Source organism: Physcomitrium patens, chromosome 18, assembly GCF_059467195.1.
Source record: "Physcomitrium patens ecotype Gransden chromosome 18, ASM5946719v1, whole genome shotgun sequence".
In the NCBI taxonomy this organism is placed as follows: Eukaryota; Viridiplantae; Streptophyta; class Bryopsida; order Funariales; family Funariaceae; genus Physcomitrium; species Physcomitrium patens.
The window spans coordinates 11,133,365-11,204,646 of record NC_143427.1 but is presented as its reverse complement, the minus strand read 5'-3'; the positions used below and the strand labels follow the sequence as shown (position 1 = coordinate 11,204,646).

Here is a 71,282-nt window from a genome sequence, read left to right as displayed (position 1 = left end):
CACCAAATATATATATATATATAAGTCTTAAGTTCCCAAAAACATCCAAAATATGATAAAAAAAATTCTAAATCCTTTTATAATTCTCTAAATTCTAAATCCTTCTAATAATTTGTCATATCTTTTATTACAGGATTATCAACTTTTGAAAAGTCAAAAGTATTAATTCATAGATAATAACCATAATTAATAAAGAAAGATATTTTTTGAATGGAAGAATATATCAAATTATTTTGGAATAGGTAATAATTGAAGAAGTCTTTAAAATCGATGGTAAAGAGTTGTGGATCTTAGACAAATATCACATGATTATACAAAGTCTTTTACTGTCTTTTATATTTGAGGCCACCAAAAATCTTTTGATATTAGTTCCAAAGTCTTCTTGTATCCAAAATGTCCAATTTCTAAAAAGTCATAAAGAGTTTGAAGAACACATAATTGTGTCCCATCTTTTCGAATACATAATCATTTTCTAAAATAGAATAGATTGTTTTTAAACTCAAACTTGAAAATATCATGAGACTTAAAAGAATTATTCTTGATATCATGGATAAGAGAATCAAAAGACATATTTAATTGAATTTACTTAATAAAGGTTGAATCAATAGTTAATGTTGATTGTATTGCTTGTTGGTGGAAATGCTCCAACTTCAAGAGAATTGTTCTTTATTGATCAAAAGATGTATCTCTTTCTTTTGGTGCAAGATAAAAACATCTACAAAGAGCGCTTGACAAATCTTGATGTTTTTTGGATTGATAAGTAATCTTGAAATCAAATCTCCATAAAGACATGCTCCAACAAGCTTAGGGACAATTCAAAATATGTACTGACATTAAGTAATTGAGATTCTTGGGATTTATATACATAATGATTTGACTTAAAGCACCTTCTAAATAATAAAGCTATTCTTAAAATGAATCCTTGATTGTAAAGAGCTCTTTATTGTAGATCTCATAATTAATCTTAATTCCTAAAAAAATTCTAGAATAAAAAGCTATTAGATGGAGTTTGTCATTTGCTCTCATTTGTAATAGTATTATATTCAAGGCAAAATTTGATGCATTTTTTTCCATAAAAAATACCTAGAAAAAGTCAACAAAAGATAAGATTGGTGCAAAAATATATTTTTTTTAAAGCATCAAACAATGTTTTGGCTTCTTTACTTCATTCAAGTTTGTCTTTACAAATTAAATATATAAGTAGAGCTGCAACTTGAGAAACATTCTTGATGAAGATTTAATAGTAATTAACAAAGTCCAAAAAGCAATGCACGTTTCTTATTATTCTAAAAATCTTTCAATCCATGATAATTTGGACCTTCTTTGGATCCATCATTAGTTGTACATTGGAAATGATGTATCTTAGAAAGTCAACTTGAATAGTGTAGAATACATATTTTTTTAACTTGGTATATAAACTTACATCTCTAAGTTTTTATAATACATGACAAATACGAACTTCATGCTCTTTTGTGTTTTTAGAGTAGATTAAGATATCATCCAAATAATAAACAAATTCATCAAGAAATTTAGAAAAGACATCATTTATTAAATATTAAAAAGCAGTTAGTGTATTTGTAAATCCAAAAGATATGATATTATATTCAAAATATCCATATAATTTGATATAATTCAAGACATAATTTTCTATTTATTTTCTTATTTAATACATATCAAATTATATGCTTCTTATAAATCTATTTTTATATAGATCTTTGCTTGATTGAATTGATTAAAAAGTCTTGAAATCAAAGATAGAGGATACTTATTCTTAATGGTGATCTTCTTAAATCCTCAATAACCTATACACATCTATAGAGATCTATTTTTTTTCTTCAGAAATAAGATATAAGCTCCAATTGGAGATTTAGAATGGCGTATTAAATTTTTAGCCTAATTCTTATGAATATACTTCTTAAGTGCAACCAACTCGTTTTGAGATAGGCTATAGATTGGTCCAAATAGTAGTTGAGATCCTTCAAGAAGACCTATGGAACAATTATAAGAATGATGCTTTGAAAGAATATATGTATTCTTCTTTTCAAAAACATCTTGGAAATCTTAATATTGGCTATGAAAACTACTTGACGTCTTTTCACCATTAAAAATAGTTGTGGCATATATTGCAAAGGATAACTCTTCTTTTGCAACATGCATGAAAGTTCTTGCACCTATCAGTAAGAGTTTAGATGTACTAGATTTATATATTTTTATTTGACTAATGGAATTTTAGATTAAATTATCAAAAAAATTAAGGTTATGAGAAATCCAATCTATCTAAAGATTATATTTTTTTAATCAAGATAATCTTAAAATAATCAAATTGGAGAGAAATCTTATTATATTAAATATTATTATGTGATTATGATCTTTACTTGCTATATCCAAAGGAACAATCTCATACATTATATCTCCAAAAGATAACAAATGACTATCTATGACTTCTACATGCAGGGATTTAATTTTCTTGACTAATGATATTTCTTATTTTTTGATAAATGTTTTATCTATAGTATATGTTGAGGCTCCTAAATCTAACAAAACTAAGACCTTGTGGTATTTTGGAACTAAATAAATTCTATTGTAAAATAAGGTGGTGAATTTGAAGAGAGAATATGACCTTTACTAGGAGTAATACAAGATTCCAATCACATGGTTTCTATTATAGTTGGAAAAACTTGTTTTTCGAGTATGTCTTTGATATTGTCAATAAGAAAATCTTTGACATTATCCTTCAATTCATATCAAAATTGATTGATAAGGGTTTTGTCATTCTAGCCCACATTGCAAGCAAGGTTTTGGAATTCATCTACATATATGATGGCTAACTGTGATCCTTGATGTAAAGATAAGAGCTTGATCTCTACTACTCTTTTTTTTATCACTTTCTACAAATGCAGCTTTAAATACTTTTAGGAATGAATTCAAATTATAAAAAAGTCATGAATCCTTTTTTAATAAAGGTATAAACTAAAAGAGAGCACTTCTTGATAGAAATGTACCTATGAATCTAACTTCAATAAATCCATCATGATATTTAAAGAAATACAATCTTAAATAGAGCTTGATTTATTACAAAAATCCTCAAAATTTTGATCTTATTCTATCAAACTTCTCAAGCATATTAATCCTTGTCTCCATTATACTTGTAGAAGCAAAACTCCCTTGATTTGATTATAAGGTCAATCTACTTACTTCTGTTAATTACACAACTTCTTGCCACAAACTTTGAACTTCTTCTATAGGCATAGGAATAATATTCCTATGATTTAAGTTGGAAATACATGAGATTTTTATTTTTAGAATATTGATAAACTCATGAAGATCTATAATAGTTACAAATCTATTCTAGCTTTTTCTGAGAGTAGCATCCATAATCTTTCCTTCCATAGACAACTCAAAGAAATTCAAAAAGTTAAATTAGAGGAGAATAATCTACAACCTCCAATATCAAATTAAAAAATTCTATAAAGAGGGATAATCTACTCTCTTTAAGAAAAAAGATCAATAAAAAAAATAAGATTTTTTCTTTAAAGGTAGGTAGTCCACAACCTTCAAAACACAATAATTGTAGAGTAATCTGCTCACTTATAAAACAAAATAGAAACGATAAGTTAATAGTTTTGTCAAACTATCAAATACATAAATTTTAAAAACAAGAATCCTCAATACACTCTTGTGTTAATGAAAAGAACTAGAAAGTTACTCAAAGATGATATAATATTGAACTAGAATAGCTATTGCTAAAAAACAAGAAGACTAGAAAGTCTTGAAAGAAGATTAAAAACGAGAAAGGCATTAATAAGAGTGAAGAAGACTTCACTCTTGCCTTAATATGTACTCTTAATTAGAAGCTATGTGGCAATATTCTATAGGACCTTCAAAACATGTTGTCTTTATAAGACACATATCTTAACTTATAACACAAGTTTTTTATATAAGTGCCACATAATTACCTTATTTAACAAGCTACCAATATGTGGTTAATTTTTTGACCAAGTTTCTAATGTACCAATCAACTATAAATATATGTAAAGTCAAAGCAACATCTATAAAGCTTCTAAAAAGCTTTTTTAGAAGGTATTAAAAAATTTATTTATTTTTATCTACTTTTACCTATTTCTATCTAATCATATAGGTATTTACGAGAATATGTATGCATATCTATGATAACTCCATGAATAAAAGATGCTATTACATAGAAGCTTGTGAAGGCACTAAAGTCCTATTTTATTGAAGAAAAGGTTAATGCACTAGTAATATAGGTCTCAGTTGAAGAACTTGCTATTCAAGAGGTTGATACATCATTGATGAGCTTGAGAAAGTTGAAAAAATAAAAATTCATGCTCATTCTGTAGTTGTTGCTGAGGGACCATTAGAAGAGTAGGAAGCCAGAGTCTAATCAGAGCTCAATCAGTTGGAAGAAAAGTTGAAGGCCAAGCATCAAGAAAATAAAGCTTAAAAGAAGAAGTAAGATAAAATTAAGAAATAAACTTTGTAATACTAAAATCTCTTAAGTGTAAGATATATGAAAAATTTGAGTTTCTCAAATTTTAAGTTTCTCAAAATTTGCTATGATTTAATTGCAAGACCCAAATTTTGAAGCTTTATTGAGCCACCTTCAACTTCAAGTTGAATATATACAAGTCCAATCTATGAAGTTCATACAATGATGTTGCCAAAACAAGGATGTAAAGTGGAGGTTGGGACTATAGACAGCGCTCAGAGACAAAGGCTAGGAAAATTAGAAAATGAGAGAACAATAGTGACAACTAGGAACAAGGAAACAAGAGCAATAGCTGGATATGAGAGAAATGGCGGAGATAGCTAGGAATAAAAAAAATAAGAATGGAAACTTAAGAGGTGTAATAATGTGGGTTAATTTAGTAAAAATTTAGATTGCTTTATCATTCTCTTATATATATATATATATATATATATATATATATGTAGATAAAGTATGATGGTAAATGTTTTTTTTTTTTTTTTTTTAGATTTGTTTGACAAATTCTATTGTTGTAAGAAGCAATAATAGTTCTTATACATCTATAAACAGTATAAATTAGGTTTTTATCACAATCTCACTTTAGATGCTACTACCAAATCAAAGATCATTAATTGATAGTTATTAATTCTTAAGAATTGATTATTTAAATTATTGAATATTATAAAGGGGCGTAGATTTAATTGTAATAGAAATTAGGAATATTGATGCTCAGATCCTAATAAAATTTTAGTTATATTTTTATAAACTAATCAAGAAGTATTAACATCTATTGTACAAAAGCACTTTAAATAGCTAAAATATAACAAAGGATGTGGCACCATGATGTCTTTTGTGGTAGTTACATTGGATATAGTAGCTAGTATTATTGGTAATAATTTAATAAATACATAAAAATATAAAATAAAGAGGAATTTTCACAAGACAAATTGAAAGAAAAAAATGACTTAGATTTAATCCTATTAGACAACAGCGAGAATAAAGACCTTAACAATAAAAACATCAATGAAATCATACTACAAAGTTTTTCAAAAAGATTTAGGAGTTTCTTACTAGATAATTTATACCATATTTGAAAGCCAATAATAGAATTACCTAATAAAAATTTAAATATCTAAAATATATTTTTATTATATTCAATTTTTTAGATGAAAAATCTAAAGAATTAATCCTTGAATAATATTTTTTATAATTCAAAGCAAAAAGAGGCATATATAAAAAATTAATTAATTAATTAAATTAAATTAAATATACTTAATATCTAAAATTTAAATTACAAGGTAGTCAAAAATTTATGATTATAGAATTTTTATAAATTTATACATGGAACTTTCAACAACTTGTAGATTTTTATTTTGTTATTTTAACACTATTAAAAAGCAAGGCAAAATTAATAATTTAAATAACATTTAAGAGACTACTTGATGACTTTAAATCATTGATTAGTTTTATATTTAAATAGCTTAATATTTGTTTTTAGAAAAAATTGGTAATAACTTAGTAAATAAATATCTTAGGTTTTGCATTCTTTTAGATCCTAAACATAATTTATAATTTTTTTAGAAATATTAATTCTATAATAAAATAAGAAAAAAATATTTTATAAACTATAATTATTTATCTAATAGATATTAATATTTTTTAGACATTTATTATGGTATTAAATATTTTAAAGATTTTTTTAAATTAATAAATCAAAAAATCTAATTGAATCAATTTATTGTAATATTCTATAAAATATAACCAATACCAATAAAAAAATACGACAAGAAAATACTTTATTTCATCTATTTGCTTAAAATCTCTTTTGATTGATTATTCTTAGTTTATAAGACTTAAATAATCCTATGGTATATTTTTGCCTCACTTAAGTAATTGTGGCTTTGATTAAGTTGCACATTCCATACAAACCAGCATTTTCATGTATATTGAAATTCATAATTAAATTGGCAATCAATAGCAACCAACATAGCTCATAGCAATAAGAAATCCTTTGCAACAAGACAAAGAACTACTACACTAAATACAAATAAGCTTTAATAACCATCCACAAGATCTTCAAAACAGAAATTCTTTAATTGCTTGAAGAATCCATGGTCTCATATCTCTTACATACAATAAGATATTAGAACTTCAATTTGCATTTGTCCTTTAAATCAACAACTACAAAGAAACTCTTTTTAGCACACTACAGCACCTCATTTTTCTAATTATAAACAATATAAAAACATGGATGGGTGGTCTATTGATTCAACCTTATTTTTACATATCTACAAAGAGAGAGCCATCTTAACCACTCTATTGGATTACTTCTAAGGTTAATATTTCCTATTTACATCCCTAGAAAGAAGTTCAATTTTTAATATTTAACTCTTAGCAAGAAAAACATTTATATTGCAATAAAACTTACAAAAGAGTATTCTACAAGACTCCATATATATATTGGCTAAGTCCTCCACCACATCAAAATATAAAATCTTCTAATTAAGATATAAGCCAAAACCTATATTCTTAATTTTAGATTATATGTATAAAATTAAACATCCATTTATATAATATAAAATAGCTTAACAATCCCTAAAAGAACACACAATTCAAACACTATATTAAATATGTCCAATTGACATGAGATGTCAATAACAAAAAGTTAGTAATATCAATGTAAGTGAATTTTATTAAAGACTATTGATAGAAGTTTTGTGTCATATTTTAAAGTTGTGCTAATATATACACATGAAAAAGATAGAACTATCCAAGCTGGATATGTATTTTAATTTATATTGCTTTTAAGTATTTGATATTTTTTTGTTAATCTTCTCTTCGACAACAAAATACTATAGTTTTTTTTTTTTAAATATTTTTGAAATAAAAAATTGGTTTTGTAAATGATTATGCTTCTAGCAATTACTACGATAAAAAATAATTTATGAAAAATTCTATATTTATTTTTAATTAAGAATATTAGCTAGATGTTGGTAGAAATTTTGAATATAGTGAAAACATAGAAGAAAAATCTTCTCTTTGTAATAGAAATTTATCCTCTATGAATGAAAATTCTTGAGACAACCTCAAACTTAATCTTAATTTAAATGCTTATTTTAAAAGAAATATTTTTATTACATACTCATAAGAAATAAAAATAAAAATAACATACATGTCTTAGTCTCTTAAGTATAAAGTGTCTATAAAGTTTTTAGATAATAAGGCAACATTCAATGCCATGACTATTTAATGGATATTAAAATCCATTATATCCATTGGTGCATCCCTTTAAAAAATTAAAAAATTAAAAAATTTAGAGCTCATTTGATTTAATTTTTTAATAACATACATCATCGAACCTCAAGTACATATTATATTATAAAACCATTGTTTATAATACTATGACTTCAAAATTTTAAACAAATATTAATACAACTTTGAAGCCATTAGCCAAAGACGTCAAAACAAACTAATCTACAACCTCTATTTAATACTATTAAAAAGAAAACAATTTTTCTTGAGGTGATAATTGATTTCTCAAAGAATACAATGTCAAAAAAGAGAACTTCTATGACAGCAACCTTCTATCACACCAATCCAAATCACATAACAGAATGGAGTTTTCAATGAAGAATCAGAAAGAGAATGGAACAAACTATAGAACAACACTTATTTGGCTTATTTGGCATAGAAGCTTTATTTTCATTAGTTAGAGGAAAAAACTAAGCAATGAATGCCCAATTTGCACTTTTGAATCTATAAAAACAATCCTTCATAGGTTATGGGAGTGTGAAATACCTCAACAAGTGTGAGATTGAGCTACAAACATTCCTACACTATATCAATGACTAAGGAACTAAAACTAGCACTTAAACATTTCCAAAGTTTGAACAAATTGTATTTGTAGATAACCTCTCCCAATTAAAGACACAAAAGTATTATGACATTCTTTTGGACCAATTGAGAAAATCTCAACAACAAGATCTTTAAATAAATAAATTGGTTAGAAGACAAATATAAAAAATAAAAAATACTTTAGCTTAGATGAATAGATTATTAAAAAAGCATATTGGATGTAAACAATAAAGCAGATTTAGAAAGGCCTAGAAAGGCCTGTGAACAAGCTAAAACTCTTGAAACAATTTGAGCATAAATAGATGAGAGACAATGAATTCGCATGCATTGATGTTGGCTTAAGAAAAGCACTCCACCTACTAATCTTCAACCCCAATATTGTTTCAAAGACAATGTATAATGGCTAAACAGCTTGTTCAATTAAAATAATAAATCTTCCATGTGAAAAGCCAGTTGAAGTGTTTGTGACAGACTTTACTCTTGTGTTTAGCCTTTTTACTTCTTGTGTGTTTCGGCTTTAACCTTCTTTTTGAAAATGTTACAGTGAATCGGGCTCTTCATCACAGTCAGAGATTAGCGTCTTCTGGGTTAGCAAGAGTGTTGGTATTGACATGATTCTCGTTGTTATGCCATAGTGATAAACCTACGATTCACTCATTATATCCAACTACGGGCGCACATTTTTACAGGATAATTCACTTTGCATTTTGTAACGCACCTCCGTAAATCCTTAAATCTTTAAAAGTTCACCAATAGATGTGAGAAAATGTGACCAATGCACCGCGAGGGATTGAGATACGGTAAGTACTCACAAGACAAGGTTGAGTTATGACGATGATCTCAGATTCATTTCAGAGTAGAACAACAGAACCTGCATTGAATAACCGTCTTACCAAATTCTATCTCACTTAGAATCATCTATTATACACCACAAGGCTACCACATTCGGGCAGCTGGAATGTTATCAAAATGCCTAACTACGTCTGTAGAAGACTTTCTTCCATCAATGGAACGCTTGCCAAGCATGTGCAAATACTGAATCACTTGTAGCTAGTAATGCTGGCACTTACTTTGCCTAACAAATCTCTAGTTGCTAAGTAAATGGATGAAACTCCACATTCTGGTGAACAGGGAGATGCTGCCCTTCCATGAACTAGCCAGGGTAATGTGTGCTGTGTTGCCGGGATAAACTCCATTAATCAAATTGATGTGTGCGAGAATTAAGTAAAGTACTTTCACCTGGTCTAAAAGTCACCTCAGAATTGGCACCTCACTGCTTTGTTCAGTATGAAAAAATGCAGAGAAATGAGCAAGTCGCCAATATGTCAAGTCGCATAATTCAGACGGTCTTTGAAGAGGGGGGCTAGACATGAAGAGTGGGAGCAGTCCATCTCTTCAACGAACGCACAAAATCGCATCATGTCCAGGAGCCCAGGAACTAGATTGATTAGTTACAATATAGCCTCACGAGAGAATCAGCTCCTGAAGTGAATAACCATGGCTGCTTCGGATGAAACAAGCAGTCCATTACACCTGTTACAAATACAGCAGTGAGTCAATAACGTCAGCCCTTTCATCGTAAATCGGTACAATACCCAACCGTAAGAGCACAAGAATTACCACAGGTCAAACCATCTGGATTTCAATAGGCCGTAAATAATTAAAAGACCGTGTGAAGGACCCTCAAGTAAAATTTGATTCACATACCTGAACGGTTTAAACAAAAAAACTAATCCAAACACGTGAAATCTCGCTGGAAATACAAGAGTTTCAGGTTTCTGAAATTGTTCTCGTGTTTAAGACGTACCTTTGTGGTTGACTGTTTCGTGGCCAGTTAATATTTTAAGCGGGACAAGTAGTGGATTTTGAAGAAGATCAGAATAAACCATGCCGTGAAATACACTAGTTGTGCCATCATCAGAGCAGGAGGCAAAGAGAGGGTATGTTTTGTGAAATGCTACAGCCCTAATATCCTTCGTATGATTCCTGCGTTCCAAGAAAAGGTGAACAGATCGACTTAGCATTAGACTACTGAAAAGATTAAGTGGGGAGAAAATACCTAGTCGTGAACATGTGATGAACCTGTATCAGGTGAGAGATTGAGGTCTAGGAAATCTAAAGGTACTAAAAGGGCCTGACATAGGAAAATTTCTTACTTAAACGCCTTGTAGGGCTTTGTTGAAAGATCCATGTCAAACCACACCATCTTTGATTCTTGACTTCCCAAAATCAAATTATCACCTGTAAATATGATGAATAAATACCCCAATTAATTTTCAATCACGTGCAGAAGTTTTGTGATCACTTTAACAGCTTTCACAACCAATACATAGAAAAGTTGCAGGCTACAGCTCACTACAGCTTTTGAGGGACAACAACCGATATCAAAACAACATAATCATGAAAACATTAGATTGAGGTGAAGTTCCAAAACTAACCTCCAGAATGAATAGCCATTGATGATATTTCATTTAGCCCAGTCATTAGCTTCTTAGAAAGTTGCTGCTTGGCCAAATTATAGACCCGCACGTGCATTTTTGTTGCGACAAACAGAAAAGGGCGTTGAGGATGGAATAACACTTGCACTACGCGTCCATGGTGTTTTCGGAATGGATTTTGAGACATTTGTTTCGTAAGTTGATGCACTAATACCGATTTTGTATTACGTGCTGAAATTGGTCAAGGGCGATTCTACACAATTCCGGATAAAAATTACATTTTACATCCTATTAATTCACAGACTCAAAGTAATAATTGAAACAACTAGATAAAAGCCACAATGGGAAAGGATATCATCAGGGGCAACAGTGGCAAAATAGTCCCCCTTGTGATGCCAGGCTAGGGATTGAACTACCTGCAAAATCTCACAAAGAAGGTCAGGCAAGTGAATTAGTAACAAATCCAGACGCCAAAAGCTCTGAAATTATACATTCTTTGCATTAAGTCATGTTATGTAATTGAAATAGTCAGACTCTTCAAACAAGAATTAACACTAGTACGAAAAAATGAAAAGACGCTTATGTCAACGACAGATCGTACAAATGGCTGTCGAAGTTTTAAACTTTTAAATTTCGAATCCATACTCCAGGTTGCTAGTGGTGACGATTCTGCAATAGATAAACTCACACGTCAAAATAAAATACGCATCATACCACACAAGTATGAGAAAGATTGCATTCTTCTTAGCATAATTGAGTCAGTGACACTGCACCTCGTAGAGGCCCACAAATATTTACAACTAGTGCTTCGTATGCTAAAAACTAAAAACGTAATACAGCATGGGATGAGATAGAAACCAACCTGGATCTTTTTCAGAGACATCCTGATTTTTGAGTGCCAACAAGGCAGCCACATTACCAGTAACTTCTTCTCCACCCAACTCTGTTGGTAACAGCACTACATCTTTGTCCCTGAAATACACAGAAACAGTTCAAGCTCACCTAGTTTAGAATACAGCATCAGAACAGACACTAAAATGAATTCGATTAAATGAAGCGTAGACTTCAAGTTTGACAGGACCACAACTTGAGCGATGAGTTCGGGACATACACTGCGACACCCAAGATGTTGATCTGCGGATTAGGATTCCATTGCACATGGTTGACCTTGACACCGAAGTCCCATGCTTTCCGACACCGACCTGATTGTACGTCCCAGAGCCGCACGGTTCCATCCAAAGAACCTTCACAATTGTAACCATTCTAACAGTGTTAGAGGATGCACGTCTGGAAACTATCACAAAAAGAGGCATTCGGGTTACGAGGTTAACCACACAAAAGCAGTCACAAGCTCAAAAGATAGAACTGCTCCACATTGTAGGGTAACAAAGAGAATAAAATTGAAGGCCCAAATGGCTACAAAAGAAACATCACAATTGGTAAAACCAGTAGGTTCTCAGTGTATCACAGCGAAATTGACAGCAATCCGCTATACTCAACCTCAATTGATCTAACCACGAACCGATTGTAATCTGAGAATTCTGAACAAAACTAGGATACGACACAAGGCTAGTTTTAATTTAGTGCTAAAATGCCTACGTCAGGCATCAAGTAAAGCTTATCACCTGTTGCTTTAAAAACAAACTATTCCCAGCAATCAGAAAAAGAGTCTGACTAATAGAATAAAATACGGCCCATATCAGACTCCGCATCACACCAATCACAATGTAAAGCATCAAGTTACGCTCAACTTGATATCGAATGGTACAAATATATGACAGCTTGAAAAGTTTGTCAATTTTTGAGGTGGAACTCAAAAAAGAACATACAACCCATTTGTTGACAACAGAGCAAGAGGCAAATGTACACAACCGTTAAAATCGAAAAGCAGCATGCGCACCTGTTGCAAGCCACTCCCCGGAACTGTCAACGGACATCGAAGTAACAGCAGCACCATGGCCTCGGTACTCCATATAGCACATCGATGGATAAGGTTGCAAATCTTTCGGTTTGGGAAGCTTTGGTATGAGCATCTCTGGATCGAAGACTTTCTGAGGAATGCAACAACACAGTTCAGTGCGAAACTGATGATCCTAGAACCCTTTGCTTCATACTCAAATAAAATTAACTTTTGAACAATTACAGAGGATGTCTAGGAATACTGCGAAAAAAATTAAAATTCTAAATAAACATCCAATCTCACACGTGTCTAAAAAGCAGAAACGGACTGAATTTCATAGCGGACGGGAGAAACATACCCTATCTTTCTTCTGACGCGGACACAAATAGAGGTCCAAACACCTCTCGAAAATCTCCTTAATGTAGTTTGGATAAGCTGGGACCTGACGAAGCGATGGAAAGCTGCAAAACGAGGAAATATATGAGGCCATAATATCATCTGACGTAAAATTCGAAGTCCGAGTTATTCTGAAGATCAAGCGTCATAAATCACAAACAAAAAAATTACTACATAAATGTAATGGGCAACAACACATAACAATTATACGAGGGCAACAAGATAAACATCCAGACAAATGGATCACGGGTATAAACCTACCTTTTGGGAATAAATTTAGGTCGATCTTCTTCATACATGGCATCATAAGACTTAATTTCTTCAGCTGTAGGGATGTACTCGATCGGTGGATTGTATGATTCTTCATGTCCTGTATCACAATACAAGCCAGTAAATAGTGCGAAAAATAAGATGATAAGATAAACTAACAACGAACCTTCGGCGACTCGCATTGTTTCCAGCCAAATATTGTGCTTACAATAGAGTCACAGAAGTGGGCAGTACCATACCGGGTAGTTTAGGTTTTGGAGCGGGAATGTACGCGAGTCCATTAGCACCCTTATCAGACGTCTTCAAGTCATCACCCCACATGAGGTAAAACTCTGATTTTTCTTTAGGCTTATCCAGTTTAATCCATCCTTTCCTAATAGCACGAACCAGTTTCACGACCTGCAGTACATTCCAAAGATTTACTGTGATGAATTGGCCACAAAGGGCAATTTAGCATTCACTATACCACAATAACGAACCTATTATGCATACGGAACTTCAATGATCTCATGACAACAAGAACCGAGGACAGTGATAATAATACCTTCTTAGCCTCCCACTTTGATGGAATGAATCTTCGCTTGGGCTCCGGAGCACTAGATAGAGGATGTCCTTTGTCCTCGTACTCAAACCAATCAACGTATGGCTACAGCACAATGACGAGCTGAGTCAGTAACAAGCTCATATACTGAACTCACTATATATAATTATCTAAAAAACATGTTAAAATAAATCTCTTGGTAATCAGGAGTTTGTTGGCTCAACATGAGGCATAAATGTCAAGCACAGATAATATAGGTCAACGGTTCTAACCTCGTATGGATTGACATCTGCATGAGGAATCTTGCCCTGTCGCAGCCGCCTAATCATGTTTATTTCATCTTTAGTTAACTCCACTTCCTCGTCATTGTACTCATCATAAACCTTCATCCTGGCAGCCAACGTTTTTGAAGATTGTAAAAATCTTGAAATTTAACTAATTACCATGTTTGAAAGTAAACCAGACACGGAACCTCATATCCAAGGCAACATGAGAGATATCTGAAACTATAGTACTTCACAATCAGCACAAAAGGCCAGTCAGATCATCCTTTCACACGTCCTTCATTGGCATGAAGTCTAGGCTTTAGAATATTCCCCTCGGAAAACCCTTTTAACTTCCTCGCTCACTACCGGGGCAATGTAATGAATTTCTATTTTCGTTAACACGCAAGGACTCTAGAAACAATGAGGAATATAATGAGATCTTTGATACTCTTCGTCGAGAATTCATACCAACAAAATTACTAAGTTTGTCTGGAAGGGTGCACGACACAGCAACTTGGACCCACACAAGTTCCTATATCCCTTCAACTTGTCACCGATATGTATTTACACATCGTCTAAATCAAACAAGGAAGTAATATCTTACCATTCATTAGGATCGTCTGTGCGCGATAGAAAAGTGTCAAGCTGGTCACGCTTCGCTTGCTTATTGATTTTAAGACCATCTTTTGTGTAACCAATATGGTCTTCGTTTTTGTACCACTCCAAAGGTACATCTCCAATTGTGTTTCTGTCTGGTACCTGCAAGAGGTTGAGTGAAAAATACAAAAAAAGAAAATCTGTAAGAAAAAAATATGAGAAGCTAATGCGAAGGCTACATGACGTTTTTTCGTGACGCAGATACAATTATCAGTATGAATACAAATGAGAATAGTTTATGTGCCATAAAATATGCACTATTCAAAATGGCGCAAGGATTAATTCGCCAAAATTATTGCGCACAGGTGTGCCCAGAACTAAAATGTGTGATGAACTGCTAAAGCCTCCAGTTCAGGCTCAGAGCAATGTAAGGTAAATACTCGCTTCATGAAACACGAGCTTCGCAGAGAACAATTCAATATTCGTACCTCGTCTTCCGAGGAATCGCTTTCCTCGGCTGTGGTCGGATTTCCAGACTGACCATTAGCTTCACCGGCTCCATTTCCTTGGTCTTCATGCTCGACGGCTTCCTCAACATCCCGTGGTCCAGCACTTCCTAAGTAATCTTTCATGACATCAAGGACGTAGTTGCGTGCTTCCTCGTCTATCGCTTCGTCATCGCCGCTAGATTCATCTCCTTCGTCACCACTAGAATACTCACTCCTGTTGCAGCTAAAACCGTCCCAATTAATATGCAATTCAGTGTGTGGCCAAGTAACATATCAACCCACTGAACCGTTTCCACAAAACCAAAGCAGTCATATAAAGCAAAAAATATATATGCTAACTAACCCCTGCGAATCACCATCCTCTTCGTCATCGCTCCCCAACTCTTCTCCGTCCTCCTCCTTGTCATCCATGCTCTCACCATCGTCATCTTCACCACTTTCTTCTCCATCTGTAGAAATCTCTGGGTCAGAATCACTCTCGTCAGCGGCCAATATCACTTCGGGAATAGAGCCCTCGTCTTCCGGCACCGCATTCTCCTTCACAATCGGTGACGGAGGACCCTGAGACCTCAGCTTGCGCTTGGGCACAAGCTTAGCCATTATACCTATGCGAAAAACCCAAACAGAGGACAACCAAGACTTGAATTCTAACAATTCTAACACCCTGGAGGTGCCGAGAGAAGCAAAATCCGGAAACACAACTCGAGGAGTCTATCTGCAGGTATTCAAACCTCCATGCATCTGTGCCCTAAACCCTAAACCCTGATGGATGGATGAAGAAACGGATAGTCAAATAACCTTTCGAATGTAAACTATGTTATCATCTATTCTATCATTCGACCGTTCTGAGTCAGAACCTGCTCCCTTTCAGTCCTGGATTCCGGACGGAATCGTCCTGCCCATGCTATCGTTCTTCTCTTCGTCTCGCTCTCCACTGTTTGCAAAGCAGCTTTCAGTCTGCGCGATTCGTATTGTTACTAGGGTTTTTGGTTGATTGCAGCGGAAGAACTCCAAATTTGTTGTCATGAAAATAATGGTAGAGTGAAGTCCACGTACAGTAGATGCTCGAAGGAACCAACGGTCGCTACTAGAGTTCAGCAGATTCAGGTGGTTTTAAAATGGCAGTTAAGTTAAATCGATTAACTTCCTTTAGTGCCGGCATTTTAGAGCATCAATGTTTTCCCCACCTTCTGGATCTGGAAGCCTGGTCGATCGATTCAGGTGGTGACATCGACCTTCGATACCTACCCGTCACCGATTTGACCATCCCGCTTCTCCAGTGTGGTTTCCGCAGGTTTCAGGATGTGTTCGCGGAAGTTTTTCGTTGGTGGCAACTGGAAATGCGTCAGTCTTCATGTCCCCTTCCTTATTGATGATAGACTTCATTTTTTCCATTGTGAGCAGAGTATTCATGAATTTTTGTATCTTCGGTTGTGAGAATTTTCAAGATTAATCAGGAATGAATATTTGCTGTGAAGGTGATCGATGTGTGTATGCGTTTTGTTATGGTACGTACACCGTTGTGATGATTGATATGCCCAATTGTTACAGAATGGAACCGTTGATGAGGTGAAGAAAATATGCTGTATGCTAAACAATGGAGAAGTTCCTTGTCCAAATCATATCGGTAATTAATTTCTTCTCATGCAACACCAAATTTAGGAACCAAGTTTAATTCAACCTGGCTTACCAGGTTTTCTGATTTCGTCCAACGGGTATTTAATTGAAGTTCTCAATATATTGTGATCTTGTAATGACAAAGATTGACAGTTACGTAGGCTAATGCAGAGACGATCATTTCGCCTCCGTTCGTATTCATTCCCTTAGTGAAGAGTATGCTCCGGACGGATTTTCAGGTAGCTGCCCAAAACTGTTGGAAAGGCAAGGGAGGAGCTTTCACTGGCGAAATCAGGTACCGCTCATAGCTTCTATGTGTTCAATGCATAACTTGATCGAGTGTGTGGGAGGTGAGTATCAGAGCCATTTGCTAACAGGATAGCAGGGATGATTTTGTTGATATTCTCTATTAAAACTTATCTGCAATGAATAATCTTCAAGAATGCGCAATAATTTGAAGTTGTGTTTTTTGGTTTAGTGCGGAGATGCTGGCAAACTTGCACGTGCCATGGGTCATCCTGGGTCACTCTGAAAGAAGACAATTGTGTGGAGAAACTGATGCGGTAAGTGTGGTTGAATTTCTAGTAGACATTAGCACCCCAACAAAGATGTACATAGACACCCATTTAAGTATAATGATTTATTTCACGAGAATAGAACAATGTTTGGTAACGTTATAAAGGCGAAGTTGTGCATCATCCCACAACGTAACTACCTTATTGAATGGTTTGTAATTAAGCTGGAGATGATGGCAGATAGTGGCAGAAAAAACAGCATATGCATTGGATAATGGATTGAAGGTTTGCCTTTGCGTTGGTGAAACTCTAGAAGAACGAGAGAGGAATGAGACGGGTGCTGTTGTTGCCAGGCAAACAGCAGCAGTTGCATGTTGGCAGATGTCCTTCACATTGTCAATACTTCAATCTTCTTTCTGATGGTTTATGATAATTAGTATCTTTTAATGAATCAAGTGTGTAGATCTGATTGGGATGCTTGTTTGGTTTTAATAATGGTACAGCAAAGATTTGTTGCTGGGCAAACGTGGTAATAGCATATGAACCTATTTGGGCTATCGGAACTGGCAAAGTGGCTACTCCTCAGCAAGCACAAGAGGTAAGCCTATTTAGTCTTTTCACTTGATTTATGTAGTATAGGATCATTGCATTAAATGGCAATCAATTGTTGTACTTTATGTACTGTAGGATCATTGTTGAACACACTACCGTGCAATTCAATTGAATCTTTGCAGGTTCACTACAACCTTCGAAAGTGGCTAGACTGCTATGTAAGCCCTCATGTAGCTATGAACATGCGAATAATTTACGGAGGTACTTTATATCTTAAAGCTTTCTTCATAGAAGTAATGTTGCTTTCCATCAGTTGCTGCAATTAATTGTATGTGGAACATATAGAATGTAATTCATTTCTTCATTCCACAGGCTCAGTAACAGCTGCAAACTGTAAGGAGATCGGGGCCAATCCGGATGTGGATGGTTTTCTTGTGGGAGGCGCATCTTTAAAGGTTAGACGAAATGCACGTCTTGGAACTAAGATACATGATTTGACGTGATTGTCGTACTGAATTTGTTCAAGTAGGTTATCTTGTTTGTATAGTGACCTCTGCTGTAATGGTTTTGAAATGCAAAACAGTGAAATCAAGGGATAGCACAAATGCATGGTTGAGGTTTTAGTTAACAGATTTATTAGTCTGACATCATACATGCACAACCCCAAATTATTATTTCTATATTCTCTGAAGTTTCAAGTTAATGCAGGAGGATTTCATAGCTATATTAAATGCAAGAAACTACCAGCATTGAAGAAAAGGCGACTGTTTTCGTGCAGTGATCCGAAGCAATGGTTAGAGAACATGTGTCCTGAGTTAACATGCGACTCATCCACATCTTACTTTTAAGATTGTGCTCGATTAGGTTCACAATGTCATTTTTATTTTTTTGTGATAATGCAACTACTGTGAAATATAAAATTGGTTTGCATGTTCATCGAAATCAGGTCCAACGCTAATCTATATTCTCAGCACATTTGAAGTGGGCATGGATGCTGATTACATGATAATAACACGTGCTTTGTCCACATCGGATAATTATTCAACACTAGTTTAGTTAATATATCATATGATTATTTCAGTGCTTATACCAATTGTACGCGAATTATAGGGGAAAACTATTAGCATAATTCTTCATTGAGAGTTCCATTTGTACGTATTCAAGAGACAATTTAGAATACACAAGTCGTATGAAAGTCGTGATGTGGAAGTTAGTCAAATTAAATTACTAGGAAACAGTCATTAAGAGCAGAATATTGCCAATCGATATATTCTCCACGCGATACGAGTCTGGTTATGTGCGTTTGATCATCACGGTAGACTCAAATAGGAAGCCCCCAGTTCGAACTGACGTTATCGACGACATGGGTGTTTGTGTAGTACCCGCGACATCTCACTCCACAAAAATTAATTTTCAAAATAGCATGTTCACCACACTATACACATCTGCTTATCTTTGCATCACTGTTTGCATTGAAATTCATTCCCACTGGATTGATTTTTTAATCGGTTGTAACAAACTGATGACAAAGACCCAAGGCAGGATATTACTGTAAGAAGCAACAAAACAAGAAAGAATAACATTACTGAAACACCAATTCTTAGCTTTTTAAAGAACGATCTAACAGTACAGCCCAGTTTACCAAACAAGGCCCTCCAGTATAATGTTTGAAATTCAAATACTCAAGGTTGAATTGAGTTCACCACTTTTACGATAAATAGGTTTCTAGTCACACGACTCTTCAACAACTATGTCAAAAACTGCAATAACGGATACTCATGCTACTCTAGTCCCATGGCATGCTCCATCAAGGACACAATAATGGAGGGCTGAAAAAATTTCACGAAAGATGTATTATGAGGAGCAAGAAATGGTCGGAATGATCTCTGAAAATGAAATTGTAAGACCAATGAAGGATATCTGAAAGTAAGCAGAGCATTTTGATAATTGTGCTATCTAAGAAAGCTAAGAACAGCGACATATATTTCAAAAGGCAGGCACAAATCCAGCATCAGCAGGAAGGCCTTAAGTGAGATCGTCCTCTACATCTTCTTTAGTCTTCAAAGCATTCTTTGCTCGCAACAGCAATGTGGTTTTCCATTGGTCCTGTATCCATCGCGTCAAACATCAGAATTGGTGAACAAACTCGTCAAACATTGCATCTAAATGTTTCTCAATAAAAACCCCCCATGTCCTTACGTCAAACCAAGATAAGGCTGCAACAAGAAGAGTGGTCACCATGATTACTATATTTAATTAACCAAGTACCAAGCAGGTGAACACATAAGATAAATAATCCACACCATCGTTCAGAAATATAAGGATGCTCAAGCAATTCATGAGTGTTGTAAACTCCTCATCAACAAGCGTGGACGATGTCAATCATGTACTTAACTCTACGTGAGACCTTCAGTGAGATGTTGAGATGAGTTATTCAGTTCCTTAAATGACACTCACAGATCCCTTGGACTTTCTTGATGATTAGTATCATATTTCCAAAACCTAAATATATCATGAGGCTCACCAGACGACTCATGCTATCGAACTCCTTCACAACGTCGGTGAATGCCACAACATCCATCTCATCAATAGCAGCGGCTAAATCCTGTGAGAAGACAATACAAAGTTTTTACTTCAGAATAGAGAACACATCAAACCCAGGTTAAAACAATACAATCCTTCAACAGTAAGATTATCCAAATTGGAATTCAATCATTAGTGACAGACAATGGTAAAAAGGTAATAGAAATTTCAAGGTTAATAAGTTACCTGCAAAAACTTGCATTCTCTAGTACCAGAGAACGTAGGGTCCAGCTCCTGCAGTGGTAATCAACAGTTTAATAATCTCATGTTTGATGCTCAAAGGAACCTCATCTGGTTACACTGAAGACCCTACTATGAATGCAGACTTAAAACTTCAGTTGTAGAGAACCGACCTGATAACTTTCTAAGGCATTCTGGACCGCGACAATGTCCTTCCCACAGATCTGGCACAAACCAGCATTCAAAAGATATCCTTTTACACTGTATTTCAACAAGTTGTTATTCATTGAGTTCTTGGCCACCTCTTCGTAAATTTGAATAGCCCTGTCATAGCTGTCAAAATAATAAATAACATCTCCATTAGGAAACACTCTTCGATTTAACAAGCTGAAGTTGAAAATGGTTTAAGAATATGAACTAGAAAATAAGATAGTGTATACTGGATTCGTAACACGGTATCTGTGGCCTGAATTGAACAAGCGCTCTAACCTATCATTTGATGGGCACACATCAAAATCATAAATACAATAATGAACCTCACACATGACCCTCAATTACTCTTTAGAAGAAAGAAGTGATGGAACAGAACACATGCTAATTTCCTATTTGGCTGAACTCTAACACTCATACTTTAATTAACCCAAGAGAAGCAACACGTGACATCTGTTGCTCGGTGTTATGAGTGCATCTCTATGGAATCTCTGGGGACCTGTACAGCTCATTAAAGTTTACATTGTAATAGCTTTTCTAATACCAATGAGGCAGAAAAACACGTACCGTTCCGTTTGCGCCGCATACTGTGCAACCTTGAGCTTGCACTGATTGCTAGTACTTTCCACGTTCTCCCCTGAGTAAAGATCAGCAGCCTTCTCGTAGTACTCCATAGCTTTTCCAAAATCTTCCTCCGTCTCGTAAATATCAGCTATGTCCTATGCACGTATTCGTAAATTAATAATATATATATATATATATATATATATATATATATATATACATATCCTCACTAATTGAATCCTCTAACAAGTGGCTGAACTCCTACAAAAACTGTCTAGGTTCAATTGATTTAAAGATATACGTCCACCTGATTAGTGACAAGAAGCTAGGTTTAGCACAAAATCTTTTCCAATCCTAACAAAATTATTTGATATAGGCAACTGCTGCAAATCCAAATGCACTTGGACTCTGACATGCTTCATTACAAGCAAATTCGCAACACTTCAACCATATTATAATAACAACGCAAAAAAGTAATCATCGGCGCACCACCCACGAGTTCCGATTTTCTACCATCAGAAAAGGCCAATGAAAAACATTAATGAAAAATCACCTTGTAATGCTTTGCCGCCATAGAGAGTCGCCCAATGTCTTCAAACATCTGAATTGCCATGTTCAGCATCTTCACAGCTTCTGCGTTACGAAAAAAAAGCTTCGGTGGGTAACAGGTGCAAGCCTACACAAAAATTCAAAACTCAACAGTTCCACACTAAAATAACGAAGAAAAAAGAAAAAAGAAAGAAAGAAGTCACTTGAGCCTCAATTCCACCTCCAAGAGCATTACCGAGAGAGTTCGGCTTCTTCTTGTATGCATTCGCGGCGTCAACATAAGCTGCAGCTGCTTCATGCTTACTGTCCAACTGCAGCCCAAAACGACTGATATAAGAACATTTAAGGAGAAATGATACTAGGGTTTACCCTCAAACATAGTAAAGAGAAAAAACCAAATACCAAGCAAAGAGATCTATATTCCAATCCCCCTACAACCCTCACAAACCACATCATCAAGTATTGAGATACCCATACCTTCAAGTGGCACTCCGCCAACTTAATGTAAACATTAGCTGCTTCGTCCCCTGCAAACCAAGAATTCGACTCCTCAAAAAACCCATCACAAAACAAAACAAAAAAAAAAAAAAAAAAAAAACGACTGCAAACCCAATAATCCACATGGAAATTCACACTCACAGGCTTTGGCAAGTTTGTAGGCGTTGCCGGCCTTCTCCAGCAAATCGGCCGCATCCTCGTATTTGTTACCGAACAAGGCCCAGCCGGTGAGCTTCTTCTCCGCCTTCTTCTCAAAATCAGCCCCCTTCGCCCGATTGTCCCCCATTTCAATCAACCCCTCGGTGCTCGTTTCTTCAATCTTGTGCAATCTCGCATACGCAGATTGTAGGTTGCCAACAATTCATCAGATCGTTCTTCCGCACAAGGCCGCCGTGAATCCCCGTTCCTGCACAGACAGGGCCTGGGTCTGGCATTTTCAGGGGAAATATTTCTTTTCCGATCCGAAAGATTTCTTTCTCCTTTGTGTTCGACATGCTGGCTTGATGTCCAAAATCAGCGTTTTCTTTTTAACACACACCCAATTCTGTTTGTGTTTGTGTTTTTTTCTTTTTTAAAAATAATGGGATGTATACTATTTTTTCATTATCCCAAGCTCGATTTGATTTATTGATGCATAAGTTGGAGTGATATGATGGTAATATCATATATTTAGGGGAATGTTAAATAGATCCAAGTTTTTATTAAATCGACTCACTCATCCTAACCTTCATGAAAAGAAATAATGATTTCTGGATTCATTTCTCCATCATTAGATCTGCAACTAATATAAACCAACTGCAGTCATTGTGGTTACCATATTCTTCATGGATATATTTAGTAAAATCATGAGTCTATTTAACATTCTCCTATATTTAAGTATAAATTTTGTTATTTATGGTTCCAAAGGAACTCACTTATTAGTTATATTATTTGAATAATGTTCAATATACTGCTTTAAATTACAAAGGCATTTGAGAACATAAAATCAGCACATTTATGTCATGTTACTAGGAGTTTTTTTTTTTTTTTTCAATTATATTCAATTTTTTAAAAATGTACGCATCTTTTATTTTTATCAAGCTTTAGTTAGTATTATTATTATTTATTTAACTTTTTTTCAATTCAGCAATATTTTTTTGCGCAACATAACCTTTACCTTATAAATTCAGTGTTGTTATTTTCAACATGTTTTTTGATATTAAACAAGTAAATTTTCATACTTCATATAATCTTTCAAATGCAATTCTTATAATTTTTTATACACTACAATTTTTTATTTTTTATTTTTGTATATTACAACTTTTGTCAATTTTGTCACCAAATGTTAGGACCTATCACATAATAATAGATCTACAAATGTGGTACACATGTCATATATATATATATATATATATATGTATGTATGTATGTGTGTGTATACATAGTGTAATATAGTGTATATGGTACAGATTGAGATTGGTAAAATGAATTGATTAAAACTTGAATTTGACTTTCATATAGTTGTTTAAAATAAGCACTAATTGTATTTTATTTATTAGTCTAATAGGACTTAGTAATGTGACTATGCAATTGTTTCAAGATTGCACATAATTTAGTGACAGCAAAAGAAAAACTCATTCTTACTCACATCAACAATTTTTAATCCATATTTACAATAATATTATATTAACACATCTACTTGATTTATTTGTAAGAATACTACAATTATTGGTGAAAAGACTCTAAAAGTATTCACAAAATTTAAAGACTTCACAATTGTAATTGTTTTAAAGAAAATGATCTTTCTATTTACATACACTATTTAATATGAATAAAAAAAATGCAAGAGACCACTCCATTATAATATTGATCCTCTTTAAATGATTAATAAATAATTTATAATTATATTCATATGAGTAATAATTATCTTGTAAGTATTTGATATTTGTTTTAAAGAAAGTGACAAAATCAAAATAATTTATTATGATTTAACCTAAATTCAACCTACTACAAGAGATGGTGATTTATAATTTCTTATTATCATTTCATAAATATGTGTTCTTTCATGCTTAAGATTCATACAGATTAAATGCACATTTTCTCCATATTTCTTATTTCTTTAAACATAAATCTATAAGTATCAGACATGACTTTGAGACCCTACTTTTTCTCTTAATATTTTAGACACTTGTTGTATGTAAATATATATAAAAAAAAATCATTAAAAATATGAAAAATTGAAATATTTAATTTCTTTGCAAATTTTAAAAAGAAGCCTCATATTACATAGGAGGTGCTCTTAAGATTTTAAAAGATCATATGAATATCAATTTGGTGCATATTATTCTATTTGACAATTAACAATATCAACAAGACTTGAAGACAAGTGTTTATTCACTGTTAGAGGTTGTCACCAGCGCTTATGTATAGACAAATTTGGCTGACTTCCCTTATACATCTACCATCTCAGGTAAAAGCAACCTCTGAAAATTTCAGATCTAGGGAATATGTATGCGTCTGTCAGCTCTTATTCTAAAAATACAGAACAATACTATCTAAAAAACGATTTCTATCGCCGATGATTCGGATGGAATGGGATAACTGTAGATAGCTGGACCAATACGCTTCAGACTCGAACTGTTACCATACTTAAGTAGAAACCTCCGAATTCCACTCACATAGCTGAGAACAGCAAATCATTCAGAATTTTGAGAGTGCGCAAAAGCTTAATTAACCGGCCTCCCCGCTGCTGTCGAAGCAATAATCTTAGTGCGATAGTGGTGGAAGATCGTTGAAATCTATTTCTCCCATATACCAGCGCTCGAAAGCGGCAGTCCAGTCCTCCGTACTTGGCACCAGCTCGCGTGAGCCAACGTGTCCCGCACCAGCACAGGGAGCTCCATCCGATGAAGCAGAGGCGTGAAGGAGATGCGATACACGCGATGTCGGCACAGAACTCATGGGCTCCACCGCTGCTGACGAATGCAGAGACTCAGGGGTGCCACGTAGATGCCACATCATCCCGAGAACGGTGGGGTCATCACATGGCTCTGGTAGCACCTGCAACTCCACCCAACACCAGGAATTCAGCAAAACTAACCCCACGTGTCACCCTCTCTTTCGTCGAAATGTAATCATTACTCATGCCCGACAAGAATCAGTCACTCAGTCAAACGTGCGACACGGATACTACGCTCACCGTTTTGGAAAAAGAAAAAGATCTCGAGCTGGTGGCTGAACATGACATCAGTCACACCTCTCCACGACGGAGGCACTCCTCACGACTCTCCTGCACACACACACACCCATTTCACCATCTTAGTCAACACAATGAGACCCACACAACTGTAGATGCTCTACTACTCCGCAGCAAGACGGACACTTTCCTAAATAATACCTTCATGCCCAGCTGTACCTCGCCGCGTACAACCAAATTCCCGCGCCGCAACTGCTCTGCATATCGCTCCTGATTTTGCTCCCGATTCCGCTTCCGTTTCCACATCATCAATTGAAGAACCCAAAATAAAAGGAGAAACAACCCAGGAGAACACAAAAAGAAGCGAAGCAAAGAGTGGATGGAATGAAGCGACTGAAGGGATGAAATAAAAAGAGCCCACAGAAGTCACTGGGAAAGAAGGCAAAACTGAACAGATAAACAAAAAGAAAAAAAAAGAGGTGTCAAACGACAAAAAAAGAAAAAAAAGAAAAAAGAAAAAAACGATAACCAGACGAAGAAGAAGAAAAAGAAGATTGCAAAATCAACACATAGAAGAAAAAAGAAAAAACAACCTACAATCAAAACAAAAGTCTGAAATCAATCATACACCAGTATCAGGCCATGAAGACTCATCCCCAAATGTCACCAACCAGAATAAGGTGAATGGTAAAATGACCAGGACGAACAATCGCGTCCAAAGCAGGACTGAACAATTTTGATATGGTTGTTGCACACAACCCTCCCCCTCAATAAACTCGAACAAACAAATTTACAATCAACACAGTTTCATCCTACACGCTCATTCGTCATCAGCACATCAATTTTGAAGGAAGAATATACTCTTGTTGCTTTATGCCCTGGCATGTAATCATCCACACAAGCATGCACAGCATCATCTTCAATACCATAGCATTGTACAGGAAACGTACCACAACTGCATTTGCCCTCAGTGGTGTCTCACTCTGGCTGGCTTCATCACTTGTTATCACGAAGTCTGTAGACTCTGCATCAGGATTGTGCAACTCGTCACTCAGAGGACCATGCTCACCCAAGCATCCAATCGCCACTGAGGTTGCGACTGGGTTACATAAAAGATTGACGACCTCAAAGTCGGCCACGTGCTCCAGTGTTACAAGACAACAACAGTCTAGAGGGCATCGGTTCACAAATTGAACAAAATGTCACCCATGCATGCCATACAGGAGACAATGACAAGCCAGGGTAGTTGTGTTACCGGACGTTGACGAACCAGACACAAACGTAACCCCGTTCTCTACGGGATTTCCACCTCCTTGGTTCCTCATCCTCTTATTTGATCTGGGTCGGCAATACTCGAGTAAACAATCGTACAGACTTTCTGTAATCTGAGCAGCCAGCTTCCTGTCTCTGAAGTCCTCTGGCGTCAACTGCCTGAACTCCTTGTTCTTGTTCTCACAAACCTGATTTATTGTCTTCAACGATTTCGTAACCGTATCTATCCTCCTTCGACACTCATCCCCTGTCCTTTCGGACACGATTCCCGCCACGTCCCCCCATGACCGTGTCATCAGACGCAATTGTGTGAAGAAGCTGCCACTTCCTTCCAGCTAAAAACAAGAATGAGTTCCAAGTCCACGAGAATTCATCAGGCAGAGAGATGGGATGTGCACCTTAGTGTGTTGACCCCGTTGATGCAACAATCTTGTGACCCCGTCCTCCAACTCTTGCCCACAGCACAAAAGTACGTCAAAGCAAAGTTCTAACCACCGGGTTGTTTACTGGTTCATGCATTCACTTCTTCTCACCATTTCCAAATCAACCTCGACGTCCGTGCTTGGAAGCGTGCCAGACTCACCATATCTGCGAGCAACCCTACAACCCTAATCCTCGGAGTGCCCAGAAGTGAGGCAAGAAGCGCCGGCTCAAACGTAACAAAATTGGAGAAAAAACCGCACATCGAGCTTCCGATTCTCGTCAGGGCTCGGGCTGGTGAATATCGGATTTGCTACAGTTTCGAAACACGGAAGAATAATTGCCGACTCCAAACGAGAGAAGTCGCAAGCATCGATTGGATCCGCGTGTGAGGTGTTATATCGGAATCCGTGAATCCACAGTGAAACCATGCTTACAAGTTTCCTCCGACATTGACAGTCGGGGAGAGTATCGGAACTGCTACAGGATGTCGGAGGCGCAACAGTACTGGGGCGAAGACGTGAAAGTACAGAGAATTATCAGAACAGATCGAAAATCAGTTCCAATATGATGTTCATCCTTCAATGACTATGCAGTGGGCACAAGGGTGCACAATATAATATCAAATAGCATTTTTGGGGGAGAATTGACAACTTGAAAATTAATTATCATTTCTATTATCATTAAAATGACTACTATAATATTTCATAACTAGTTTTTAGTTATCTATTTTTTTTTTTTTTTTATTTGATGGCTTTGTATGTTTAAAATGTAATAATTTTGTTTAAAGAATTAACTTATTAAAAACAAATTCTACATTATCTGATACCTTTTATAACTTTGTAAAGGTTGCAACTTTATTTTCTATCTATAATTGTACATCATTTATAACTAGATTAATATATATTGTTATTCTAAAATATTAAAAATTTAAATATATGTAGTAGTTGACAAGTTGTTAATTTTAGATATTATGTTGACTACAAATATATTTCCTGAATCAAATCATCCAAATTATGATAGTATAAAAATTAGAAAGAAAAAAAATAAAAACTTTTTAGTACTAGCCTTATGTCCAAGCCACTTGTTATTGAACCTTTGCTCTAAACTACAACACTTTAGTCATATATTTGTTTGCAATCTGAAAGTTTAGAGCTTAAGCATACTTTGCTACATGTTTAGTAAAGACTTAGTAATTACTTTCAAAAATCACTACATTGTATTATCTTATATCAAATATTAATCCACAAGACTAAGACAACATTATTGACTTTGCCAAATTAAATGAGTTGAAGACAACACCTCTATCATAAATGAGTACACACCAAATTCAATTGCAAGTAAGACTATATATAACTTAACTTCAATTAAAAATTAAACATGAAAAATAGAATCAAAATAACCTAAAAATTATTGATTACATAAATTATTTAGATAAGACTTTAAATTATGAGAAAAATAATTTAATGACAAAGAAAAAATTATATATATATATATATATATATAGTTAAGTTACTTTTATTTAATTAAGACTATAAGATATCTTTGCTCAAGCAACTACTTATTTTCTTGTTTTCATCTAATTTAATCCAAGTATGTAGTTTTTTAGGTAGATTAGGTATTTCTAACTCAGCTTTGGTTCGTGTATTTTATTGTATGGATTTTAGGTAGATCAAATATTTCTAACTTAATTTGTACTTATTGATCTATATTTCATCTATTTATTGGATTCTATGAGTCTAAAATCTATTACTTTGTTTAGCCAAGGTGATTAACATTCTATCCACAATATTTGAAGTATAGTATATAATAGTCTTAGAAGTTGGTATAAAGAATTAGTAGGAGACTTAAATATCTAGCTTAGATTTTAAGCTCCAAAGTAGCAATGAGAACAAATCACAATATTACTTCAATAGTTGGCAAGAAGATTTAATTTTATAGTTAAAATCTTCATTCTCTTTGAAAATATCAATTAGATTACCATCTTTGGAGTTTCATTTTTTTGTTACTTTTTACAAGTTATGAGTACATAACACAATGGATTTTGCATGAAAAAAACTAATATATCAAATTTAAAGTATTGATGGAATTCTTAACTTAACAAAACTTTGGGCCTCACTTATAGTAGGCAAAGGGATTTATACATTAGAGTTGAATCTACAAAATCAAGTATCTCCTCTACAATCACTCTAATATCTTGATACTAAGTCTTTCTAAAAGCAAGCATATAGACTAGAGTTTTATTCAAAGCTTGTTGTAGAGCATTGGTTTGTATTACTTTTAAGATACAATGTTTGACTATGACTTAAAGTTTGTTTGTTTCTTTGTGTAATTGCTATTAAGCTATTTAAAAAATTAATACTTTGTGTAGGTTGTTGCTAATATGACAATAGAGCCATCACATCCTAGTTTTAATTTAGGCAATCATATTCTTAAGCCATATCATGTAGAATATAACAAACACATTATATTGATGAGTGCATTTAAGTGCATCCTCAAGATGAGTGTAGTCAATATCTATAATCTTCTGCAATTTGGACAATAAAAGCCTCAATTTTTGGCTCAAATATCTATTACACACTAAGCCATGTTATATTTGTTTTTGTAGATAAGCCACAATAATCAATAAAATAAAAACTTCAGTAATCTAATAAACATATTAAAATTGTATAGTTTTCTATTATATATTAAAAAAACATTAAATTATGTATTCTAAACTTAACCACATTTTGAGGCACAACCACTAAATACACCACAAAAAGAATATTGACATCCTATACATGGAAGAGCTATGAAATAATTTTATTTGAGCTGCCATCATATAAAAAATTGAGGATGTATGATTGCATGACTTTATAAAACTTATGGAGATATGCTCATTATTGGCTTACTGAAGAGATTAGTATCATCAAATCTACATGTCGATTCTACTGAACATGTGAAATACCACGTCACACAGTAATGTTGCATTGTAATTGCTATTACAGAGATATTGTATTTTCCAAAACAGTGAGAAGCAATAGTAAGTAAAATTTGACTAGTTTTTCCCACCACCAAAACACATTCTATTTGAATGACACAACCAAAATAACATCAATTGACTGTCAAGTATCACAAAAGCAAAGCCACCAACAATCTCTCCAAAACATGATGATTTTCAACTACAATTAAAAAAAAAAAAAATCATTGAATCGAACAGTACACCAGAAAAAACTACCCTATATATATATATATATATATATATATATTTTCATCACTCTAAATGTTTAAATCCAATATTAGCATATGAGCGTGCAACTGGTTGGTACCTTCAAGAGGAAAACAAAGAAGAAAGAAACATGAATGGGGACGGATGAAGAAATAGACAACAGACGAAGATACAATAAATGGATGAAAAATGAGTGGATGGAAGATGTTTTGAAGGATGTATTTCGTCGGGCAGGCTGAAACCTCTTCGAGGGGTTAACTCGGGCAGGTGCGCTGGAAAATGCACGCTCCTCCTCTACACACACACACACTCGAATCCATCGCAATCGCAATGCCTCAATGCAATCGAAGTCGCTAACCTGAGTCTGGGATGCGTTAGCGAGCTTTTGAGTCCAGGAAAGTATTTGGGTAGTTTGGATCAGGGTAAAAGCGTGCATGCGTTGAAGAGACGAGTGCGAAGGAATTTGAGGTTTAGGTTGGATCAAAGGGTATGGACGGCCGGAGGGGGTGCAAGAGAGCCAGCGTCACAGACGACGAGGAGCAAACTCCAAAGAAGAAGCGAGGTCGCCCACCTGGGAGCCGGAAATCTCTTGCTGCCGAGCAAACACCTGAGAAATCTGTTTCGGCGAATCAAACGCCGTCAAAAACGCCCAAGGTGAGCGGGTGGCTGCCCAGAGCTTTACCTCATGCGCGTGCATTGGCTGCTTTGATGAGTAAGTGCATGCGGTGATGATCGGAAGATTGAGTTTGGAGTGTTGTCACTTCAACCTCGATAGTGGAGTAGGAGCTGGATGTTGTGTTGGAAATGGATGTGAGAGTTTAAATTGGCTCATGGTGCAGGTTGTGAGTTTTTTGGAGACGTTGGATGAAATTGGAGAGGCGGCTCCGCATGCTACTCCGCAGAGTTTCTTTCGGGTGAAAGAAGGGAGTGGGGTTGGGAAACGAGTTGCCAACAAAATTGCGGATATTGGAATTGTAGATGAGCAGGTACGTCTTCTTCTCCTTCTATCTCACAGCATCCGCCTATTGTCCAATTACAACTATCTCTTAAGATAGTTGGGTTGAATTGAGCATTTGAAGAAATGAGGACGTTTTCAGGAGATTGGTTTCCTTGCAACATTGTATTGATTGCATATTTTGTCTTTTTGTCTTTTTTTTTCTTTTTATTAATAATTATCGAGGTTTTCATTCTCAGGGTTGATTCACTTACTCTAGAAATGTTGAGAGCATCTTTACATGGAATCTCAATCTCCAGCACTATGTAAATATAGGGTGTTGATATTGCAGGAGCTTCGAGATGCAATAGTAAAACTACCTCAAAAGCATGAGAAGGAGCAAGCTGCACTTCTGGAGGGCTATCGTGCCTTCTACCACAAGTGGTACTTTCAACTGAGGTCAAACATCGGACTCGTCTTTGGCTCATACCGCCTGACTGTACACGCAAGTCATGATTGGAGTTATTGTTGCATTCCTGTTTGATTAACTAACAAGACGGAGCTTTTGGAGAGGCATTGAAGACTTGTACGTTAATGTAGAGATGCATTCGTAAGTTTTGACAATCGTCTTCCAGAAAACCCCGAGAGTCTTGTTCTTCTTGTGTTTCCAAGATTGGATGCAGGTGATTTGTGCGACGATTAATCTTTAACCCTGTTACAAACTTCCGTGCAGTTGTGGATTTGGGCTTCTGATGTATGGGTTTGGCTCCAAAAAGAAATTGTTGGAAGATTTCGCCAGTACAGAACTGAGGGATGGTGCTGCCGTCGTCGTTAACGGATACCTTTCGAATGTAAATATAAAACATGTAATGACCCGCACCTTCGATCTCTTTGAGTGTTAGTATCACATAAAATTAGCCAAATGTTTGATTTGAATGTCTTGCCTCGGCTTCAGTATCATGCCAAGTGACATGCCAACGCAGCAGCGCAATGTGATTGGAAAGTGCTGAGCATGCTCTCAACTTCTGGTGTCAGTCGCTAAGAAGATTTGACATAGATAATAGTAAGAGATGTACCATTTTTAGGGTGTGACACACGGTGATGTCTTACACAGGTGGTACATACAGTAGTGAATGCTGTATGGGAGGCAAGGAAGAAGGGAAAACCGAGTAACAAGGTGAAACAAGATGCACCGGCCAGTTCGAACAGTTTGGTGGATCTCCTGGAATTTTTGACCGACGACGATGATTCGACTCATATTTATGTCGTTGTCCATAACATTGATGGGCCAGGTTTAAGAGATGATGATGTGCAACAAACTCTTGCAAGTCTCGCAAGTTGTAAGCATGTCCGTTTGGTGGCCTCCATTGATAACATAAATGCCCCAATCCGTGAGTATCCTGTAACACAGCTTGTGACATGGAACATGTAGAAGAAAGCAGTGGTTTTGTCTGTCCGATTCTTCAGAAATGAATGGTACGGATTGCATATTTTGATCATTGATAAGTAGTGAATAGTTTCTAGATTCTGTCATACCTGCAGTGAAGCCTTTAAAATGGTGGTTTGATTTCTTTTGAATATTCTGCTATGTGCCCCTGAAAATGTTTTATGTCGGTTAGTGTTTAGGGAATTGGTTGGGATAGTAGTTTAAAAGCAATGAATTTCAGTAAGGTGAAAAGATAAACTGCTATGTGTTATGTTCGTGTTATGTTTATGGAGGCTACATTTGCAAGTAGTCTTGTAGTAAAATCTGAGAAGCTTAATTTATAATCGTGAAGTTTCTCGTAAATAGAAGTCGGCAAAGAGTAGCGACGTCTTTCTGTGTGTCAAGCCTCTCTTGTCTAAAGCACTCTTTATGGTATGTTTGTGCAGTCTGGGACAAGCACATGGCCCGCAACCAGTTCAAGTGGTTGTGGTTACACACTCCAACTTACGCGACTTACAAAGTAGAGGGAACATGCGTGCCACTTCTGTTGACTGCTGGAGCTGCCACCAAAAGTGCTCGAAGTGCTATACTTGTGCTACGAAGTTTAACTCCCAATGCACAGAGTGTCTTTCGAGTGCTTGGGGAGTTTCAGATTAGTCATCCTGATGATCAAGGTATGAAAGGATTTGGTTGGCTGCATGTTACGTATATCAGACTGTCAGAATATCTGGGATTGGGGCGTTCTAAGCTTGCGCTGAGTTCAAAAAGTTGGATTCGTCTATCACAATTGGAGAACTATTGATAATGTGGCTTGTTGAAATGTATGTTGCAGGACTTCCTTTGAATCGGCTTTACACAGCATGCAGAGAGCAGTTCTTAGTGAGTAGTGAAGTGACTTTGCGTGCCCATCTTACTGAATTTAAGGACCATGAGCTTGTAAAGTTTCGACGAGGCGTAGACGGACAAGACTGCATTTATGTGCCTTTGCCTATTGATGCTCTTACGAAGCTTCTGGAAGATATTACCAGTTAGGGTCATGATCTTGTACACTTCAACTTGACACAATTATTGGTCCAAGTAATTCCAGAGGGGGATGCATCATCTTAGTTTCTAATGACACTCTTCGTTATTTGTACACATTGTTTATTATCGATTTTGATTTTAACGATACTAACAAGTTTAACTTCATTGCACTTGAAAGTTCTAACATCCAACAGCATCGGATCGGTTCATTCTTCAAATTGAAGATTTACATGGGGTCTGGCATCAGCCTTCAGTGATAATTCTCTTGGGACACAGTTCATTACAAGATGCACCTAGCTGTTTATCTTAGAACATTACCCACACTTTCTTGTGTTGATATATACAAAATTCATATTCTACATGAAAAGAATTTACCTTAGTACCTGACCACAACTCTTTGTATATGGCGATGATTCCAAGCTGCTGCACATCCACGTTCTCAAAAATGAAGTGCCAAGAGGAATCTGCTGATGGTTTGTACCAATGCTGAATAAACTGATTAGAGGTACAAATACGTAAAAAATGTTCTCCTTGTGAATTAATATTCTCTGTTGCAGTAAAATAACGTATGCATTTACAATGGTTTTTTTTTTTTTTTTTTTTTTTTTTTTTTGACACACGAAGGGGAAGAGTTTCCATTAGGCATTGAAATGAATTCATGGCCGGGGATCAAAATGCCAACCAAGGCATTTGCTTTGGATACCTCAATGCCATCACCTAGTAGTTTAGGGTCAACTTGGACCATTAAGAAAGGTTTTTATTACTTAAAGGTGTATTGCTAATCACTTCAATTGTGGTGGCCACATGGCCCCATTGGTTATCTAGCTTGACCTTGCCCTATCATATATGTATATAGTTATATCTTCTTGTCTTGTCCAATCATGTATGTATATATCAATTTATATAGAAAAAAATTAAATTAAACTTTAAATTAAAAAAAATAATTAAAAATTTAATAGAGATAAATTGTGGTAATAGTAGCAAAAACTGTTGTAGCATTAGCAATATTATATATAGAAGCTCCAATGATTTTTGTTTAGGAAGATTGTAAAAAAAATTAAAAAAAGAATGTTTTTTCTTATTTAGAGTTTTATCAAATATAATGTAAGATTTCAATATCTAGAGGGCTCTAAGATAATATCACATTTTTCTTCAAATTAAATTCTAAAATACTTATTGTAGAAATTCTTTAAAAATTTAGACATAGATGGTTTTAAAATTTTTTGAAGGTCCAATAGGACTAGGAAAAATCCACCTCTACATTCAAATTTAAAGAAATGAATAATAAGTTTTTATTTGCATTTATTAAAATAATTTTGAGAAAATTTGATTATATTTTTTATAAATTTTTTTGTACAATTTGGAGCATAAAATTGAAAGGGAGTAAATTCACAAGAGAGTTTATAGAAAAATAAGGTAAAGAGGCAAAACAAATAGGGTGAGAAAGAAGAAAGAAGTAGCAAAATTCTTTGCCAAATTAGACATTGAAAAAAATCAAATAGCTTTTACTACCATCTTGATTTAAACCAATTATTTCATAAAATGTATAATTTAACTTCAACTACCTCCTCCAACCTTTATTATTATTGTCAAATCCCTAAAATTTTGTCGTAACTATTATAAAAAGAGTTTTGCCAATCACTTACTTGTTAGTTGCTTTGAAGCAATAAGTTTATAGTGGATAGGGCAAAAACCTCTAAAAATGATTATCTATAGTACAATTTTCACCTACATTATTGATTTGGAGGTCAATATAGTCTAATAAAAGGTTAAGTTTAGTATGAATTAGATACCAACTTTAATAGAAAAAGTATTTTTTTTGATATATTATAATTATTAATGTTTGAAACTATATATATATATATATATATTAATGGATTGTAGATACATTTTATTAATGTTTTTTATTATCAAAATGATTTATCTTATTTTATTTAAATAAATAAATAATCATTTTAATTATTTACATACAAAACTATCAACTTTTAAATGTTTATTTTTAAAAAGATCTTTCATATATATTACATAATATTAATATTATATTTTTTTACAATATAGTTTATGAGATTTTTTTATTTTTATTTTTTATTTTTTATATTTTATTTTAAGTACATGTTTTAAGATAATATATATAATTTTATATATTAAATTATAAATATGTACATTCAATGTTACTAAAATAACACATCATATTGTATTACAAAAAAAATGATTTAAAATACATATAATCAAATAATATGCATGTAAATTTATATATGTGTGTTTGTGTATATTTTTACAAATATTACAAGTAAAACTTGAATAATAATTTACTTTTTTATAATATTATATAATATTTATAATTTTAATATGGAGGTAAAAAATTATATGATTGTTTTCAAAATATTTTGGATGAATTTTATATATATATATATAATTCATCCATACTTGTATATATATATATATATATATATATATATATATATATAGATATAATATTCATTCATTATATTTCGTGTGAATTAAAAGTTTTTTTTTTTTTTTTTTTTTTTTTTTTTGTAAGTATCCAAAGATGTATTGCACATAGGAACATCCATACTTGGAAGAGGGGTTGTCCACAAAATAGTTCCTTTTATTTTTTTATTTTTTTGGTCTTTGTTTATATATATTATTATAATAATAATTAATATTTTAAATATTTTTTTGAATAATTAATTAAATATATTAACCAATTAATTTATTATATTATTTATAATATGATTTATAATTCTATTATATATTATTATGCATAAGTCACTTTCTTTTATATTTTGTCATTTGAAATAAACAAAAGGTTTTTAAATATTATCATTATTGTATAAACACACATACACACACACACACACACACACACACACATATATATATATATATATATATATATATATATATATACGGATGTAAATTTGGTACTAAAAAATGGAATGATTTTTAACAAAATTTAGAAACTAAGTCTCTTTAGATGGATATTTTGTGGCTCTAGAGTGCATCTCCATGTTTTTGTGTAGGTAATTTGTGAGCTTTGTGTCATCACACATGATATTTGTAGGTTTTCTTACAAGTTCAATTCCTATAGAGACAACACTTTATTACTTTTACATTTTTGATTATAACTTCACAACTTAATTGTAAATTTTAAGGAATAGAACTATTCACTAATAGGATTTTAGTAATTAGGATTAGCGAAGGCACAACATGTCAATCAAAATCCATGCAATTTGTGGAATAAGAAGGTGAGTGAAGCAATTGTAGTAGTCGCATTGAAGATAATTATGTAAGTAGTAGAATGAGAAGGTAGTGGAAGTTATCAAAGTAGCCACACAATTTATGGAAGATAGAATCATATGCCAACATATTCAAGTCCAGGGTAGCTCATGCGCTTATTGCCTCAATGGTTTTACTGGAATGATGTCAAGGAGAACGAACATGTTGTAACGACCAATTTAAGCATAAGTTAGTTGCCGTTGCGACCAATTTAGGCATGTATATTAAATTTCACCCTACTAAACTATTGTTAAGAGAAAAGCTTCTAGATAATACACACACACATATATATATATATATATATATATATATATAATTTAGCCTAATTTCTTTCTAAATAAGAAGGTAATGGAAGCTCAAATAGATGGTAATAAAGTGAGGAAGAAAATTGAGCATCTTACAAAATATGCAACAACTGTTTATTTTGTAGAAAGCAAATAGTGAAAAAAAACCTTCTAAAGTGATTGGAATGCATCAAAACAAAAAACATAGAAGAACTATGATTTGGAAGAATATTTAAACATAGTTTTTTTCAAGTTATAAGCAAAAAAGAGGTGACCATACAAAAATTCTTAATAGAGAATCTTCATTTATCTATATAGGATACGTGCATATTACAACCATGGATTCCAAGGTTTAATCCTAGTAGACTGATTAGCATAAAAATGCCAACTTGGATTGTACTTAAAACTATTCTTGGTGAATTTTTAAGTAGTGTGTATGACATTGCAAAGTGCCTTGATCTAATTCTAAGGCAGGATTGTTAAAAAAACTACAATACATATCAAATTTTTTGTGTGGCTATAACTTGTGGTACAACATATTATTTCATTATTAGAATTAAGAACTCTATTATTGAAAATATGACATACATTCATGTTGATTATAATAACCTAAGTGTTTGATGTAGGTACTATCTTGCTATAGCATACCTTGTTTATGAGTGCTCCTTATTATGTGATAAACAACAAACAAATTCAAAAGTACAAATACATATTTAGTTGTTGTTGAATGCTCAAACTTCTCTAAAAAATATCATGACAACTAATTCCTATGGTTTGAATTGGATAGAAGTGGTGAATATATCTCTTATTATACCAATTGACGACAGGAAAATATCACCATCTACAAATAACGAATGGACTCTTTAGTAGGTTTTGGATGGTAAACAAGAATTAGTAGAAGGAAGAATGATGTAAGACCATGATTCCACCTAAATAGAATAGATACAAACACTCCATAGTAATAATGCTTGAACTTAGCAAAGTAGGTCATGTGAATTAAAATAAACCTTTATTAATTGGAAGCTTATTCTAATTCATAATAATTTTAATTATTTAAATATTTTAATAATTTTTTTAAGCTTTTGATTTATATCCACTAGATTTAATAATTTCTTACTTGTGAGTAAAATAATTTTTTATTTTAGGTGATTTATTCTAATTCATAATTATTAATTAATATGTGAATTGATTATATAAAATTTTCTTCTTACTTCTTTATAAAAGAACTTAAACTAGTTAGCTAATTAAACTTACATTCAAACAATTATAAAACAACAATTCCAATACTTAAACAATTCAACCATACTACAATTGAAAGAAGAAATTTTTATATGATTTTAATTTAATTTACTTTATTACTATTAATTATCATCCAAAATTAAAATTTTATCCAAATTTAATTCATGAAATTTGTTCACCCAATCAACATATATAAATTTTTTTCATCCAATTGTATTAGTTCATCTAAGATACATCCTAAAAAATTGGAAAATACTAAGAGCCATCACCTCCAACATCTTGGCAACAACCCTCCCACACAAAAATGATAAACACTTCTTTATTAAAGATTTTTTAGAGAAAGCCTTAGCTTTTTGGAAATTAGACTTAAAGTTGCTCCTTCATTAATAGTTTTTTCTTTCAAATTCGGTTTTTTGTTTTTAATATTGCCCCTCAAAGTTGATGCTTTAATTTAGGAAGACAACAAACATCTTTTTATAAATTTGAGCACCACGTCTTGGTCCTTAATTGCCCTTTAGTAATTCAAAGCGTTTTTGAATTCTAACTTCAAATGGCACCTTCTTCTAAAGTTTGGGCCCTTGAGTTATGTCAAACCTCCTGATCTCATCCTCCAAACTTGTACCATCATTCAACCACTTGAATTTAGAGTCAATATACTTCATTCTACAAGAATAAACACTACTACCACTTCTTGGATTTAATGTAATTGATTCTTAGTTTTTTAAAAAACTACACTTTTTCAAATATATAATATAATAATCTTTATTGCTTTCCAACTTATAAGCAATGAAAAAGATCCTTTTAAAATAGAGTTACGAAGTTGTAAAGACAGAATACCAGTCTTCACTAAATTTAAAGGCTCTTCATTATACAAACTCTAAATTTTAAGGTTTTTATGTCTAAAGAGTTTCAACAAAAGGTACTACCTTCACTTAAAAATTCAAAAATTGATTCTCGAAACTAAAAGAAAAAAGCTGAAACAACCAACTACTTGTAAATCATAGGAAAAATTTGACATGGCTTTATCCATCAATAAAAAGAAGAGAGAGAGAGAGAGATTGGGCAACCAAGCTACTTTTTTACAATTGAGTGGAGGCTCATGGGAGCGAGGCCACATCTCCACCCTTCATCTCTAAGATCTCTAATCTAGATCTATGGCCTTTAATCATCCAAGAGTCAAAATCCAAAATTGAGGCTGATGGCCATCTGTTAGGGACATAGTCTTAAGAACCTTCCAGAGACAAGTTTCTAGAACCTTCTAGAAGCAAGTCTCTAGAACCTTCTAGAAGCTTCCTAGTTGGTAGAAGATGTTAGGGACATAGTCCTTAGAACCTTCTAGAGACAAGTTTCTAGAACTTTCTAGAAGCAAGTCTCTAGAACCTTCTAGAAGCTTCCTAGTTGGTAGAAGTTGCTTGAGAAGCTTCCTAAATAGAAGTATATATTGGAATCGAGGCTGAAGAGTTCTTCAGTCTCGACAACACATCTCTTGGAGCTCTAGCTCACTTCTCTGGTGTTGTTCTTGTATTCATCTCATTAATCTAGTTCTTGCCAGTTCTTCTTGAACTTCTTGTTAGATCTCGAGTCTGTATTTTTGTGTTCGTGTCACCATCAAATAAGCCATAGAAATTACTTTTTGGCCAAACTAACTTCACCATTGTATTTAATATATATTTTCTAATAAAAATTGACTACTCACATACCTTAATCTATAAAAATTTGAAATACTTATAAAGATTAAAAATATGGAAATTTAGATTGAATTTAATTTATTTCTAAATTTCTTCTAACTTACTTTTAATATCATTATTAATATAATTTAAATTAAAGAATTATTATAGCTAATACTAAATAATAAAAGTAATAAAAATTAATATTAAATTAACTATTGATCTATTATTTATGCTTATAGTTTTCTTTTGAGAATACAAGCTTGAATCTTGTACTAATACTAATTTTCCTTCATATAAAGTCTTCTAAACTAACCTTCATCTAAAAATTGTAATTTTTCTTTTTTATTGTATTTTTTTGTTCTAAATAAATCAATAAGTTGATTTAATGATTTAAAGGTCACAAAGAAGTAGAATTGAAGATGGATGTTGTAGAACAGGCAAATAAATTTTGTGGTAAGTTATTAGTTGGTTATTGACAACCTTGAGAATTAGACTTATACTTAGGCAGTTTAATTGGTAACAGTAGGTTGTTAGTGGAATAAGTGGTTAAGAATTCAAAGAGTCATAACCTTTGGAATCCGCTGGCCGATGGATCATCTTTTTGATAGGATAAAGAAGTTGAAGAATGAGATATTGGAGCCAAACTATGAGATTCATAAGCCAGGGTAAGCTTGGTGCTACCTCTTTTTGTTTTTTTTATTGTTGGCGAGTAATGGATAGTTTTTGAATACTGAGAAGTTAGTTTGGAATGCCAGACTGTGAAAGTCGTAAGCTGAGATATTGAATGCTATGTGATGAATTGAGAAACTGAATACAATAGGTAAGCTGAAGATTAGTAATTGAATATATATAAACTACAAAGAGAATAAGTGGGAGATGAACGCATAAGAATATGGAAGTATTGTTGAATTGATAGTCATAGAATGGATTATATGTTGAATTAAGACGAAAGTAGTAAGCCTTGGTATTTTGTAGTTTGATAATTGATTTCAGATAGCTCGAGTACAGTCAATTGTGACACTAACAAACCCAATTCATATAACCAGTCTTTCCCCATGTTCGAACCCACCTCTATTAGTTCAATTGCTTTGGTATATTGAAGCTTGAACACAACAAGAATAACATTTTGGCGCCGCTACTGAGGAAATGATAACAATATGAAATGTTAGAAATTGATTGTATGGGAGATGGAATTATATGTTGAATGAAAACGTGAGAAGAACCAGTTTTAGGATTACAAATATGTGAGTTATAATTTAAGGCAGTATTGATTTCGTAAAGACAAATGAAAGATTATGAGTGATAATCATGAAGGGGAGGATTATCAAAGAATTAATCGACAAGTAAAAGAAATATAATTTCTTTTTAATATACATACTTCTTTATTTCTATTTTGTCATATTTCTTTGAAAAAATCTCATTTTTTTATTTTCTTTCATCAAGTTTTTATCCTTGACAAATCTATACAAGCTTGATAAATGACCACCTCTATCATAAGTAAAGAATACAAGATAATTGGCAACAATATTCACTTCAACCACCAACTATTTTGATATCAAACAAAGCTATAGATTAAAAAGAGATGGTCCTTAGTATACATCATGAATACATAATTTTTTAAAGTTATTTGAAGTTCAAATAAGAATTTGCCAAATTTGGGCATCCTATACCAACTTGCATTTTTTTAGCAAGATTCAAAGGTGCATCAAGTTTTATAAAAAACTTTGTATATATCAAGCAATTACTTCATGACTAGAAAAAAATAGGCTTTGTCAAGAGAGAACCGTGATAGTATCCATAATACAAGTGGACATAAGAAATCTTGAATTACAATCACGGTTAGTCATGTATGCAAACAAATTATAAGTTTTGAAAAAAAATAAAACATTCAAGCAAAGACTTAAGATCAGGTTTAAGTGGAAACGATTTGGCAACAAAGGCTTAAAAAAATTCTTCAACATATACTAAGTCCATTTGGTTGCTTCACATATCTCAGCATTAGAGGGCATCTATAATTAAATCCACTATATCTAGGCTACAATTTCCTTTATATGTATGGAGTTTTATGCTAAGCTATATAAAATAAGGGTGCCTTCTCCAATGAGTGAAAGAACATACATGTAGTTTATTAAGAAACTGTCATTCAAAATAACAAAACAAATGCAATCTACACTACAATGGCTCTTAGATTTGTGAGAGCTTATCTAGGCTATACATGTAATACAACCAAGTAAAGCACCCAATCTTGATGGAATAATTTTAAAGTTCTACTTTTTATTTTGAAATTTATTCAATTTAGAATATTTACAAGTGATGTAAAAAAATTATTATTTGGCTATTTATTCAAAGAGATTACAATATGACTAATTATTTTGCTACTTAAAAGAAGGCAAAGATAACAATACATTAATTTGAGGCCAATAATTCTACTTAATATTGAATATAAGATATATGCCAAGGCTTTTTAATTTTATCTGTAATTAATATTATTTAAAATTAGAAATTTATATCAATTAGTCTTTCTTCATATGAAATATATTTCAAATAATTTGCTTCTATTTCAAGAGATAATCACATAGGCAAAGAAATCTAGACAACGACTTTTATTTCTTAAACTAGGTTTTTCAAAAGTATACAACACAATGGATTGGAAATTCATGTTTTTAGCTATGGAAGCCTTTAAATTGCCACATGAGTTTATTAACATGGTATAATTACTCTTCTACAAAGCTACATCATATATTAAAGTAAATAGTTCATCTTCTTTTTTATTTGCAGTTCAAAGATAAGTACAATAAGGATATTTGCTTACTCTTTATTTATTTTTTATTATAGTAGAAGCTTTCAATGTAATGGTATGTAAAAAAAGAGGTAGAAAGGCTCCATGGTATTTAATTGCCTATATGAAGTAGACAACAAAATATGGTCCAATATATAGACAACACATCCTTCATCACTCCACACTCAATCTTATTTCTTTCTTAGATTCCTTTTGGATTCAATATTAATTGGTTCAAGTTATGTGGCTATTGAAAAGCACCTAATAATATTCCAAGTCCTTAATGGATTGATCAACTGAGAATTATTTGGAATGAACATGATATGATAAGTAAACTACTTGGCTCTCCTTTTGATTTGTTCCTGAAATCTCAAGATGTTCTTGAAAGCTAGTATTAAAAAGAAGCTTTTTTATTGGTGTATAACACAAATTAATGCAACAAATAGAAGTTACATAGTTAATAACATATTATTATTTTCTTTATTTTTTCTTTATTTTTGTGTGAAGAGGCACAAAGAAGGATTTATTAAAAATTAAGACAGCTTTGGGTGCATGACTTGTTTCAAGTACCATAGAAAGGTCTAGAACAAAAGTTGCATGGTTGCAATATTGTCAACTTAGAATTAAACGTGGTATACATCTTATACATCTAAAAGATGTTATAATGACGCTCATGGTTAAGTGGATCATTAAGGTATTAGAACATGGCCACTCCAACCTACAACTTCTCTTAGGATATAAAATTGGACACTTCCAACTTTACTAAAGAGGGAGATGGCCCCCAATTTTGGCTATTTTAACTTACCAATCCACCAAAACCAACATGAATCAATGGTGTAGATTAGAATAGCTGCAACTTAGAAAAAAACTCTTCCCTGATTTCATCTATGTACCTACAAAGAACATTGATGAGCTCCTAAGTTGCAACCTATGGCATTGTCCAACTGTCTCAATGACTGGCTCTGAGTTCTTTAAATTTAGAGCCTCTTAATTATATAGAGTTGGTATGTGGGTGTACAAAGTTCTTTGGAATGGAGACAAATTTTTCAATGCTAAAGAAGCCAAAACTAAGTTTAACCTTGCTCCAAGTGAAACAAGGGTCTGGGAGGTTGCTTACTGCCTCTTACACAGAACATGGCACAGATTGTTAAATTCTAGCCCTAAAAATTATGAGGTGGGTGAGTGGGTGGGTACATACAGGGAGGTTGAAGACTCTTGTATTTTGACTTTCAGATAAGTATAGACTGTACTCCAACAAAAGAGTCTGTGCAATTTTTAATGCCAACTACAATGCAGATGTACCGTGTGTGGGAGACTACACCACATCTGGAACATGTGATAGCCACAGAACTAGCAACATGGAATAATACTACAGCTAGTGACATGGTCATAAGAATGTCAATGAGAGGCACTACCTACAAAGTTCAAGTAGAGAAGGTGAAGAAAGGATAACATAAACACAGGGTACATCTTCTATTGGAGAGTAGATCAAATTTCACAGAATCCAAGCAGGTTTGATTGGGCAAATAACAATTTAATTTAATATTATACAATACATCTAACTCAACAAACTCTACAACATTGGGATGTTGTATTTGCTGTGGTAGAAACTAAATGGACAGGGATATTACCAATGTCATTTAAATTGTGTTGGCTCAATGTGTGGGACCAACAACAAGAAAGGAAGGAAGCCAGCCTGCTGTGGCTTGTTTGACATAGGTCCGTTGTCTCCAATGTATGGCATGGTTGAGCAAACACAACCATTTTCCAATGCCACAATAATCATACTTTGAGTTTAACATGAAAGCAAGGAATTTTTACTCACATTGTTACCAAGGAGTGAGTCACCAATGAATAATAGTGAGGAATCATTGTATAGAATATTTGAATCAAATGAAATGGCACAGCATTCAATGGACAGCATTGGCACTAAGAGAAGATGTTTAATATAATGTGGCTTAGCCCAGTCAACTATGGAAGGATTGCATGGGCATCAACAAATGTGAGGATCAAGCAGGCGCCTAACCAAACCTATATTCTATTAAAAAAACCTTTTGGTGCCAATGGTGTGCAAATGAGGTTGTAGCATCATGAGCCTCACCAACCCCACTTTGGAGACTGGTAAGTCCTAGTGTTGAGTATAGTAAGGTTTTGTGATAATTGCACCTAGTGTGGATCAGCCTTGGTTTGCAAGTTTGTATTTATATTCTTATTTGCAGTAAAGAAATTCTTTACTTCTGTTAAAAAAAAAGAAGAAAAAAATTAAACAATGAATGTATTTTTCAATATTTATATTTATCTTATCTAATCAATCACACTTACAGTATATTTAACTATTCAAGAAGGCACAAATTGTAAGCATTTTATTTTATTTTATTGTATTTCATTTTTATCTCTTGCTAATATTTATTCACTTTCTTTTAGTTTTAGTTTTCAAAAAGCATTTCATAATCTTGTGTGTGTGAAGCTATGCTGTTCAACACGTGTTCCAACACTTTTATATCCATATACCTTGTTACCCGTATTTGTTACCCGTATTTGCTGCACTGGGAGAAATACCCGGACTTTTAGGACTCGGTATTGATATCAGGGGAGGTATTAGATACAAATACCCGTGTTTCACACCCTGATTGCAATGCCTCAGATATTTTAGGGTTTCGAGCTCCATGTCCCTGCTTGTAGTTGTTGTTGCAATCCTCCCTTCCTTTGTCTTGCGCGTGAATTGTATGATTTCCTTCACCTTCTGTGAAAATCTATCGACCGTCGAGCTAGAGAAGGGCACAGATGGGCCCAATGCCAGGAGCTCAAGCGCCGCAGCAAATCTTCACTATTGAGCAGCTGGTTGCTCTGAACCCTTACAATCCTGACATTCTTCCGGATTTGGAGAGCTATGTTGAAGAGCAGGTGAGTGTGTTATCCCTTCCAGATTTCGATTCTGCACTATGATTTTCTTTGGCTTTGTGGAAATGACTACTTTCCCACACATCACAGTTTCGGAGAGGTGCCAAAGTTGGTCTGCGTCGTTAAGAGTTTTCTTCTACATATGTTGGATGCTGGTTGTGACGATATTCCTATCACGAGTAGATGTTCAGAAGGTGATGAAAGAGGTTCTTCTGGAGTTATTGGACCCCCAACTTTACAACCATCACATGATATTGATTTCGTCCAGCAATAGTCACGGGAGCTTAAGATTCAACGACCCTGAATTCCCTACCGTAAAGGTTGCTGAATGTGTATTCTCTTGTGTTACTGTAGGTTGCGACCCAAACTTACAGCCTAGATTGCAACCTGTGCCTTCTTCGTCTTTACCAGGTCTTTCCCTCCTCTCCTTTTCGCAATTTCCAACTTGCATCGTAACATTCTTTGGCTTCAGTTTCGTCCGTTTTGTGGAGACTTGTCATATTTCTTTTGCTCATCATAATTCATCATGAAAGATTCCGGCATCAGTGCCTTCCATGGAATTGTCGAGACGAGTTAGGAATTCTTTCGGATACAATGTATGGACGTTATTTGCGAGCGTTCTGGTGGCAGTAAGATCAGATTCTTCTTACTGATTGCTGAATTATTTTGGGTAGGGAGCGTCGTAGTTATTCTAAACATGTAGCAGTATTCCCAAGATTAACTGTGTCGGTGTGTTTTCCTGTTTGCTTTGAAGTATTGTATGAAATGATTTCGAAAATTCCTAGGAGTTGCATGAGCTAGTGTTTGTTATTGTTAGTTTCGAAAGAGACTTTTGTAGTAAGCTTAATGTGCGAGCCTTACAGTCATTGATGCGTCCGGCATACGCGAACGCTTTCACGGGTCCTGTAGCAAACTCTGAAGAAGAGTGTTAAGAATGGATGCTGAACACTTCGCTGCTGGTTGTTGCAGTTTCAACCAGCTCGCATGAATGTGCATATCATAATCAAGATACTTGTGAAGGTGAGTAATGAATTTGTTTTCATAGGTTGGGGCTGCGCTTGGCTTGCCTGATGTCGATGGCGTTTTTGTGATGTCCTACATTTGTTCTTCATGGACGCAGTTGAGCTTGTTTCTGATAATTCAGCTGATAGGCAGCGGTCTGGTTGGCAAGATCTTTCTTGTTCATGTAACATGAAATTCGTTCAAAATTACTGCTGTTCCTTCCTTTTGCTAATGCAGTGAATTCTATCCGCAGGCACTAATGGCATTACCTGCTACAGACTTCAGCTTGTGCATGTTTCTGATTCCAGAAAGACTTGTATCCTCTTTTTTTTTCACGATTTCTAAAGAAGTGTTGTATCAGTTGCTGACGAGTATGTCAACCGTTTTCTTTTTGGTGTATTTTTTACAACGATTCTATATTAAAATAAGTTTCTGGCCACCTCAATATCCTTCGTTCGTGTTGTTTTTCAGTCCTTTTCATGATTGCTTAGCGAAGAGAAGTGATCATGTCAACTGTTCCGTAGATGACGCTTTTGTTACTTCTTAACTGCCAATATCTCAGCAAATGGAGGAAACCTTTTTGACTCTTGCTACTCTGGCACACTTTTTGGAGGTATGGTTTTTCAACTTTCCTTTTTTCTTTTCTTTGTTCGTTTGTTTTATTTTGTTTTTTCTTTTGTTTTTCCTACTCTTCCCTGCTTTCTACCTCCCTCCTCTGCGCGTCTGTTTGCGTTCGACCACAGATATACTATCTTTTTTATTTTCTCCGGGTCAGAAGGACCTGTTGTTGGGGGCTGTTTCGAAGTGTTGAACTACACCACATCAAACTTCTCCACATTCGTTTCCAAAGCATAGAGATTTTGTTTGAATGCATTCATTCCTTGTATAGTGGTGCTGAAGGGTCTCATTCAGAGAGGGGCGCTTGTAATTAATTTAGCGACTTGTCTCGGGCTGCGAAATGGTTTTCATAAGATTTTATGGCGGCGTGGTAATTTTTTTGTGCAGACCTCTCGATTCCGGGAGTTCTGGGACGAAGCCAACAGGAATAGAGATATTCTTGAAGTAGTTCCTGGTAAGATATGCACATTGTATTACCAGATCCTGTTCCTGTATGTGCTCCTCGACAAAATTTAAGCTGTTTTTCCTTTGTGCTGGGTACGTGAGAAGGTTGCGTGGGGGGGTGGGGGAGGGGGGGGGATGAACTGGATGTTAAATTCAACTTACTCTGTTTTGATGAAGTTTGACTGCTCTTTCAATTTCAGGATTTGAGCAAGCCATTCAGGGATACGCTATACACGTGCTTTCTATCACTTATCAGCGTTTGCCTCGAACACTTTTTGCTGAGGTGAGTAGGAAGGGGATTTTGCGCCACGATCTTCATGATTAGAGCCTGGAAAGGTTGTATTTGTCATGAGAGTAACTGCAGTTATTTATCTTGTAAGGCCGCTACTGATTTTTTCACAATTATGCAGGCTATTAATGTGGAAGGACTTTCTTTGGATAAGGTTTTGGAGCATCAGGTTAACAACAATGGTTGGGCACTTGAAAAAGGTGGCAAGGTAATTATTTTGACACAACTTCTAATCTGAAAATTCATTGGGTAAGTTACAGGTAACACTCTTAATTTAGTGTTTGAATATGGTCGAGGAAGAGAATTGTATTGAACACATAGTGGATTTGTCAATCTTGTTCATCAGATTTTTCATGTGCAATATTTTTTGGCTTGTGTAGCTGCTCTACGGCCATATCTAAATTACTCAATATTTTTGTTTACAGGTGGTCGTTTTACCGCTGAATGAAGACAACCAGCCAGTATTGAGACGGAACACTGCCGACAGCATTCCTTTGGAACATGTTGCGAAGATCCTACCTGTTTTAGTTTGAAAGGTCAGTGCCTAATATGACATTCAGGAGAACCCGCTCATGATAATTTGACGTAAAATTCTCGGAGAATTGACCTAGTTACTCTTACAAAAGAATACCATACTGTAGACGATCACTGTTGGAGTTTGAGACGAGAGGTTAGTGGTTGTGTGGTTGTTTGTAGTCACCCAATGAATTACCGCCTATTTTTGGCAGTCATCCGTCGAGGTCTCCAATCACGAAAGTGGAGGCCTCAACGGGTATTTTGTGCTGATGTTGGGCTGTATTGTAGCGCTGGCAACTTCGTTCACTTGAATCGGTACATGTCTCCGTTGTCTTGCACAATGCCCCTGAGTTGTCAGTGACCGTAGTAGTATGTTGTAGTTATTGAGGCGCTTTCACATATCTATGTTCTTCATGTTGTACTCAACTCTCTACTAGAAAATGACGAAATGAGGGGAGTGTTGTCAAATTATGGAGATTTTATATCAATGTGAAGGTCCTTAATGACCAATCTGAAGATCCTGGAAATAGGGGTTGAGCTGCCATGCCTCTCTTTGAAAAGGTAGACAAATTCAACGTTGTCATTCTCAAGGTCAATAGATCTCCTATGCTATGTTCAGTTCCAGCAATCTGTTGTAATGTCTTAAGTGTAGAATTTGATTATATTTCGTTCACTCCTGACAAGTGCTGGAAATGGAATGTGGATCCTACATGTACCCTATGCCTCCTATGTACGACCTGGTTTCTGCATTGAATCATAGCCTAAACAGATAAAACATTTTTTTACTGATTAGATTCTACTCTCTTCGAAGTACTCGCGTAACCTCAACAAATGACCCAATGCGGCAATTTCTCCTACATTGAGGCAAATCCAAAGGATCGTGCAAAATCGTAGAGATCACCGAATCTGGAGTACACGCAGATGTTTCTGTGGATTGGCTTGTTGAAAAGCCACAAAAGTTTCGCAAATTAGCTGGGTAATGTGCAAATTCTATGCATTCGCAACTGAGAGTGGGACCAACCACCAACGATTGATTTCAAATGAGTCTGATGCAGCAAAGGCGATGTGCAATTCCACCAGATTCACCACCCTAATGTGATTCTGAGATGTCATTTTCCAACGTAATGAATAAAAGAGTGAGAGGAAGCGAGGAGCAAGCTCAGTGAGATGATAAGCTCTCGTTCAGATTTGACTGAACAAATCATCAGTTTGCACCTGTTGATTATATATCCTATTTGGACTGAGTTCTTGAAATTCTGCAAAACTTATGAACAATTCTGAAACGATGCTCCCGAGCATTGAAGAATGTACACAAAGGCTTCATCTCGCCGTGCTACTGTCAACTGCAGCAACTTACGCAATCACGACGAGAGGGGGTTGTTGCCAGCAGTGCAGAAACTTATGAAACAAATCAAATACATTGGACTCACAATGGTGATTGATAAAATGGGTAATACTTGCTGACTAATAATAATAATAATCATAATGACAACAGTTATTATACTATTAAATGCTAGCAACATTAACTTCATGAACAATGTTTTAATGCAACATGCGCAAAGGGAACAATTTGCTGAGACTGTGACTGTTTGAGTGTGACTATTGTTTACAAAAGCTGTCAATTAACATAACATTTTAAATATGCAGGTTATGTGTGTCAAAGACCATATCGTACACTATTTTCAATTCTAATCTTTACTGTACATTTAATTCCATTGCAATAATGAATACATTGTAATTTGTTTTACAAAACACAGTAATTTTGAAAGAACTTTTTAATTTTGATAAAATCTGGAGGTTTTTTTTTAAGAGAAATAAAAAGGTTATTGCTTTTTATGATTTTATTTTATTATTTAATCATTAAAAAGCAATATTATTTTCAGTGAAATGTTGTTTACTGTATTTTAAATGAATGTACTTTTTGTTATTTGCTTTATATCTTGTTGTATTTTGAAAATAAAACATAGAATTTTTGTAGTTAATAGAATCTATCATATTATTACAGGATTTTTTATTATAAAAATAAAAGAAGTACTAAAATTATATTATTATTATTATTATTATTATTATATATTTATTTATTTTTGTAAGTTGTAAACTTCACTATGTTCATTTTAGGATATTACCAGTGCCACTACAATTTTTGCTACAACCACCACAATTCCATGAAAATTTCCATTTCAAAATTTAGTTAAAATTTCCTTTATGCTATTGTACTATAACCATTTCTTTATGGATCAATATATCTAAATACATATATATTTTAGAAATATCAATAAAATATTAATAGAATAAAAAATACTAAAAAAATATGTTGAGTACATAGTAGATTGTGGTGACAGTAGCATTAGCAATTTCTTTATTTTATAAGTATGTAAACATTGTTATTATTGTTGTATAAAATATTAAACTATATTTTGATTATTTTATTTTAAATTTACTATATTTCTATGTATATATTTATTTATTTATTTTAAAATAAGATTATATAATCACATATTAATTTGTATGTAGGCTTCATTTGTACTTGTGAGCTAATTAGAATTTTTGATGATTCAAAATTCATTAAAGATAGACAATGGAATACTTTTTTCTTTTAAAATTATTTACTAATCTTTTTTATTACAAAAAATAATGTTCATTAAAGAATCCAAATAAGATTAAGGTGGATTTTTAATGTATAGATTTTTTTGGATTTTTTCACGTTTGGTAAATTAAATTAGATATTAGATATTTATAATTGTTTTAGATTTGTATAATCTGAAGTGATACTTGTTATATTATTAAGTTATTTGAAAGATTACCTTAAATTATTAAACTTATTTATTATTAATATATTATGATATTATGATAAAATATCAAAATTAAATTTTATAATAAATTATTTTAATTAGTCCTTTAGTTTCCAATATCACAATGTCTACCTCATGAAAATTAGGACACCAATAATAAGATTGTTTTTTTTTTTTTTTTTTTTTTTTTTTTTTTTACAATATACTATTAAGATAGTTAAGTAAGTTATAAGATTTTTAGAAGGAGAATTGGTTGGTTGTAAAGGCACTTAATTATTTCTAGTATCACTTGTTAAATATACATAATGAATAAAAAATATACTATTTTTGTATCCAAAAATATTTTTTTTTAAAAAAATAGAGACAGATTTTTATAAGATATTTTTAAAAAAATGGTTTATTTCTAAAAATATTAAATTTAAAAATCAAATTCTACATATGACTTATACAAGGTAAATTTTCAAATTTCTAAAGACTTAAAATATACTATAATAGTTCAAATTCTTGTGTAAATTGTACAAGTTGATTTATGTAAATATTGAATTTTATCTTAGTTTATTTTATTACTAATTTTTTATAAAAATTCTATATTAAAAAAATAAAAATATATCATGGTTTTGAACATGGATGTTAGAAGTTCTAATATATATATTTTTTTATTTCAAAAAATATTAGCGAATTTGAATATGATAAGCATAAGGTTAAAAAATTTGAAAGGTCAAAAATTAGTAGAAGACATTAATGTTAGAGTGATAGGAGAGTTTATTTTGAAATTCAATATAATTTGTTTTACACAAAAATGAAGATATTTGAAAAAAAAAATTAAAAATTAAAAAATTAAAAAATGTTTAAGTAACTGAAGAGAAGTCTATATTTCTTATTGAAATATTTTACAGTAATTACATAAGAAAACAAAAATACAAGTTGATTTTGCTATTTTCATCTATTTTATTAAATATTTTTATAAATAATTCTAAAATTAAAGTGCCTCCACTTAAATAAAATCTTAATTAAAATCTATATCTAAGAGAAATAAATTATCACTCTTCCAAATTTAAGAGATTTTAAGAATTACTATAAAATAATATTCCATTTATTTAAATTTATTATATAATGTATATTTTTACATAATTAATTTAATGTATACGTATATAATAATTTTTCATATTTCATTGATTTAAAATTTTGATTTCAATGATATCTATTAATTACTAAGACGACTTTATATATATATATATATATATATATATATTTATACCTTTATATTATTTCATATTTTTTTATATATTCTATTTATAAAAAATATAATTTTAAATATATATATATATATATATATATATATATATATATATATTTGACCAATTAAAAAGATTGGTTTGGTTGATCTGACTTAATAGAGTTTATTAAGATAAAAATAAAATTTATTTGTATCTAATAAATGATATTTTAAGTATATTATTTATCATATTATATGAATCAAATTTAGTTAAAATTCTAGTATGTAGGTGTTGTAATCAAAGACAAAAAAAATCTTTAGGCTATTAAGGTAAATAGTTGTCTAAGAGTGTAAAGTTTATCATTGTAAATTGAAGTTTTTTTTCTTAGAAGAATAGAAACATGTTTAATTAAAACCTCCCAATCTTAGTCATGACTCAAAAATTTAAGTCAAAAAGTGGTAGAGAATAGTAATAGAAATTAATTTTTATTTAATCTATGTATATAATTTGTAATTTAATACGCCAAAATATCAAATTTTTTTAGAATCAATATCAAGGTGTATTATTAAACATATCATATAAGTCCAACTCAAATAATATAAGAAAAGAAATAGCCTTTTATTTTTTTGATAAAAAATCTACTTTTTTATACTATAAATATGATTTAAGTAAGATTTTATTTCTAAATTATATTAGTTTGGTTGAAGATTATTTCTAAGAAAAAGTTGATGATGAGATTAACTCTCTCTAATAAACTAATTTGTAACAATGTACTAACAAAACATGCAGTAGTACTAATTCAACTTGTTTTTGTCTTGACAATTTGTTATCAACCAAAGAAAGAGATCTCTCATTAATATTTGGTAGTCATGATAAAGCCGTATATCAAGACATTGAAAACAAAGCCTTAAACTTTATGTCTATTATCTTTAATTTTAATTTTAATTTTACTTCTTTCTATATTATTTTTTTAGATAGAGGTTATTACAAAAGAAATTCTGAGATTTGGATCTTTGTTAAATTTATTGATATAAATATCATAAATCCTTACAAAATTATCTTTCTTTAAAATAAAATAAAAAAATTATTATTGCAATCAATGTGCTTCCTTTATTTGTATTTAAAAAATTTATAAACACATCTTTAAGTTAGATAATATTCTTTATAACATCTAACACAAAGCTATAAGAACATAGACATTTTTTTAATTTCATAACTAATTATCTTATTATTTCTTGTGCTTCTTCTAAGTCCTTTAGTTCTTATACTTTTAAATAGTTCAGAATTTTGTAAGCTATTACATAGCTATTATCATTGTTTTGGATACTATTTACAAAAAATATTATATCATATATGTATTTAATATTTATTAAATATAACCTTTGCTTATGTAGTCTTTTCAATACTACCCTTATCAACATAGCATAATTCATTTACTTCTTCTTTGTGTGTTAAGTTCTACCAACAAAAAAACAAATATTTTATATCTAGAAATATTGTTTGGAATCTAAAATAATTGTGTATATTTTCTTGGTCTACATAACAAAACACATGTGTACATTCAATCTTACAAGATCTTTTCATCTTAGGATAGCTTTAAAAAAATTACATAAAACTTAATTTAAACTTTCTACTTATATTACTAACAACATCAGTTTTATGTCTTTTATAGAATTGTACTATGTTAGATCAAAAATTAGAAGTATAAGACTTGATACGAAATAAATAAATTTAAAGAAATTAAAAATATTATTCTACTTCAAATAAAACAACTTATAAAACTTAATAACTTTCTATCTATTTTAATAAATGAAATGTTCATTAGTTTAACCAAATCTTATCTTTTAACTTTTAAAATTATTTTCGAAAATATTTTCATATTTCGTTATGACTTAATAAAAAAAAAATTATCATCAATTATACTAAAAATTATAGTTATTTTTATTATTATTTTAATTATACTACAATAGTATTTCTAAATAAATAGATTTTAAACCAATTATTTATCTATATATAACATCATTTATTTTTTTACTTTTGATATTAATAATGGCTCAACTATGTATCATAAACAAAAACTTTCATACTAAGTTTTGTATATGATTATACTTTTATATATATTTTATAAAATTAAAATTTATAATTTGATCCATCTATTTTTAATTTATCTAATTATGATTAACTCATTCAATTAATTTATAATATGTATATATATATATATATATATATATATTTCACATAATAAACATATAAATAGTAAATTATGTATTTATATTGTATATGGATTACTTTTTTTGATAACACCAAATTCTTTTAATTCCACTTTGACACCTAATAAGCAATTATGAGGCTATTAAAGAAGAGAATCACACCATTGATATGCTTTTATTTTTATTTTTATTTGACTAATTAATTTGCATATCCTTGGTTAGAATATAATGACTTGGTTAAATGCAATCCTTTACATTTTTATATTTTAAAACCAATAAGTACAATATTCACAAATGTGAATACTAGAGGCCATTCTTTACCATAACACCTAAATCAGTATTTCACAACTCAATGTTATGTATAGATGTTACCATTCAATTTTAACTATATTGTTATTGTATAAATTATTTTGTTGAATAAGTTACCTTGTTTTATATTTTTTTTATTTAGTACCATTGAAACTATTAAAGCTTACTGTAATATCCATCTATTAAAGCTTACTGTAAAGCTTACATATATTAATACCATTCTCATTATGCTCAAAGGGATATTCTTCCATTGCTTTATTTTTCAAAAGCCCATGTATTTTTGGGGTCCTTTGAAAACCAGGTTTAATGGAACAGGAAACGTTCAAGAACTGCTAGTGTAACGAGCACAACAGGAAAGCCAGATTCCTACAATGCCCAAACACAAAATAAAATTAAGTTAAAATATATTGGTACCTCCATTGTGACACCAACAGCATCACACTGATTGTGATGGACACTGATTGTGATGCTAAGCTGCTCTGTTCCCTCTCTGATGGGGCCCGTCAATCGACGCAATACCACTTGGATGCTAGCACTTTTAGCAAGTTTTGATTCCATCTGGGTTAGAACGAGCTGGTAGCGTGTCAGAGTACTTGAATTTAGATATACTTCCAGTCGGTGTAGCTGATTCTTCGCATTGGGAAAGCAAAAATTCACCCTTTAAATTCCACCTGAGTTGCAGAGTCTCTCCGCGCAGGTTTCAATGCACTCGGCTCCATGGAATACTCGGAGCTGAGCCTCATCATTACTGGGGCCGCAATTAGAGGGACCAGAGTTTCCCGATTCACCGAAAGAGGATCACCTTTGATTCACTGTGCAACAGTTTGATCAAGTCCGAAGTAGTGTGATCATCTGCACTGAACTCTGTTACAAGAGAGTTACAATTGACAAAACCAAGGAACTTACAATCTTAGTCAACGGCTTACAGCAAAGAACATGGTTGTGGGGGGCCAGATCCAGTGCATGTGATCGAAATGCATATGCTTTTAATGCTCCGGATTCTCTCAGTTCGAACCTGCAGCATAACGAATGCAGGCGTAGCGAAATTCTATCACTCTCCTACTTATCTGAACCATTTAGCATCAAAACGATTAAAAGCGGAGAAAAATGCAAGAAACTTGCTAAGAGATGCACGGCTGAGTTTCGAATTGACACTCAGAAAATGTACTCAACATATCTCGAATTCCAGGTCTACAAACTACGAAAAGAATACTAACCACAAGCTCCCAGGAACTGGGATAAGAACAGGTTGCCCATGATACAGACACAAATTTAGAATTCGTCTACCTACATCCCGTGTGAAACCTTCAACCTTGACAATATACTAGCCTACATATGAACTACACCTGGAGGATTGAAAGTAACTAGTTCTGCCTGTAAGCGATGTAATCTGCGAGCCCAAGTAAGGGTGCTGCCTTTTGTTGGTCAAACACGGAGAGTTGATCCTTGGCTTTCCGTGTCAACTCCTCCGCGAACGCTTTCGATTTCTCTAGCCCCAACAGCTTTGGATACGTGGCTTTGTCAGCCAAAAGATCTTTGCCAGCAGTCTTCCCTAGCTCGGCCGACGACTTGGTGACATCGAGGATGTCGTCCACGACCTGTCCAGAAACACCACCCCACTGTATTAGAATAGTTGCTCAAATCTCACTTAAATAACGACGACACGATCGGGGGTTCTGTGCAGAATCTCGAACAGAAAACAGGGTGATGTCAAAAAGGTGTAATGTACATAGAGACGAGCCCAACATGATGATTTTAAACTAAAGCCAAATGAGATGACTATTCCGTACTGTACAACCACAAATTTGGTTGACAAATGCCAAATATGCAACTCGAATCGACACAAGGGTGGATGATGAGCTACAATAATAGGATACAATCAACCAAGCATCCCGCAAATCAAGCGCAACAGTGCGGGGATTCTTACTTGAAATAGTAGTCCCACATTGCGAGCATACTTGCTCAGTCTGCTGATTTCGTCCTCAGAAGCTCCACCAAGGATGGCTCCGCAAACAACGGAGGACTCCAGAAGAACGGCAGTCTTGTGTGTGTGAACATACTCAAGGGTTTCCAAGCCGACAGTTGGGTCTCCCTCGGATGCAATGTCCACAATCTGCCCGGCTACCAAACCCTCAGAACCCACGGCTTTCCCCAGATGAGCAATGACTCTCAAAACTCTATCCGCAGGCACTCCTGTTGTATCGCGTGCAATGTGTTCGAAGGCGTACGTCAACAGCGCGTCTCCAGCAAGCACAGCTGTATCCTCTCCAAATACCTGGACAACACAAAATTTTCTTCGTCGTCAGTATCGAAATGTTCCGATTACCGACGAGTTTAGTGAATGCCAAAATTGGCGAATAACAACGTTTCAGAGCAGAACATGTCTAGCAGCAAACCCGGAAGGAAGTGAATGAAAATTTCTCGACTACTCCGGAGAGGTATTCTGTCGTCCCTCAGAAGTCAGCAATATCACTTCATTTCAAGACACTTCATCCCGGCTCCAAATTCACGAGTGCTGCCAGCCAAACACGCCAGGGTGGTGCTACCGTTAACCAAGCATAAGTAATACCTTGTGATTCGTGGGTTTTCCTCTCCGTAAATCGTCGTTATCCATGCAAGGAAGGTCGTCATGAATGAGGGACATGGTGTGAACCATCTCCATAGCACAAGCGGCTGGCATTGACATTTCCTCATTTCCTCCCACAAGCTCACACGCCGCAATGCACAGGGCGGGTCGTACTCTCTTCCCCCCAGCTAACAAGGAATACCGCATGGCCTCTCGAATCTTCTCCGGGTATTGCATTGGCACCGCCTTGTCGAGGGCCACATTGACAGCCTGAGCTTTGGATTTCATGTACACATTGAAATCAAACTTCAAATTATCCGCAATGGTCTCCAAGGATTTCTCCTCAACGTCGTTAATGACACGGGCCCTAATGCGTAACACCGAGGTTGAGGTGGAAATCCTGAACGAGAACCGCACCCGGCCCACGACGCCGAAAGCCCCGGACCGCATACCATACAATTGGGTGCGAAGTAGCGTCCGCCCAGCCCTTTTGATCGAATTCGCACTGCTTACATGCGCAACACTCGTCGTCGGTGCTATCAAACCTACACACTGAGAGCCCTGGGCGACCACCGCTGACCCCATCTCTGCGTCTACGTCTTCAACCTCCCCCTTCACGCACTACCCACCACTCCAACAACACCCTCCCCACTCCTGAATCCCCAAAAATAGAGCCTCAACAAGAAAATTATGAAAAACAAAAAAAAAAACTATTCAGTACTCACGAAACACGTCGTAAATCTATGTCCCAGCACACCACACAACTCAACAAAATCCTCGAAACCTCAAGAAAACCACGTCCTGGCAATGGAACAGCAACCAAGCCAGCGACCAAACAGACTTAGCAAACACTATGAGAGACGAAGGGAGAGAAGCAGTGCGATGAAACGGCTCAGCGGTTCAACAGGTAGAGAGAGTGCGAGAGAGGCAACAAAGCAGCAGCAATGGAGATGAGAGTGAACAGAGATTTCATCGAAGGGTGAGCCCCCCTATCTCATCTGCTCATCTATCTCAGAATGATCGCTGCAACTGCAAATCGGAGCAGAGCAAGCAACTCCAACACACTCTTAAAGCGGAAAAAATTGAATCCCACATCGCGACGACGCCTCATCCCCCCCCCCAAATCCCGGCCCACCCGTCCTCCTCCTCTTCTCACCCGTCCCGTCCTTTTCTCCCTTTGCCTTTTTCTTTCCTTGGTGCCTTTTCTTTTTCGTTTTCGTTTTTTTCTTTCGGATATCTTTAATTTGGGGCACATCTCGACGTGGGGGACCTGAGCCAGGGACGGAGTTTCCGGACGGCAACCACCGGACGGACGATGACTTGGATTTGCCTGTTGTTTTGGTCCACTTGTCAAAACGTGTTCGCAGTGAACACTACATTACTGATGTGATTTTTTGATGGTGTGGATAATGTACACTATAATTGTGGATAATGAACCATAGAATGAGCATGTGTAATTACACTTAAAATTGATATATATATATATATATATATATATATGTTTATTCATACTTACATTTATTCATTAAATTGCAAATTTTTGCAATTGTTTTTAGTAAATATTTTATTTTTGAAAGTTTTTTATAGTTTTTTATTTGGTAATGTTTTCAAATATTACTTACTACTTTTTTTAAATTGTTACGATTTTTTATTTGAAATTTAACATGAAATTTTATGAATAAACTAAACTATTTGTGCCATTAAATACATAAATAATACTAAAATAATATAAAAGGCGGCATTAAAGGATTGATATATATATATATATATATATATGTATATAAGAATAAATTTATTTATTTATGAAATATAGTTACAATAATTTCATATAAATATTGTAAAATGTACAACTATTTTTAATTGTTATCTCTATAATCTGTTGTGAATTCCTTAATAATTGTGGTTTTTGAGAAGGGATAAGAATAATCATCTTTGTAATAGAGTAATTTTAAAAAAATATTAACAAATTAATGGGTTAAATTTCAAAAAGACAATGGAAAATAATTAAAGATATTTCTAATAATAACACATTAAAGATATCCGAAAGAAAAATAACTCCAAGAAAATAAAGATATCTCCAAGAAAATCTTTTATTTGCAAATAACTCCAAGAAAATCTTTTATTTTCTTTAGTAATGTCTTTAGTTATACCACATTATTTGTATCACCTTTGTTATATACACAACCATCTTCATGAATCCTTCTAGATCCTCACTCTCTTCAATGAAGCCCACATGTCAAAACACTAAGAATACACATAATTTCTCTCAACAACATATTTCTAGTCCTTACTTTTCCACTGCAATGGACAAACTTTTATGATAGTTGACCCAACTATTAAAAAAATTACAATTCTAAATGACTAAGTGGGTTGTTCATGATATTTCTGGTTTGAGAGTTAAACAGTTGTCTTATTGAAGAGATGGGATTTAGAATGGCCATCATGCAATAAATGTTTAATTCTATCCATCATCTTTTTATGACCTAATCCTAAAGGTGGAATATTTCTAAACATGTAAACTCAAGAATTCACATCACTCCTCCATCAATATGTTGGATCATTAATACTTTTATAGTGTCAACACTCCACATCACCTTTTCTATCCATATGTTGAGTCCTTGTTGACTTCAATACTTTTATAGGCCATGACAATATCTTACTTTTATAACATATTAAAATAAAACAAATAGACAAACATGTGGATTGTTTGTGCCATCAATTCTTTCATCAAAAGATTTTTTTTATTTCATATTTGCATTGCGTTCATTTGAATGAAAGTTCTTGATGCTCTTTAACATATGTTTTATTATTGTATGAAATGTAACTAGACACATGTTTGCTGCTGCTAGCATGTGTCGACTTTGATGCATTAAAATATTTTAATTTTAGAGCTTATTCATTTATCTTAGCTTCAATTTTTCTTGGATTATATCTATTCTAGAAGCTTCAAATCTCAAATATTTCGTTGCATGCATGTAAACATTGGTTAATTCTAAAAATATCAAAACCACATTCTTCAACAAAACCTTGTTTTCCTTTCCCATATACTTGAATGTTCATGTGATGCAAGTTTAAATAACATATAGGTATATGTTATATGTTATTACAATTTTTATATTTAATGTATATATATATATATATATTCCATTTTTTATTTTGATTGATAGAATAAAATAAAACATTAACTTTATCTATTAATTACTTTTAAATAATGTGCTGGAAGATTGACTGCTATTTTATGTAATATTTTTTTCGTAATCAGACATACTTCTTAAAAAAGGATAAACGGAAAAAAAACTTACTCATGCACTGTAGTAAATTAAAATTATAAATTTCTAAAAAAATAATTTATTCATAGTTTTATAAAATTAAATATTTCAATAAATCCTTTTACTGTTCAAATTTTGAAAAAATCAAATGAACTAAAACATAGGTAGATTTTGGATTTTTCTTGAAGGATATTCAATTTATGTAACAACATTCTTTATGTATTATTGAAAGATGACCAGTGATCCTTAAGTAATTCTATTTTGCATAGAAATAAAGAAATGGATTTTATTTTTAAAGAATAAAATATCATTTATATAAATATAACTTATAAGAATCATTTTAAAAAATATATGTTCTTACCATTTTTTCCTTTTATATTATTATACTATAAAAATAGAGAACCAATAGGTGGACACCCTCTTGTAATGCATTGACACCCTGAAGATCGCACATACCTACCTAAACACAATAAATTTTTCTTTACACTAAAACGTTTTAGGATAAATTTACAGTAAAAGATTTCTATGCAATAACTTATGACACTTTTATTTTATATTAAAATCTGAAGATATTTATAAAATATTAGATGTAATTATTTTATTAATTTAAAAATATTATTAATTTTATTTAGAGAATCTCCTATTATAGTTTTTTCCAATTTTCTTTTTGGTGTAAATAAGAGTTTTATTTGTATATATGTAGAGGGTGCACAGCACAAATGAGTGTCTACCTAACATTTTTCTAATTTTTTTGAACTCAAAGCTTTTACTTTTAAATCTTGATTTTTTTATTATTTTATTTTATTTTTTAAGTATTGATATACACACACACACACACACATATATATATATATATATATATATATAATCATTAATACTACATTCTCAATTGATATTGCTACACCTCACATGACCTCTTTGTAGACAACTAGCTAACAATATGTCTCTTTATTTTGTGCATTTTTTGCTTTTTTTGCTTTAAGAAAAGGAGGTGGTTGAGAGGGAGACAATGAATATTTTATAAATAAATTGGTTTCAAGATTATTTTTTTTATAAAAATATTTACCTCAACAACTCTTTAATTCATTTTTGAAAAAAAAAAAAAAAAACTTCCAAAAATGCAAAAAACTTATTTTTTAATTTATTCTATTGAGGTTTTTTGCATTTTTACATTTTTGGTAGCCAATATTGAGGTTAAATATAAGGTTTCCAAATCTGCCCTAAGCATATAAGCACTCTGTTTAGTCAATTTAAGTTGTGTAGAGGTCATTTGGGGTGTAGCAATATCAATTGGAGATGTAGCATTAATAATTCCTTTTCTCTCTCTCTCTCTATATATACACACACACACACATTTTTTTTGTATAGGTGCAAAATATTATAAATATTTTCTTTCACACTATAAGCTTTTTGTTCAATAATTATATTATCACTTTAAACAAAAATACCATCTTTATTTTAATTATAATAATTGCATTGTATTTATTTAATTATATGAATTAATGTGCAATTTAATAGACATAGATTATGTCATTTTTATGTTGTTGGCTCTTCTTTTGTATGAAATATTTATTAATATTTTGATTTGTTTTGCACTTGTGCCACTGATAGTTATCAACATTGTCTGCCATTAATAATTTTAAAAATTATTCTTCATAGGACATGATCTTGAATTTGGATAGATAAAATAATATTTCATTATAAAGTGAATAAATAATCTAAGGGTGCAATATATATATATATATATATATATTTTATACAAACACAACTATTATTATTTTTGGTTTATTATTAATTTTATATAATTATTTATTATATTATTCTAAAATATAACTAGGAATATATGGATAATTTTTAGTTATTAGAATAGTCAAATAACTAATAATTCGTAATAGTTATTGTTATTAATAAATATTGATCAATATAGTACAAAGATTAGTATTATATATCAGTTATTATAGCTGTCATGTTGGAATATCTTTGTACATTTTTATCTAGAATTTTATACTTCCTATCAATACATAATATTATCTATAATCTATAAACATGTATATGCAAATTATTTTAAAAATATTATTATAAGTAAAAATAAAATGTGTATGGTGGTATTAAATATGACTTATAAAGTTATAAAGCTACTAAAGAAATATTTGATATTTGAATAAGTCAATAACCAAATATAATAACATTTTTTAAAAAGAAAAAAATTTAATAATACAAATACTAGATGTTTAATAAAAATAATATAATTTTTTTATTATTAAAATTTGAGGTTAATTGTAATCTCTATGATTTCCAAAATTTGAAATATTTATGAATCTATGCTTAAAGTAGGATTATGAGATATTTTATTTTATTATAAACCCCACATTATTCATAATCTTGTCTAGAAGAATATATTAATGTGAAAGCTAAAATCCAAAAATGTACCAACTACTTTTATGTCATAGAACAAAAAAATATGCTATGTGCTATATTTTTCTTTAAAATTAGTTTACAAAGAGAAATAACAGAAAATTCTTGTATTTAATTTACAAAATAAATAGTTTTAAAAGTATAAGTGATATAATATTTTTAATTAAATAATAAGAATAATACGACACCATGTGTAATTTGATATTTAACATAGAAGATGTCAATTTAAATATTATTGCTTTTATTTTATGTTAGTATATATCATATTTAATAAAAATAATATAATTTTTTTATTATTTGTAAAAATATATATTTTTTAATAATGGTTATGTATATAATTTTTATATGTCTACATATTATATAAATTATAAAAACATTTTAATTTTTATATGTCTATATATATATATATATATATATATATATATATAATTTTTATTTTTACATTATAAGATTTTTTACATCTACATTTTTAAATCTAAAAAAATTTAAGATCTTTAGAAACACTAATATAAGCTACTTACATTGTATAAAAAACATATAACAGACATATATTTGTTGTTTTTTTTGCCTTCATTAGTTGCATCTATATGATAAGAAAATTTAGATATAAGACAAAGAGATAATGAAGCCTTTTATTGGCTAATTGGTTGAGACAAAAGAGCCTTTTTATTGGCCAAAAACATATATTGTCTTTTGACAGTGTAAAAATCTATGTTTTCTTTTTAAAATTCACTTCTCGAATTAAAATTAAGATTTTTTACCTCAAAAATAATAAAGCCAAAAATACCACAACATATATAGTTTATTCTAAAGTTTTATTATACTAGCTATTTTAGCCATTGAAGTGAATAAGAATTGTCATTGCCATTAACACTAAAGAAATGTAAATGGTTTCATTATTATTTGATTTGATTTGATTTTTTTGACATTTCTTTAGAATTTGTTAACTTTTGACTTAGCAAACTAAAATGTAATACATTGTATGTGCCCAATGGTATGGATTTTTGCTAGTCCAATATATATAAATAGTATATGCAATCTACTTATCTATTCAATTTTTTGAATACAAACATTTTAATCTATATTGAATTATATATTATAAAAAAACTTATTATTATTCTTTTTATTATAAGAATATTGGAAAATTAAATTCTGTCAATAATGTTTTTATAAAAACATTTAAATTTTAAATATTTAAATATTTTAATATGATAATTTTTATTATATTTACATCTTATTAGACTATATACTATGTGTATATATTTTGAGTTCTTGAAATAAAAATACCATATTTTTATAAAAATACTTACACTATTTTTAAAATAATGTAATTTCAATAAAATAATTATTCAATTATGATTGGGATTTTAGAAATAAGATGCAATCAATTTTATTGTCTTTATTTATATAAATATGTAATAATTATAATATTTCCAATTAAGTTTGTATAAAATCATATATATATATATATATATATTTAAATTTTCATTTTTAAAGTTGATCATAGCTGAATAATATTTAAAATATATATATCAATCAAATGTCTCTAAATCAATGTAGATCAGGTTATACATGTTAGATGTGTAAAAAAATAGAAAAGTATAATTATTTAGAAAAATACATAAAGTTGTATACTAGAAACAGTTTTGCAATATGATCTGAATTTATGTTCAGCATATAAATGAAATTTAGAAGATTGAAATTAATCATTTGATTTTGCTCATCTTTATTTTTGGAAGACATTTATATTTTTTTAATAAATGGACTCAATATTAAGTATCTTGTTTTATATTTTATTTTTAAAATTAATATTGTCTAATTATTCTCAATCATAGCATGTCAAATATAAATAATAAAAAAATCAAATACTTAACGCCCTCTGTTATTTTAAATCTTTCTAGTAATATTTTAACAAGAATTAACATGTGTTTCAGTGTAATAATTATTGCTACATTTTCAAGTATTTTAATTTTTTTTGTTTTCTCTCTTATTTTTACCATTATTTGATTGATTAATTGTAATTGCCAAATACTTTTTTACTAATATATAATTTTTTTAATATTTGAAGATTTTAAGATATTATTTATTATATCTCATCTCCTATTATTTTAATCTAATCCAATCTAATGAGTAGTTTCATCGCTATCTTTGATTTACGTTTTTTTCCAAGTTTAATTTTAATTGTGAAGTCATTTGGAAATTTGAGATAGCTGATGCAATAATAATTTAAATTATCATGTTGTTGATTGTGGCTTTAAAAAATTTTGTGTAAGTGTTACAAATGTATTTTTTTATGAATAAGAAAAATTCATTGACAATAAAACTATAATATTATCCACACCACCTTCTAATGTAATGGAATTTACAGCATAATTTCAAAGACAATTAAATACATCATTTGTATTAAACATATGAAAAATATTGAATCGCGATGAAAATATTATACATATGTGTATACATACACAAATAATCACATTATCAAGTATTGTTGGTATAGACATAGATCAACAATATAATATTAACTAGTTCTTAACTTCTTATTCATCGATTTAATAGTTCTAATGTAAAGTAAAACATTAAAATCTCAATTAATTTTTCATTTTTCATTATATTCGGATTTATTTTTAATTAAAAAATAAAACATCCTCTTATCTTCAAAAAAAACCATATGTTCAAAATTTTATTTCATTTAGTGGCACTAAATCAATTATTTTTTTGTATTTTGAAATATAACTAGATTAAAAGGCACAAATGATTTTCCAAAAGAATTATAAGAAGAAAATATACATAGATAAAAATAATGTCAGCTATATACTAAAATTTACAAGCATGAGCAAGATTAACATACTTTTTAACATGCGCACACTTATAATGCCTTTCACTAAGTGCAGTGAAATATTTCATCCGTCCAAAAACAAGGCGTTCGTTTCCCCCTCGTTCGTCAACGGGAAAGGGGTTCGAGGCTGTTTCGTCCGTCCATACGGAAGACGTTCGTTTCGAATTCGTCCAAATCGAATCGAACAAATCTCCAGGTCGAGGCTTTGAGGATGGCAAAGTGCCACTGAATATTATTCTGATGTCGATGATGAGAGAGTCTCGCCGTGTCGTGATTTCGCACATGAATTCTTCCGAGGCCTGTTTTTGGTGATTTCTACTCTTTGTTCTTTCTATTTCGTGCACGGATCCAGGGGCGGAGTTTAGCGGAAATGTGCGATAGCGATGGTGTGATTAGAGTGGCATGATAGCTGCAGATGACGACGTTAATAATATGATCTGTACTGATCAGCTCATGGCGAAGGAGGAGCTTCTACATTCAAAAGCAGCTTCTGAGGTAGGCGAACTGTACTTGCATCGTATGCTTCACTATTTTCTTCTCCTTTTTAATTTTAATATAATTTAATTTATTTTTTTGGCTTTTTTGTTACAATATGGCGATTTCTTGATGTTGAAATGTTGGAATGCAGTTACGTAGAAATGCATGTGCTAGTAATGCAGTTACGTAGAATTGCATTTTATCGTCGAGATTAAGGCTGTAGTTCCGATGGATTTCTCCAATCCTTGACATGTCAGGCGGAGGAATCTGAAAGTTGAAATTATCTCGGGGTGCGCATCAGAGTCCTGGATAATGTTTTCAACTGCACATGTTATGAGGTTTTGAAGCGATGATCCTTGCCTGTCTGGAAATTTACGTAGGGTGTGCTGGTCATTCACACATGGTTTAGTTATGAGTTTTCTGAGTCGCTGATACAAAGAGCATTTCTGGATCCTTCAAATTAGTTCAGGGAGATTGTAGTAACCAAGACTATGCCAAGATCACGAGTGTATCATGACAAATTTTGTTGCATTCGAACTAATAGAGAAAGGATATGGACCTGGTGTAAGTAAAGAGAAGATTCTTGAGAAGGAGGAGTTCAAAGAAGGTTAGAAGGTAAAGAGAGTACAGAGGGGTTGGCTTCTGCTACAACTTTGAATATCCCCTTCAAGATGTGACAGCGGAAGATGTTTACACCAGGTATTGCTCTGTGAAAAAGCATCCATGGATCCTGGGTCGATCAACGTAAATGTGGAGTTCGATGGTGCAGGGTTGGGCAACGAGAGATGAGGCAGACTGGAGAGTCCTAAAAGCTAACGTTGAGGCTCGCATTCTGGAGAAGAACCGAGGAAAAGTAAAATGATACGAAGAAAGGATCACAAGAAAGGAGGACGGAACCTGGCAGAGCCGCAAGAGTTACACCATTGTTTCACATCTAGAAGAGCAGTCTCTACAGAATGACTGATACTACAACCTGCAGGAAGCAAAAACTGCTGCAGAGAGCGAGAGAGAAACGATATGAGCAGGAGCTGGATTGTGGATGCTGAAGCTGACGCCGATGAGTAGGGAATCGTTATATAGAAGGTATATATGTACTTGTCGACACTTCAATACGAATCATGATAGTGAGGATATACAATTACTCATCGTTATTAATTATTCCATGAACAGCACTGTATTTTTAAAAGATAAATGTAATCACGACACGATATTTTTCGAGATTCTACGAAATTACCGATGCGTTTTGGAGAGCTACCCGTTTATGACCAAACTGAATATCCTTTGCGTATACCTTCACAATAACAGTGTCTTGCTACCTCGTTACACAACGCAAGGAAACTTCAGAAAGAAAAGGAAAAACACGTAAAAACATATTAAATTGTGTCTAACAAGTCGGTTAAGTCAGTACACATTCCACCAACCTAGACACGTCAGCAACTAAATATCTCACATAACTCAATACCAGACAAGTGTCAACAGTTTCATGTACTTATCTGCCTTCAGTTTAGTGTAACCATCTCCATAAAAAGGGACTTCACAAATTCGACAGGATTGGGAAATTTGCGATGTGTTGGTAAATAACTTAATATTTGACTGATCCTATTTATAGTAATGAATCTGATAATGAATCTAAGTATTCTGGCACAGAAAAAGTCATAGCATTGAGCTCACTAAAATCAGTTCAAACTTTTCTGCAATTAATTTTGCAAATTTTGTAGGATATACACAATATTTGATGTCTTCTTATAGTATCATGTTCATTCTGAGGGTGGATAGAATATGTTCAATTAAGGATCGTTTCTGAAATTTTGTTAGTGCTGGAGATGGAAACTGTCGTTGAGTGCTGTAGAGAAATTCATTTGTTTGCTAACCAAACCATTCGATCATGATTAGATTATCTGTATTACTTTTGACATACTCACCTTTGTAATTCTTTTTTTCAAGTGGTCTTTGATATATTACTCTAAACTTTCAGAATAAATAAACAAAAACTAAAATTTTGTATAAGGCAACCTAACCATATTTTTTTTTCACAAAAAAAAAAAATTGATTATTTGTTAATCAACATGTTGAGTTAGTTTAATAATTTGGAGACAAGACTAATTAAAAATTGGATTTTTACATTTAAAAAATAGATTTTTTTTTGTTATTTGGAATTAAATCTAAAATATGAATCATCTGTATTAATTATTTAGATTAAAAATAATTATTCAAATCTTTGTAAAAAGTATAGAATATTAATTCATGAATATAATATAAAGGTAATATTTTTTTAAAGAATTTCAAATAAAATTAAAAATAAATAAAATAAAATTTTTTATATTAAAATAAATATTATTTTATAAATTAATATACTAAATAAAAATAATTTCATCAAAAACTGTAAAATTACTAAGAATCTTATTATATCTAAGTGTTTAAATACTAAAAATACTAAAATATTACACTGTAACATATGAAATTGTTTTCATATTATTATTATTTTATTTTTTTAATAATTATTTTTTTACATAAAATAAAAAGGTAAAAAAGTAAAAGGTAAATTAAGATCACATTTTATAGTTTTTTGGACCGTATAATACAAAATATACATAGTTTTATAATTTAATTTATTTTAATTATCTATATTAAATAGTTTATTAATACTTGATTAATACTTAATATGTTTATTTTTAAAATTTTAGTGATTAGTTTGATTTTTAAATTTTAAAATGATTAAAATATTCCAACAGAAATATAATTGCAACTGATAGTTTTTAAATATTGAATTATGTATATATTTATGTTTATTTTGAGACTATTAAAATAAAAAAACATATCATATTTATTTTCAAGGTATCAATTTTTTAAACTTTAAGATAATTTGTTTTTCCATAAATTATAGTTGATAAGATGTTTTAGTTCAAATTATTAATATTTTGAAAAATTCACATATATTGCAAAGACTGAGATCTGTTTTTGAAGAAAACACAATATAATATAATATTTTAAGTATTGTCAAAATATGATTATATTTATATTAATATTTTAATATGTTTTATGAAAAAGTATACAAAATTTAAAATAATCATATAGAAAATCTATGTGTATATTATTTTTATATTATTTTGAAGTAATAAAGATATGAATTTAAATTAAATTATTAAAAAAATGAAAAGAAAGAAAGTAAAAAAAAGATATAGATATTAGGCAAATAAAGAACTAGAATAGCTATTGTAAAATACAAAAAAATTAGAAAGTCTAGAATCAAGACTAGAATACATAAAATGTATCAATAAGATTGAAGATAGTCTTAGTTTTTCTTTTGTATATACTAGCTTTTAAGATTGCTTTGTGGAAGCTTCCTAAAGACTACAATGCTTGTAGCCTAAGTATCTAAGTTGTAGGATGATTCCATAGCAACTTTTTAAAAGTAGAAAACTTATTGGATAAGTTTAAATAGTGACATGGAATATCTATAAGAATCTAAAGATCTAATCTATATCTACAAAGTTTCTTTGATGTTTCTTGAGAAAAATATTACATACTTAACATGTTTCTATCTACTTTTGATTACTTAAATAATTTAGATGTTTATTATACTAAGTGAACAAAACATCCTACATTTACATTGTTCTTGTATTGTGTAAGTTAGAAAATATTTCTTTAGGCACATGTCTCTATCTAAAAAATGCCCAAATTTTTGTGCTTATTAGATGATTTTTATTGATATAATTGTATCCTACATACCTAAAAATATTTTTTTAAATGAATATAATAAATTTCTACCAAGTTGGTTTTATTGCACAAATTTGTATGACCTATTCTATACTATTAAAACAATCAACTTGAATCCTTTCACTTAGAAAAAAATAAAATAAAATTCAATATTATTTTATTTTTAATTTTTTATATAATATTTTTTAATTAGCTTAGGACTACATGATTTTCAAAAATATTATATGGTTAAAAAAAATTGTCTTTTCTAAAGACAACTATAGTGTTTTGTTGTTGAATTGAGTTGATTTTATTCTTTAAATGCTTGTCAATTTTTTGATTAAGTATTTTGACATTGTTAATAATATTTTCAAAAATAGTAGTATTAAAAAGATGTGTACTTTTACTATGTGACCCAGAGCAATTATTTATTTTTCTCTGTTGGATGATGTATCCTTTCAAAAATAGGTCAAGTTATGCAAATGAG

At 32.2% G+C, this 71,282-nt stretch overlaps 6 protein-coding genes and 2 long non-coding RNA genes across 18 annotated transcripts; 4 read left to right on the top strand and 4 right to left on the bottom strand.

The window, feature by feature from the left end:
• Positions 1-9,162: 9,162 nt before the first annotated feature.
• LOC112295248 (ribosome biogenesis protein BOP1 homolog) lies at positions 9,163-15,977 on the bottom strand. Its single transcript, XM_024546542.3, has 17 exons — positions 15,602-15,977; positions 15,238-15,472; positions 14,757-14,911; positions 14,159-14,276; positions 13,890-13,991; positions 13,585-13,744; positions 13,337-13,445; positions 13,038-13,140; positions 12,680-12,830; positions 11,891-12,023; positions 11,642-11,751; positions 11,381-11,448; positions 11,135-11,195; positions 10,780-11,007; positions 10,498-10,582; positions 10,149-10,327; positions 9,163-9,874 (listed from the first exon to the last, which is right to left on the bottom strand). The coding sequence occupies exons 1-17, from the start codon at positions 15,856-15,858 to the stop codon at positions 9,789-9,791; spliced, it is 2,340 nt and encodes a 779-aa protein (XP_024402310.1). The 5' UTR covers positions 15,859-15,977; the 3' UTR covers positions 9,163-9,788.
• Positions 15,978-16,203: 226 nt separating this feature from the next.
• Positions 16,204-18,969, top strand: LOC112295250 (triosephosphate isomerase, cytosolic). 3 transcript variants are annotated; one of them, XM_024546546.3, is made up of 9 exons: positions 16,204-16,602; positions 16,810-16,885; positions 17,047-17,170; positions 17,354-17,438; positions 17,631-17,763; positions 17,894-17,988; positions 18,125-18,203; positions 18,315-18,397; positions 18,651-18,969. In XM_024546546.3, the coding sequence occupies exons 1-9, from the start codon at positions 16,561-16,563 to the stop codon at positions 18,693-18,695; spliced, it is 762 nt and encodes a 253-aa protein (XP_024402314.1). In that variant the 5' UTR covers positions 16,204-16,560; the 3' UTR covers positions 18,696-18,969. The 3 variants fall into 3 exon arrangements, with proteins under 3 accessions (XP_024402314.1, XP_090100308.1, XP_024402316.1); XM_090244182.1 differs by having other exon boundaries at positions 16,206-16,602; positions 17,115-17,170; positions 18,651-18,884; XM_024546548.2 differs by having other exon boundaries at positions 16,206-16,602; positions 17,037-17,170; positions 18,651-18,884.
• Positions 18,970-19,524: 555 nt separating this feature from the next.
• On the bottom strand, positions 19,525-22,922 carry LOC112295249 (alpha-soluble NSF attachment protein 2). Of its 2 annotated transcripts, none has more exons than XM_024546544.3 (9): positions 22,668-22,922; positions 22,506-22,555; positions 22,264-22,339; positions 22,033-22,155; positions 21,483-21,634; positions 20,879-21,038; positions 20,712-20,759; positions 20,467-20,547; positions 19,525-20,048 (listed from the first exon to the last, which is right to left on the bottom strand). In XM_024546544.3, exons 3-9 carry the CDS (start codon positions 22,324-22,326, stop codon positions 19,968-19,970), a joined length of 708 nt encoding a protein of 235 aa, XP_024402312.1. In that variant the 5' UTR covers positions 22,327-22,339; positions 22,506-22,555; positions 22,668-22,922; the 3' UTR covers positions 19,525-19,967. The 2 variants fall into 2 exon arrangements, with proteins under 2 accessions (XP_024402312.1, XP_024402311.1); XM_024546543.3 differs by having other exon boundaries at positions 22,033-22,112.
• Positions 22,923-24,871: 1,949 nt separating this feature from the next.
• LOC112295008 (uncharacterized) lies at positions 24,872-27,995 on the bottom strand. Of its 6 annotated transcripts, none has more exons than XR_016498275.1 (6): positions 27,372-27,995; positions 26,957-27,220; positions 26,652-26,725; positions 25,921-25,992; positions 25,705-25,794; positions 24,872-25,565 (listed from the first exon to the last, which is right to left on the bottom strand). It is a non-coding gene; the product is annotated as an uncharacterized LOC112295008 (long non-coding RNA). The 6 variants fall into 6 exon arrangements; XR_016498277.1 differs by having other exon boundaries at positions 25,921-25,971; positions 27,372-27,983; XR_016498273.1 differs by having other exon boundaries at positions 25,903-25,992; positions 26,957-27,225; positions 27,372-27,969.
• A 2,908-nt stretch (positions 27,996-30,903) lies between these two features.
• Positions 30,904-34,078, top strand: LOC112295064 (origin of replication complex subunit 2). Of its 2 annotated transcripts, none has more exons than XM_024546200.3 (7): positions 30,904-31,255; positions 31,441-31,587; positions 31,888-31,994; positions 32,269-32,401; positions 32,650-32,926; positions 33,408-33,635; positions 33,794-34,078. In XM_024546200.3, the coding sequence occupies exons 1-7, from the start codon at positions 31,091-31,093 to the stop codon at positions 33,991-33,993; spliced, it is 1,257 nt and encodes a 418-aa protein (XP_024401968.1). In that variant the 5' UTR covers positions 30,904-31,090; the 3' UTR covers positions 33,994-34,078. The 2 variants fall into 2 exon arrangements, with proteins under 2 accessions (XP_024401968.1, XP_024401969.1); XM_024546201.3 differs by having other exon boundaries at positions 30,907-31,255; positions 31,888-31,979.
• An 11,850-nt stretch (positions 34,079-45,928) lies between these two features.
• Positions 45,929-49,535, top strand: LOC112295620 (eukaryotic translation initiation factor 3 subunit K). The gene is made up of 9 exons (XM_024547439.3): positions 45,929-46,142; positions 46,494-46,550; positions 47,109-47,159; positions 47,395-47,457; positions 47,704-47,754; positions 48,147-48,213; positions 48,404-48,486; positions 48,614-48,700; positions 48,918-49,535. The coding sequence occupies exons 1-9, from the start codon at positions 46,023-46,025 to the stop codon at positions 49,023-49,025; spliced, it is 687 nt and encodes a 228-aa protein (XP_024403207.1). The 5' UTR covers positions 45,929-46,022; the 3' UTR covers positions 49,026-49,535.
• A 7,119-nt stretch (positions 49,536-56,654) lies between these two features.
• LOC112295482 (geranylgeranyl pyrophosphate synthase, chloroplastic) lies at positions 56,655-58,970 on the bottom strand. Its single transcript, XM_024547157.3, has 3 exons — positions 58,106-58,970; positions 57,464-57,811; positions 56,655-57,134 (listed from the first exon to the last, which is right to left on the bottom strand). The coding sequence occupies exons 1-3, from the start codon at positions 58,685-58,687 to the stop codon at positions 56,901-56,903; spliced, it is 1,164 nt and encodes a 387-aa protein (XP_024402925.1). The 5' UTR covers positions 58,688-58,970; the 3' UTR covers positions 56,655-56,900.
• A 7,455-nt stretch (positions 58,971-66,425) lies between these two features.
• On the top strand, positions 66,426-68,349 carry LOC149987466 (uncharacterized). 2 transcript variants are annotated; one of them, XR_016498229.1, is made up of 2 exons: positions 66,426-67,117; positions 67,869-68,349. It is a non-coding gene; the product is annotated as an uncharacterized LOC149987466 (long non-coding RNA). The 2 variants fall into 2 exon arrangements; XR_016498230.1 differs by having other exon boundaries at positions 67,357-68,349.
• Positions 68,350-71,282: the final 2,933 nt, after the last annotated feature.

Excerpts from the sequence above, each read along its gene's own strand:
- LOC112295248 (XM_024546542.3), bottom strand. The coding sequence starts at position 15,858 with ATGGCTAAGCTTGTGCCCAAGCGCAAGCTGAGGTCTCAGGGTCCTCCG. Across the intron at positions 11,449-11,641 it reads TGTCTCTGAAAAAGATCCAG|AATCGTCACCACTAGCAACC; the intron begins GTTGGTTTCTAT and ends TATCTATTGCAG. Across the intron at positions 10,328-10,497 it reads AAGCCCTACAAGGCGTTTAA|GAATCATACGAAGGATATTA; the intron begins GTAAGAAATTTT and ends CTTGGAACGCAG.
- LOC112295250 (XM_024546546.3), top strand. The coding sequence starts at position 16,561 with ATGTGTTCGCGGAAGTTTTTCGTTGGTGGCAACTGGAAATGC. Across the intron at positions 16,886-17,046 it reads TCCTTGTCCAAATCATATCG|AGACGATCATTTCGCCTCCG; the intron begins GTAATTAATTTC and ends AGGCTAATGCAG. Across the intron at positions 17,439-17,630 it reads TGTGTGGAGAAACTGATGCG|ATAGTGGCAGAAAAAACAGC; the intron begins GTAAGTGTGGTT and ends AGATGATGGCAG.
- LOC112295249 (XM_024546543.3), bottom strand. The coding sequence starts at position 22,812 with ATGGGGGACAATCGGGCGAAGGGGGCTGATTTTGAGAAGAAGGCGGAG. Across the intron at positions 22,556-22,667 it reads CTACAAACTTGCCAAAGCCT|GGGACGAAGCAGCTAATGTT; the intron begins GTGAGTGTGAAT and ends CTTGGTTTGCAG. Across the intron at positions 22,113-22,263 it reads GAAGAAGCCGAACTCTCTCG|AAGCTGTGAAGATGCTGAAC; the intron begins GTAATGCTCTTG and ends TTCGTAACGCAG.
- LOC112295064 (XM_024546200.3), top strand. The coding sequence starts at position 31,091 with ATGGACGGCCGGAGGGGGTGCAAGAGAGCCAGCGTCACAGACGACGAG. Across the intron at positions 31,256-31,440 it reads CGCCGTCAAAAACGCCCAAG|GTTGTGAGTTTTTTGGAGAC; the intron begins GTGAGCGGGTGG and ends CTCATGGTGCAG. Across the intron at positions 31,588-31,887 it reads TTGGAATTGTAGATGAGCAG|GAGCTTCGAGATGCAATAGT; the intron begins GTACGTCTTCTT and ends TTGATATTGCAG.
- LOC112295620 (XM_024547439.3), top strand. The coding sequence starts at position 46,023 with ATGGGCCCAATGCCAGGAGCTCAAGCGCCGCAGCAAATCTTCACTATT. Across the intron at positions 47,160-47,394 it reads TAATCAAGATACTTGTGAAG|GCACTAATGGCATTACCTGC; the intron begins GTGAGTAATGAA and ends TTCTATCCGCAG. Across the intron at positions 47,458-47,703 it reads TTCTGATTCCAGAAAGACTT|CAAATGGAGGAAACCTTTTT; the intron begins GTATCCTCTTTT and ends CCAATATCTCAG.
- LOC112295482 (XM_024547157.3), bottom strand. The coding sequence starts at position 58,687 with ATGGGGTCAGCGGTGGTCGCCCAGGGCTCTCAGTGTGTAGGTTTGATA. Across the intron at positions 57,812-58,105 it reads GAAAACCCACGAATCACAAG|GTATTTGGAGAGGATACAGC; the intron begins GTATTACTTATG and ends TGTGTTGTCCAG. Across the intron at positions 57,135-57,463 it reads ATGTGGGACTACTATTTCAA|GTCGTGGACGACATCCTCGA; the intron begins GTAAGAATCCCC and ends GTTTCTGGACAG.